We start from the raw sequence: 72,089 nt of genomic DNA, 5'->3' as shown, positions 1-72,089 counted from the left end.
TAATTCGATTATTCTTTGCTGCCCATATTTAACAATAATTTCCATTTTTGGCTTCTACACACGTTAGATTTGATCCTGCACGCTCTAGTTAGCCTTCTCCACGTCTCAGCACTCTTTCAACGCTAGTAGAACTCCTCCATGCACACAAGAATTTCAATTTTGCTCGTGTTACAGTACACGTGCTCTGTTTTGGGTGTGTGAATCATCACGCATTTTCCAGCCAATTCCGATCGAATTAGATGCCTAAAATGTGTTTCTTAAGCTATATCACATCTTCCTACCAAGTTTGAGCCATTGAATCGCACCACAACACCTTCATTTTGTCGATTGAAATTCTGCCAGTTGATGAACCAATTTTCCCGCCAAAAATTTTATTTGAATTTGAGAAGAAGGTGTCCTGGGGGTGCCCCTTAGTAATTAGGTTACCCCTTATCCAAAAGCGAGAGTCCGAATAACACTTGTCCTCCGGGTGCCAAAATCAACTTTTCGAGCCAAATTTTCCAAAAATGTTTATTTCCTAAAAATACATAAAAACACAATATTAGTACAAAAATAGAGTTCCAACAATACTGACATTGAGGACAAATTAGACACAAAAATGTGTCTATCAAATACCCCCAAACTTATTATTTGCTAGTCTTCAAGCAAAATTTATTCTTGAAAAGTGATCGAGTTAATCTCGGGTGGGTTTATCAGAGGTGTACCCACAAAAACCAATACTCCAGACCCTAGCTATCTACGAAAAATCTTGGAAAGCACTAAAGAACCTCCTTGGTTGGCATACTTATTAATTACAGGAGGAAGTACCCTGACGCGAAATTCCAATTGTTGTATACGAGTTTGCACTCAAGCATACTAAAATTCATATAAGTGACAGAGCTCTACTAAGATAGTTTCACGATGGACATCATACTCGGAGTCAGACTAATCACATGAAAAGATTAAGAAGATGGAAAAAGAAAAATGTAGATGGTTGAAAAGTGAACGGTGTTTCCCATATCTGTCTGAAGGCCTCTGCCAAGGTGAACCTAACCTAAATGACTGAGATACCGGTCTGACTAATATTAACACACTGGTATATACAAGGGAACCAGTGGTCAATAACTTAAATCCAGATCAACAAACTGGCAAATACAAGGGAACCAGCAGTTGACTACACATAACCATTCACTCTTTTTTTTTTCTTTTTTTTTAACTTAACGGCATGAATAGATCTTTTTGATCCAAGCGCATGCTTCTTGTCAGCAGATTACACGATAGTTCCCACGGGTCCTGCATTCCACGCTTGCTTAGGCGACGGAAACAGGGAGAACACACGCATATTGCTATCCAAGTGTTAATACTTATTCCGATTGGTCTAACTGGTCCGGTCTTTTTTTTTTTTGGAAAAGGTAACTCAGTCACTCTATTTCACCCTAGCAAAGGTAACAACTTGAATCGTGTGCCCCACCAAATCACTTGAAACAAAAGAAAACTAAAAATAGAAAGTGAAAAGGACTCGACAAGATATGGCGAAACTATCATGTTATTTCTAACACCTGAGCTTTGTGCTTTTATGAATAGACTCTATAGATGTTTCCATCTAGTCAGATTGGTTCCTCAGCTCCTAAAACAAAAATGTTTCCATCCACTTAGATTGGTTAGTGCTATCCTTAATAGGCGTAAATTTCTAGGCTCTGGAGTTTATTTATTACAACTAAAAAGTTTCTCCCATACCCCCAAACTTAAATCTAACATTGTCCTCAATGTTCTAAAGATGAAACTAAAAGCATGAACAAGGAGAAACTGTTACTATTTGAAGCAAAAGAGTGAAGGAAGGATATTACCGGGTTGCATGAGATTGGGTTACCTCCCAAGAAGTGCTAAGTTTAAAGTCTTCAGCCAGACTTAGGAAAGGATTAGTCAACTCGAACCATAAAGTAACAGTCAAAATAACTGTGGGTCTTCAAAACGAAAAAGAGCTGACCAAAGGAAACTACAATAACCCAAGAAAGTGAACAAGAATAACATGCCCTTATCTAGTTTCCTGGTTAAGATATTTATATCTAATTGTGGTTCAGGTTCAGGTTCTATGAAAGGGTCTAAATAGAATATTTTCATTGGCTGCGTTTCTTCATAGATGGGATCCGAATCACTAGGTCTTAGAGTGTGTAAAAACTCAAATACGAACTTAGAATCACGAAGTAATAACCTAAATAATTGCGGATCCTCTAAGTCAGTCAGATATGACTTACAAAGTTGACCACAGTGAGAATTGTGGTCATTCTTAAGCAAATTTGTCGATTCTAATTTTCTAAGGCATTTAGGTTTAGTCTCACAACTTAATAAGTGACACATTTGAAATCTATACGTTCCCACAATTGGAAGAAAACTATTTGGTGGGAAAACAAAATCAATCTTGGTATTATTGCCTGGGTTAACCACATCAACCAGAGGATGGGTTTCTAACATTTGAGACTCTTGTTGGATATCATTAGGTTCTGGAAAACGATTATGAAGATAATCTTGTAAGATGGTTGAGGCATTGATGTCAAGTCCCAAGTGAGGGACCTTACTAAGAGTTAAAGCACATGGAGAATGATACTCACCCCCAAACTTAGAGTTTTCGGCGTCTCTAGATAGACTGGTCATAACCTCCCTAATTTCTAGGTCGGCAATTGATTTTTCTAAGTCAGGTTCATCCTCGCTAATCTCTACGAGTTCATCTAAGACTATTGTTTCTAAATCGTTTGACTCGATCTCAAGATAAACTGGTTCCTCTAAACCATCATCGGTTTCGTAAACAGGACATACTACATCGTCTGAAACGGTGGTATCTCTAGTCAAATCCTCGTCCTTTTGAATAGGTGAATAATTTTTAAAATTATTAGGATCTGAACCAGAAATAATATAATCATTATAAGGCTCAACTGGGGTAACAAATTCCTGATCACTATTCCCACATATTTCAGATTCTTCATCATCACTATCCTCATCATCATGATACAATTTTTGAAATTCAAGAATTCTCAATCTTTGTTCCAAACTACATGGTCTATGTTTATAATATTTCTCATAGATCGTTAGAGGTGATTCCTCAATAAAAGTTGGAGTATCCATATATCGCTGCCCACGCATATATTCACCAAGAGTCATTTTCGAAGACGTCTCTTGATAACGAGAATTTCTAGACATATATTCTCGCAACGTCATCGCAGGTGGCGTCTCCTCAAAAGGATTCATCACCGAAGAAATATAAACTACAGAGGGATTCTATACAATCACAAACAAGGCCGACTCGACTCCACCAAAGCAAACCTAAAGATTTCTAGCAAACAAAAAGCATGATGGCTCCACTTAGATTGTTTCTAGACCAGCTTCTATCTTTCGAAAGGGAATTCGTTGCAATTTGAGAAAACCCCTCTGGAATCAATCCGAGTCAAAGTAAGTTGAATTGAGCCGAGGGAAGCTCAGTGGAGCTTTGATACCCAAGGCCTCACCGCTATCACAAGGTGGCGCAGTCACGCATTCAACTCACAGAAACCATCATGAACTTTGGAGTGTGCTTAAAGAGCAACCAACATTTTTCGAACGAGTTTCCTATTAAGCTCGTTACCCTATCGGTCTCGTTCTATTCCAAATTTTAAGCTTGGGTTCGCGTTAGGTTTTGTTTTCCTAAGACGGGAAAGAAGGGAACGGTGATGAAATCCGAACCCTTATCTTGTTTAGGCCAGGCCTTGCCCTTTACTAGGAAAATAAAGACAGTCTGGTTCGTCCTCAAACAATTATCACCTTAAGGCAGACAGTAACCCGCTTGCAGGAGATTCGCGGGTGTCACGATTGGACTTACCTCCCGTACCAGACGGGCGATGAACCGTTGTCGTCGACTCGGGCCACGACTCCTATGCCGTGTGCGAACCCGAGGGGCCGAGACGATATAGCAATCGTCGTCCTTCCCTGCACACAGTTTATATAATTTTTTATTTTTATTTTTTAATAATAATACCCTTCCGTAGGGTTAAAAAAAATAAAGTCCAATTGTTTAAAGTCCAAAGTCCAAATAAAGTAAAGTGCAAAAGAAAAAGAAAAATAACCTAAAAAAAAAATATAAAAATCTCTCTTTTTTTTTTCTCTCTTTTCTATATATAAAACAAAAAAAAGAAAATTCCTCTTTCGCTCCTTTCGCTTTAAGCTTTTCCTTCCATGGTCCTTAGTACTCCACTTCGAACCTGTAAATCAAAGACAAAAAGAAACGTAAAAAGGAAAAAAAAATAATAAACCTAAAAAAATTCTACCTAAGCACAGGTCCCCGGCAGCGGCGCCAAAATGATTTTAGATTTTCTGTGTGGTTATAGTATGAGGTTCAAACTCTCGGACTTGTGAAGGATAATTTTTTTAGAAAATAAAAATATATACAAAAAAAATTTCACAGGATCAAGAGATACTAGGACTCAGGATTCCACCATTAATCATTCACACAATTCATATATTTATTCGAAACAATTATAGCTCAAATCATAAGGACTCTCATTCTTTCCAAGGTAGATTTTTAGAATATTTATTGTATATCACTAGCATGACGCATCAAAAGCACTACGACCAAGCATACATCATCATACGATATCACAACCAATTAAGAAAAATCATAAATCGATCAATAAAAAGTGCAAGTAGTCAAAAAAGAATTAATATAATTATCATATGCGTAAAGAACGGCTTCCTCCATCATCCCAATGTTGGGGTTTAGCTACTAATATTAATCATGTTCTCAAAATACATTTTTATAGCTCAAAAAGTTGATTAAAAGATAAAGAAGAACTAAAATAGTGAATCTGCGACCCACAGAAGGCGTCCAGAAAACAACGATACGTTGCCACTGCTGTAACAGAAACAACGATACTTAGCTTCCACTGTCGCTGTCGCTGCTGTTTTAAGACTGCTGGAAAACGACGGTTCTGGTAAGTGTGTTCTTCGTGTTCTTCAGGCGTGTTAATGGCAGCAGCAGCAGGTAACTTCTCTGCAACTCCTCCTGCGCCTCTCTGCTCGCCTCCAAACCTCCCCAAACTCTCGACAGCCTCTTCCCAATGACCGATACTTGTATTTATAGTGTTTTGGAGCAAGAAATCCGACCATTTATTGCGTATATTTTCTATTTAATTCGATTATTCTTTGCTGCCCATATTTAACAATAATTTCCATTTTTGGCTTCTACACACGTTAGATTTGATCCGCACGCTCTAGTTAGCCTTCTCCACGTCTCAGCACTCTTTCAACGCTAGTAGAACTCCTCCATGCACACAAGAATTTCAATTTTGCTCGTGTTACAGTACACGTGCTCTGTTTTGGGTGTGTGAATCATCACGCATTTTCCAGCCAATTCCGATCGAATTAGATGCCCAAAATGTGTTTCTTAAGCTATATCACATCTTCCTACCAAGTTTGAGCCATTGAATCGCACCACAACACCTTCATTTTGTCGATTGAAATTCTGCCAGTTGATGAACCAATTTTCCCGCCAAAAAGTTTATTTGAATTTGAGAAGAAGGTGTCCTGGGGGTGCCCCTTAGTAATTAGGTTACCCCTTATCCAAAAGCGAGAGTCCGAATAACACTTGTCCTCCGGGTGCCAAAATCAACTTTTCGAGCCAAATTTTCCAAAAATGTTTATTTCCTAAAAATACATAAAAACACAATATTAGTACAAAAATAGAGTTCCAACAATACTGACATTGAGGACAAATTAGACACAAAAATGTGTCTATCACTTGGTTTGCAAATACAAAAAGAAAAGGACAATATTTTTCTTTCCCAAGAAAAATATGCAAGGAATTTGGTTGAAAAATTTGAGCTAAGAGGTGCAACACCTATGGCAACCTTATGCCAACTACTGGAAAACTTCAGTCCTGTCCAGGAGAAAAATCGGTTGATCAAAAATTATACCGATCTATGATAGGAAGCTTGTTATACTTGACTGCAACAAGGTCGGACATTGCTTTCAGTGTGGGATGTTATGCCAGGTTTCAAGCAAATCCTAAAGAATCACATCTAAAAGCTGTAAAACGAATCATAAGATACGTTAATGGTACACTGGATTATGGTTTATCATATTCTATGGATACAAAGAACAGTCTTGTTGCCTATTCAGATGCTGATTGGGCAAGGTGTGTAGAAGATTGAAAAAGCACTTCTGGTGGTTGTTTCTATGTTGGTCAAAACCTTGTGGCCTGGCATAGCAAGAAACAAAACTCACAGTCTTTATCAACCTGTGAAGTAGAATATATTGTTGCCGGTACATGTTTTACCCAACTTCTGTGGATAAAACAAATGCTCATTGACTATGGCATAAACATTCCAGCTATGAGTATTCTTTGTGATAACTCAAGTGTCATTTGTCTAACACAAAATCCTGTAGAACATTCTCGTACTAAACACATAGATCTTAGATATCACTTTATCAGGGAATTGTATGATAATGGAGTTATCAAAGTAAAGTGTACTTGTATGCTAGCTAATATTGAGATGTCATCCATAATGAATTTCGTTTTATTAGTTGGATATTAGTTGAAATTAGACAAGACCGAAATTGGTGTTTATTGCATATCTTGTGATATTTCTGGTTATGGAAATTCCTTGGGGTCCGATTTACCTTGGTATATAAATAGTGAAGTTTTTTCTTGTTACAAACTTATCCTGACACATGCACTTCATTTTATAGTCTTCGTGGTAGACGGCTTATAGTTTTACTTGTAATACTATATCAGAGAGGAGAATAACCTAATTAGGTAAAATCTCTTACGTCTGTTAGTTTAAAGTCTTTTGTGGGATCAAGAAGCATCCGGATAGTATTGTAGGTAGGAAACTAGAATCTTATTGTTAATTTAGTTTTTGATATTGCTTTGATTGATTAATGAAGGTAGAACCTAGATTGAACCTAGTTTGTTATTCTTAAGATACTTCTCTTCTGACATAAGTTCACTCAAACTAGGTTAAGGATTGACATAGTTCAGATCTATATTTAGATCTGATAATAAGCTTGTGATCATCCATTGTTAACAGACTTCGTTTTGTGCGTAATCGATTACAAGGGAATCAAGTTTGTTTGTGCATGTTTATTGGAGACATAGAAGATTTCTTATTGGTTTCTGATCTTTGTGATTTACTTCGAACACACACTTGATCGGCTGGGATACAAATTAGATTTGTTTATTTCGATAGAGAACTTATATGTAGTCTTACAAATCGACGATCTATCATTCGGTGGTTCTCTCCAAGATCAAAATCTGAAAAGTTGTGAACCTAGATCTGATTATCTTGATAATCTTGATCTTGGTTGATCTAAAACGAACAAAAGAGTTTAAATTATTTAAACAGAAGATCCTTCTAAAGAATTTTGCTCTACTCGCTACTAGATCATCTTTGATCTAGCAACACCATGGAAAACCATTTGACACTTTTTTCTAACAACTAACTTTGGGTTTAACCATAGTTAACTTCCCCAAAAAAAATTTGGAATTATTTTTCTACCGTATAATTAAGATGATCTCCAAATTTTTTAGATTCTCGCATGCTCAAGCATATGTACTTTTTTCGAATATCTACTTCTTTTTTGACAGTTCCAAGTTTAGTGAAGATAGGTTCAATTGGAGATATAATTTTCGAATGCAGTCATGTTGGTGGAGTCGGAGCTGTAATTTTTGAAACAAATGAATGGAATGGCAGTGGATATCAGAAATAGTATATCTGGACGCGAAATCCGTAAGCATTCGACACTACAACCAAAAAAATCAACTAATAGCCTCATTAGAAATTTTAGAGAAATAGAAAAACCTAACTAAATCCATTCCGTAAACTTCCATGTTACGATACATGATTAACCATAGAAAACCTTCCCATCAAGATGTGCATACAAAACCTCTGTATAAATCACCTGATAGTGGAAACTCTTGCAAGCATAGTACAGAATGCTTTCGCAGATCAACCCCAAGAAGTTTACTCCCGCCATTATGATCACGCACATGTTGTCTTCTCATTTTTTATAGGATACCTAAGAGTTAACATCATAGGAACCTATTCATCTTAAACAAATACAGAATGAAATTAATGGGAGAATTAGTATCGAGAGAACACACATATCAACAAAGGTACCGATACGATATAAAAACTGAAAATAAAAATTGATCTAATTTTCCATTGGTGGTTTGGTACCAGAATAACAAACCATAAGTATTTTTGTCTTGTTCCCCATATAAGAATTCAGGTATCCATACAAACTCGAATTTGAGTTTGCAGCCTTACATAACGCAAGGATATGATATGGTTATTATGTTAGGAGATACTTGGGCATATAGTCGTGGTTAAACGGGCATATAACTGTTGTTAAATCCATGTTTAATTGACATGAAAAAGTGCCAAATGGTTGTCCACTGTGCTGCTAGATCAAAAATGATCTAGCAGTGCTAGAGCAAAATTCTTTCCAAGATCCTTTGTTTAACTCAACATAAAAATCTCTGATTTATTTTTTGAGATTGATATAGCGGTTACCGAATATATATTAGTTCTTTACTATTTCGGAAGACGATCCAAGGAAGTTGAGTGCAAGAATTTTTCACAGCATGTGAAGTAACTTAAGATAGTGGACTATATCTTAGGATTCACGTGCATTGGAAAGATTGGTTGTAAGCGCAGGTTTACTGAAAGAACTAGGTAACTTAGAGTTAGTTTACTTGGTCTCAACTATAACAAGCTGGTAGTAGGTTTTGTATAACGACTTAATTATGAGAGTATTCAAAATTGAACTAGGTCCCGGGGCTTTTCTGCATTTGCGGTTTCCTCGTTAGCGAAATCTTGTTATGATTTTACTTTACTTTCCACATTATAATTATTATTTTAGTTATAATAAAGTAATTGCAGTTGTACATTAATCCAACACTTGGGATTGATCCTAATAGTTATGTTCAGTTTTCAAATCTATAATATATACCTAGTGTCACGTCGTTGAAAAGTAATTTATTTGAAAGTGCTTGTCGGAATTAGATTACACAAGGTGTGTCTTGCATAGGTTGATATCAAAAAGATTGTGTTGTACTTAGTAGCTCGTCATTTCATATTTTTTTATTAATATAAATGTTTATGCTTACATGATAGATCGTTTAGGTGGCCAACTGAATTGATTTGTTATTTAATCTAAAGCTAGTAAAAGTTGGGGGATAAGTAATAGTTTCTTGGCTCTTTACATAAGTAGAAAACACGAAACCTTGTAGAGCGATTCTGTGTAAAAACGATATTAGAGAGTGAATCGAGCGGACCTAGTTTAACTACTAGTATCAAACCTAAATTCATAAATATTTATCCGTTCAATTGAATTACATCTTGTAAGCGAACCTTAAGTTAGTTCTTTAGAATAAAATATGATAACTAAGTGAACCTGTTATTCAATGATACAAGGAATTTTGGGGTTATCTAAGCGAACATGCTTTCCCTATGGTTGATGATAATTTATGATTAATAACAAATATATAAAATACACAATTTGATCATTGTTTTTAACGAAAAATGATTCCTTGATCTTATTTCTCGCATTAATTTCAACTTTATCTTTTTAATTGCTTTGTTTATTTCTTTTGCTTTTTAAAATCTAAAATAAAACCCCCCTTTGTTACATTATAAGACAACTAAAACCTCGTTCTCCTCGTAGGAACGAACTTAACTTCCACTATATTACTTGTAAATTAGGTAGAAAAATATTCACTAATTTGTTATGGTTACGGCGCTCATCAAATTTTGGCTCTGTTGCTTAGCTTTAAGTGTTTTTCCTTTATTTTCTTTTCATTTTATTTTTAGACTGAGTTACTGAACCGTGTATGATGACTGTTCGGTTTGGAAACTTAGCCAAAGAAATAAAAGCTATTTAATATTCATTAATAAATCGTAGTTCACACACATAAGTGTTTAAGTGATCAATGAAGTCTTAGAAGTGTTTAAGAAAGTTCTAGCAATGCTAAACATATTAAAATAGTAAGTCTTTAAGCATCTTCTAAACATTATTGGGACAGTTGATACAACGGTTTGTCAAACGTAAGGCTTGTTCACTAGTCAGGGTGTTGCGGTTCGTGAAGCAGTTTCGACAACCCTATTATACTACCGAACTCAGTTGACCTCGGTTCGAGAACCGGGTTTCCCAACTACTAGCTACTTATCCAACCTGTAAAATCAGTTCACCACGGTTCGCCGACCGGGTTCGTGAACTGTACCCAACTGAACTTGCAGTTTGCGTACTAGTTCGCTAACCTTCCTGTATTTATATATCTCAGATATCTATGGTTTGTGAACTGGTTCGCCAACCTACCTTGAGTAGAAATTTCAGTAAGTTCATATTTTTCTCTTATGATGTTTGAAACATTCCCAAGTGACATAATAATTTGCATGAGAAATTTTCAATTGATCCACAAATTAATTTGTAGAACTAATATTGGTAAGGACCTTTGAACATCTAACCGCCAAATCATATTTTGAGATTTTGCACAGGACAATAGCTTGACTCGAAACATCTTGTTTGTAAGTCTACTATAAGTAATGATGGTATAGTGAGTAAAATGGAATGGTTCAGTCTTCACATACCTGATACGGAAGTTCTTCAAATGTCTTCGTCGATCTTCAGTCTTCAAGGGTGATCTATGATACTCAACTACAATTCTAACCTATCTGAAACTTGACTTAGTAGACTAGAAATCAAGATATAGTTTTGATTACCTAACATTGAGAACAAGCTTGAGATAGAAAAACTTGCGGGTTCAATCGAGCAATGCTCTAACAGAATTTGATAACTAAGCGAACATGTTATTAAGTGAAACAAGGAATTTTGGGGTTAGCTAAGGGAACATGCTTTTCCACGGTTAATGATAATTTGTCATAAATAACAAGTAGATGAATAAATAACTTGATCATTGTTTTGTAACAAAGAACGATTCCTTGATCTTATTTCCCGTATTGATTTCAACTTTATCTTTTTAATTGCTTTGTTTATTTCTTTTGCTTTTTAAAAATCTATAAAAAAAACCCTTTGTGATATTATAAGACACTAAAACCTCTTACTCTACTCCTCATGGGAACGAACTTAACTACCACTATATTACTCGTTAATTAGGTGAAAAAATATTCACTAATTTGTTGTGGTTATGACATTCATCGCCTACAAATGACATGTTCACCCTCCATCAAGACACCGCAACGGGAGAAAGGGAAAGTGATGATAATCGGAAGTCTCAACTTCTCCCAAACTCTTTGCCAAAATGCCAAGTCGAGTGAAATCCATATGGTAGGAGCTGGAATGCCAACTCGCCAAATCAAAGTGTGCATGATTTGCAGAAGGATTTATAGGTACACCCGAAGCGGCAACATAAAAATACAAATAAAGATAGGCTTTATTTAATGAAAAACGAGCAACGGGAACGCCAAAGGTGAACCCCTCGACGAGTTAGGAGCAATAACAAAATCTCCAAAGAGAAATTACCCATGAAATCTCTAAAGATGCCAACGAAGTCCCTAGAAGCCTATTATCATGTAATGAGGCATGTCAATTGATGAGAGGTGACCCGTTATATTTCTTGGAGGTATCGGGCTATTCTTTTCCTGAGGATTACACGTCAATAAAATTTAAAGACTACAACGGACAAGGGAACAAACGAGAACACATCAACCATTTTTATGTCTTCAACAAACGAATATGCGCCTGATCACAACTTTTGTCTAAAGATGTTCCCCAAATCACTCACCGACACAATAGTCACATGGTGTAATAACACTCAAGTCAGAAAGCATCAAGTCGTGGTCGGGTATGATTCAATTATTCCTGGAAAAATTTATTCCGCCAATAAGAAATTACAACTATCGACCTGGGAATATGCACCAAATGGCTAGGGGAGGAAGTTGCTAGATACATCAAGCGGTTCCACCATCTGATCCTAAAATGTTGTGATGACATCGCGGAGAAGTGTTGTTGTGGTTACCCTATTTGATACGTCCTCCTAATCCCAAAGTGCTAGTATTAAGTATGGACGTTAAATCCAAGTCCAAGTCTAAGAATACTATATAATGTATGAAACTTAGATAATGTATTCCCTTGAGGAGCTCCAGATCATTGAGGATATGCTCCCTCAAGCCTATGAATATGTAATATTAATCTGAAAACTTAGGGTTTCACCTTGATTTCCTCAAAGTCCCAACTTGAAGATTATATCAATGAAGTGCAAGGTCTTTCTCTCATATCTCTTACTTATGTTCTAGCTTAGTAGTGAGTTTATCTCCACGTAACCAATTACATCATGGTACCAAGTATGAGGATTTTTCGATTCAACCTAACACAATCGAGTAAACTTATTTAGTTGTGTTTTAGTTTTATTTTCCTTTACTATTCTTCAAGTTTTATGCTCCATTCCTTACTTTATAACGCTTATTTCATTTCAACACTTCAGTCAAGTTGCTCTATGTAATTTAATGGTGGGTTTGTATGTAGAATTCACGATTTCGAGGATTTATAATCCATGGGATTTATGTAAATCCTTCGGGTATTTGGTAACTCATTTAAAATTCCTAGGATTCATAGAATTATTTTGTTTTAAAGTCCATATTTTGTTTGGTATTACCCTCAGAATCTTAAAACTGCATATATATGAGATTTAAAGTTAAAAAAAGTGTGTCCATAAATCCCTTGATAAGTTTTCCAGCAAATCTTTGGGGAGAGGGGTCAGACTCCATATGGAGGATTTGCTGGAAAACTGATTCCTGCGGGAAACGTGATTCCAGGAGTTTGGACATCCAAACGTAGCGAAGAAAACGTAATTCCACAAAATCACGACCCATAAATCCCATCTATAAATTTCTACATCCAAACCCACCATAAGATCCATTTTATTTTTATATGAATTTTACTTACAAAATATCGCGGGCCACGACAAGAAAAGTTGTTTGTGAGGTCTTTGTTTGAAGAACTCATACGTGAAACTCACTTAAAAATCCTTGCATTTTTAGGGGAGACCCCGAAAGAATCAGGGGCGACTAATATAAAAAAATAGGGTCACCCAAACCTAAAATGAATCCACCCCTTATCTCCCGCTTTTCATAATGCCAATTCTACCCTTAACAATCGGTAATTTAGTTTACAATCAGTAGTTTAGTTTATATAGAGGAAAATTGTTTTAGTTTTGTAGTTTTAAGGTTTTAGAGTAAAAGAAAAAAAAGAAGGGAGAATACCATTTTTTCTTAAACCAACAATGAACATGGATGAGTATGAAGAAGAAGATGAGAAACATCACGAAGAAATCATGTTCAAGGTTCAATACTGATTAAAGACGATTGAATGCATTCAACACCATTACGTCTCAGAATCGGTAGATAATAAAGTACTTTATCTACCGATTATACCTTTATGTTCAAATAGATAAGCATAATCGGTAGTCTTGTGATGTTCACTATCAACCGATTGTTTAATCGGTAGTCTCGTGATATTCATTATCAACCTATTATGGTAGTAGCCCCAAATTCAAAATTTTCAAAAACTAATGGAATTTTGGATTTCTTTATTTTCACAATCGGTGTTTCGTGATGTTTATTATCTATCGGCTGTACAATCCGTAGTTTCTTGATGTTCATTATCTTCCGATTGTGATAGTAGCCCCAAATTCAAAATTTCAAAAACCAGTGGAATTTTGCTTTTCTCTATTTCACAATCGGTAGTTTCGTAATATTTGTTATCTACCGATTATGTAGTTCTTTACTTTTACAATCGGTAGTTTCTTGATGTTAATTGCCTATCGATTGTACAATCGGTAGTTTTGTGATGTTGATTATCTACCGATTGTGGGGGTATTTCTTTATTTTCACAATCGGTAGTTTCTTGATGTTAATTGCCTACCGATTGTACAATTGGTGGTTTCATGATGTTCATTATCTAACGATTATGATAGTTGCCCCATTGAATTTCTCTATTTTGACAATTGGTAGTTTCGTGATATTTATTATCTACCGATTATGATAGTAACCCCAAATTTATTTATTTTTCAAAACAAAGCAAAGAAGAGAAGAATACAATCATAATCGGTTGAAAAAACCAATACTAAACTACCGACTATAAAAAGGTATATATGTATTTTCTAACTACTAGGACATCCTATAACCACATCTATGGGATGAGAATAAAAAAATCGCCTTAATTTCTTCGGGATCACCCCTAAAAATGCTAGGTTAAAAATCACAATCAAAACCATCATAGATAAACTAGTTACCAACTATCTTGTTAAGTTTGGTCAAGATATCAGGATCATATGTCATATTAATTTGGCAAAAAATGTCATGTATGTGAAAAACGAACGGGTCATCCACAAGTTTATGGAACTTGAAAAGGTTCCGAGCCTCCAACAGAAAGGACATACCGATATGAGATTGGCGTACTTTCGGCTGTGAGCTTAGCACACATATATAGGTTACAAAGTCATCTAAGTTGTTGTCCGCATATAATCCTAATGCATTTGTGCACTTCGGACGCAATCCTAGCATCCTACAATAAATTTATGGGTGAAAAACAGATATATGCCTGTTTTTTTCAGGGTGATAATCATAGGCCCGTTTTTTTGAAAATTACAAATCTAGGTCGGTTTTGACCGTTTTATTGAAAAAATAGCTAACGGTGGTTATCCACCTTTTTGGCACCGTTAGTATAGGTTAAAAATATAATTAAGCCCTTCGAATCATTGAACTCGTAGAATTGCACTGTAACTCGCCGATTCTGTTACTTCTGTACAATAACTCGGTTCTGACTGGGTAATGACGTGTACTTGTACACTCATTAATCTGTCCACGTCACCATATTTTGACACATGTCACTCCCGAATTGGGTCACATCACTTCCACTGCAGAACACCAACTCGATTTGCTGCATCAAGTGAGACTTAAAAATATTTTTCCTGTCTGAAAAGCAGATTCCCCATGGATCAAAAAAAATTTGATGATGTCTAAAATTCTGCAATTGCTCTTCCATGCGACAAGTCTGAAATTTTTTTTTAAGGAGGAGACAACAACCACTTACTAACCAGATAATTGTCATCTTCCCAGACTGCTAAGAACTCTATCTGCAGCATTTACTTCTCTGTCATAATGGTTGCATCTTGCTCTCTGCGTTCACCTATAACATGACGGAGAACTAGTCTTTAGTCCGAGCGGATCTTCCATACTTGTTGCTTGCCTAAGACAAAAAAACAATAAAAAAAAAAGCTCTTACTTGTTTCTTGCTCAGGCATTCATCTATTTCTGCAACAACACTATGAACAACTTCAATCTATAGCACTACCACATTACAACCATTTCAGTTGAATCCCATCAACACCATTTCCACTTTTATCTCCATACCACCAGTACCATCTGTAGCTGCACCAGTTCATTGCTTCACTGCAATCACCACCAACACCATTTTCTAAATTTGTTAAATCTCACCAGCAAGAATCCACTTTGTCTTCTTCTCATCTCAGCTATCAAACCAACAGCTACCCATTTATAGGAACCAACAAAACACAACACCATATTTTCTTGTTCACTTGAATCAATTAGCACCAAAACAACTTCAGCTTCAAATCCTAAGAATACATCTAAATAGTTCACTCCTCCATTCCAATCTTAGCAGAGGAGAAACATACATCTTCTTACCCCATTACAACAACACCAGTGTCATCTTCTATAGAGCCTCACGCTTCAACTGCCTGCAATAACAGATTCAACCGACTCCATGTTCATCACCACAAATAACCAACGTCTATCATCTTCAATTGTTAGCAATAGATAAGACTTCAACAAGCCCCAATTCATCTCAGAACAACTCAAACCCCAATCCTCATTCTGTTAATACCCAGAATCACTGCCACAATCTTCTCAGCAGAAAATCCAACATCAAAATGACCCATAATTTCCACTTCCGACAGATCCATGCTCTAACTTATAAATTCACCATAACCCACAGCAGCAACATCTCAATCTCGTTCATTCCTGTCCTTAGCTTCAAAAATTATCAAAACCCCAAATCAACTCTTTCACACACCCATCCATTCATTGTTGAGCTTCAAATTCATAACAGATTCAAACCCTAACAGTGATTCTCAACAACAAACACACTTACCAGAATCCTCAATCCGCTCTTAACTCTGCCCATTCGAAAACCATCAAGAACCCTAATTCTTCTTCTGATTCACAGAAACCACCTTCAATTGCTTCGAAATCAACAACTACAACCCAAATTATAATTTCATCACCATAGCACCACCAATCCTTGCAAACCATTCAAACCAATCTTCATCAGCAACACTCGAATTCAATCAACCTAAACCCATCTTCCTTATTCTTCTAAACACTTATTCTCCTCCATTAATCTTCATTGCAGCTTAATGAAGTTGTAGATCAATAATTTCATATCACCAGCACAATGCTACAATCCACCTTCTCAGCAACACCATCTGTTGATTTCAACAAAAAATGCAGTTGGGGCCAAATTCCACACAAACCCTAACCTTCAGATTCTTCCTTCAATTGAGAGTTTGAATTCAGCCAAAACCCATGAATTCAACACACACGACCTTTCTCTTCCATCTCCAGATCTCATCAAAACCCTTGAATCAGACAGCAAAGATCAATTTCATCATCTTTACAGCACCAATACAAACCCTAGACTGTTAACAATTCGATCTAAATCCATGGAAGAAAATTTCATGTCTTAACCCGGTTTCTTCTCGATTTCACCAAGCTTTATTTGCTTCTTGACCTCATATTCATGTCTCAATCGATCGACAAATACCCTCAGTTCACCATTTTCTTCAAATTCTTCTCCGCCACTTCTCAAATCGATGGCTGCGATGGCTGATACATCAACAGAAGTGAGACTGAATGGTGAAAAGAAAACATAAAAGGGAGGAGTATTTAATCTAACCCGTTGATTTTTTTCGGGATTAATACTAGAATCTGATCAAACACCGAGATGATTACACGTGTATAGAGGGCAAATGGATAATTGCGCGTCATTAACTCATCTCATGTGATGAGAAATTGACCTTGTTGACCGAGTAATTGACAAAAGTAACGGATTTGGATGGAAACATGGACGGAGACCTAGATTTGCAAATTTGAAAAAAACAGCCCTATGGTTGTCTATCGGGTTGAAAATCAGACCTATACCTGTTTATAATCCTAAATTTATCAAATTAGTCGTGCAATCCATAACTAATTACAGAATAGAATCATACGCATCATGCACCCCATTATATTCTTCCAGAACCAAATGGAGTGACATTTGAAAATCTGTAGTTATATAAGATTAAGCAATTAATTAATTTTAATATTCCAGATACTCAAATGTCTTTGGATAATGTTGCCACGACGTAAAAGCCCCCTAAAAACGGTTAGTTTTTTGGAAACGAGAAGTTAGTTGATAAACAGGGAATTTTCTTCATTCTCAAACAACTTCAATTTACATATAGTTTCAAACAGAGATTGCTAAAATTAGGTCATTCTGATTTGTTTGAGATAATCACAAATCTACTCTGTCTCAATTCAATAGGTTTCGGGTTGTGATTAATTTTGACGGAAGTTGATATAGAATTTTTGTTCATCAGAAACCAGAAAACTTCGAAAAGTTTTCTGGTTTCTGAAATGGGATTTTGTTGATTTGATGAGGATATTGAGCTTTAATGGTTTGGGTTTATTTTTGAAAATTTAAAAGCTGCATGGATTGCTGAGGATAAGAAACAATTCCCCTGTGCATTTTGTTGGGTATAATCAAGAGGAAACTGGAAAGATGTTGAGGTGTTTACCATGTTGTTTCAAGGCAGAGGAAGTCAGGAAATCATTTAAGAAAAACAAGATTGATCAGAAACAGAGGAGTGCTTTAGCATCATTTGTGGAGAGAATCTCTTTCAAATCCAGTAGTAAGTTTAGTTGTTGTCATCTTCTCCATATACCTAAGCATTAATCCATTTTCTCCATGTAGGATTGAGTTTCAATGAATCATTTTGTTAAGGGTTCTAATATTTTGTTAATCACACTTAGCGAAATCTGATCAATTGTAGGTAGCATTAATTGAGAATTATCTAGTTTAAATTGTTAATAAGATGTTTGAAGTGGAGTGCTAATTGTGTAGCTCTTATCTGCCTTTATGTTGTTTTCTGCAAAGTAGACATTATTTCTTTCAATGGATCTCGTTCACAACTCATTTCCACATAATTATTGTATATTGCATAGACAGTGGCAAGCAGATTATAACAGATGAGATACTAAAGCTTGGTGGGAATGGCAATATTGCTTCCAAGACGTTTACGTTTCGAGAATTAGCAACTGCAACCAAGAACTTCAAACCAGAATGTTTAGTTGGTGAAGGCGGTTTTGGAAGAGTTTATAAGGGATTCATTGACAACATAAATCAGGTGATTGCAGATTCTTTTATACTTTGTCTCACAAATTTATCTCGATACTAGTTGAAAAAACTTATTGCGGAGTACTCGTTAATCTACGTGACTTGCAGGTTGTAGCTGTTAAGCAACTTGATCGGAATGGACTGCAAGGTAATAGAGAGTTCCTTGTCGAAGTTTTGATGCTGAGTCTACTCCATCATCAAAACCTCGTAAACTTGATAGGTTATTGCGCTGATGGAGAACAAAGAATTTTGGTTTACGAGTACATGGCATTGGGCTCTTTGGAAGATCATCTTCTTGGTATATATGCACTGTCTCTATCTCTCTATAATATAGCCTGTCGCCCATGCATATACAAATTAAGGAAAATGCTGATTTTTAAAAACATTTTGGATTTACAGATGTGCCTCCCAATAGGCAGCCCTTGGATTGGGGTACTAGAATGAAAATAGCTCAAGGTGCTGCCAGAGGGCTGGAGTACTTGCATGACAAAGCTAGTCCACCAGTAATTTATCGCGATTTCAAGGCATCGAATATACTCTTAGACGAGGATTACAACCCAAAGCTGTCTGATTTCGGCCTAGCCAAGTTAGGTCCAACTGGTGATAAGAGCCATGTTTCCACAAGGGTTATGGGAACATATGGTTATTGTGCACCTGAGTACGCAATGACGGGTCAGTTAACAACCATGTCTGATGTATATAGCTTCGGTGTCGTGTTTCTCGAGATAATTACTGGAAGAAGAGCTATCGACACTTCAAAACCGACAGATGAGCAAAATCTTGTTACCTGGGTATGTTCATTGAAACTCCAATTTCGCATCAGAGGATACACTTCAACTCTTAATATTTTTCTTGATTGAACCTCTCGTTTCTGTTATTGCAGGCACAGCCACTGTTTAAAGACAAGAACAAGTTCACATTAATGGCTGATCCTAGACTGGAGGGGAATTTCCCAGTTAAGGGTTTGTACCAAGCTCTTGCAGTGGCAGCTATGTGTCTCCAAGAAGAAGCAGCTACCCGACCGTTAATTACTGATGTAGTGACCGCTCTCGAGTACTTATCAGTACCAAAGAATGACAACGATGAGGAAACCCCAAAATCTCAATGTACTGATAGAAGTAGCTTGGAAGATGTTAGATCAAACTGCGACGGCACCACTGAAAAACACTCAAATGTTGAAGCGAATGAACTATAATAGGGCTGTAGCAATTGTAAACTCGAAAACCTGAATTTTTTTTTTCCAAGAGGTGTTCATATTTTTGTGTGATACGAATCATACGATGGTTCTTATAGTTCATGTGAACAATGCATAGAATTATATGAACAAAAACACAGAAGACGGCTAACAACCTCTTCTGGGTATTGTTAGTGTACCTGAACTTTGGTGATCAACAAATGATCCATGAGTTGTGCTTCTCATAAGGCGTTCCTTATGCCAAAATCGTAACATTAATCAAATTAAACGTTTGGAAAATTGAATATTAACTGACCCTTTTCTGTTTGTTCCTACATCTTTTCTCGAATGATATTGTTTCACGTTCCATTTTGTCAAGACACTGATGATTGTGGATCCACACTGTTGCCTGCTGGGACAAACATTCCTTCAGCAATGATTTTTCTTGATAAGATGCTGCTCTTGCTTGTTGCATGGGTGGTGTTATTCTCTATGGCAATTTGGCAAATCCAATGATCCCACCAACCTGGTTATTTCCACCCATGTGAAGCTGAACAGACTGTATGACATTCACACGTTGGAGCAGAATTAAGTTTGTAAAAACTTCCAAATGATACCACTCAGATATGTAGGTGTCGAACCCACGTTCTACCAATCGCCTCCAACCCTATCTTCCTTCATTCATTCCTTAAGTGACGAGATCCCAGCCGGTCCTCTTTAAAATGGGATCATGCATCCTCGTTGTGGCGTTCTCAGATGGATACAAGAGTTAATCTAAAGAAATCTGGTGACAGAGGTTTTGGTTTCTCACACAGCTGTGTAGAGATTGTTTTCATTCATTGATATTCATATCATACAAATTACATTGGTTTACAAAGATAACAACTAAGATATATCGGAAGAATAGGAATAACGGAGAATAGGAAGACTATACCTCCTTAGCTAAAAGAAAGGGAAGAATACTGACTAGAATACAACAACTTGACTAGGCTTGTAACCCTGTAAGTTGACTAGAATATAACAACTTAATACCCCCTCAAATTGGAGCGGTAGAGCCAGAACCAACGCCCAATTTGCTAACCAGGCGGTCAAATTGTGGAGCTCTTAATGGCTTAGTAAAAAGATCTGCAAGTTGATCAGCAGATGGAAGATGCTTCGGGAGGATTAATCCATTAAGCAATTTTTCAAGAACAAAATAACAATCAATCTCTATATGTTTAGTACGTTCATGAAAAACAGGATTTTGAGCAATATGAATTGCATACTAACTATCACAAGAAACAGGGAAAGGAGAAGACATGGAATGTGCATGTCCCTGAGAAGATATCGTAACCAATGTCTGCAGTGAGATTAGCTAAGGCACGATATTCAGCTTCAACGGAAGAGCGGGCTACAGTGGGTTGTTTCTTTGATTTCCATTAAACAAGACTATTACCAATTGTAACAAAATAGCCTGTAGTAGAACTCTGGGTCATAGGGCATCCTGCCCAATCAAAATCGGTGTAACCATGTAGAGAAAGAGAACTGATAGAAGATAAAAATATGCCATGTCCATTTGTTCCCTTGAGATAACGTAGGATACGATTAGCAGCATCAAGATGAGCAGTGCGAGGACGTTGCATGAAATGACTCAAATAATTCACTGCATACGTTATATCCGGACGCGTTGTGAGATAAAATTATCTGCCAATCAGGCGACAAAAAGAGCTTGGATCAGCTAAGTCCTTTCCATCAGTAGGAAGTAGCTTGAGATGAGTATTCATTGGAAAAGATGAGATACGTGCCCCTGTGAGGCCAGAGTCTTTTAGAATGTCTAAGACATATTTACGTTGACATAGAAATATCCCATTAGGGTAACGAGAAACCTCAATCCCTAAAAAATATTTTAAGCGATCAAGGTCCTTAATGGGAAGTGAGAGGCAAGGCGTCACTTAAGGGAGCTAAAAAAATTATCGTCTGTGCCAGTGATAATGACGTCGTCAACATAGACGAGAACAAGAATATGTGAAAAGGGAGTTGTCACATAGAGATTTGGTAAAGCCTTCAACTATCAATACCGAAGAAAGTTTGGAAAACCATTGACGAGAGGCTTGCTTGAGGCCGTAGAGAGATTTACTAAGCTTAAAGACCTGAGACTCACTTTTGCGAGCTAAAACAGGAGGTATTTTCATGTAAATTTCTTCATCCAGATCCCCTTCGAGGAAGGCGTCGTTTACATCCAGCTGATATAGAGACCAACCCTTGATGGCTGCAATAGACAATAAAACACGGAAAATGACAAGTTTGGCTACAGGTGCAAAAGTATCATAATAATCAATACCTTCATGTTGAATGTAACCCTTGGTTATGAGTCGAGCCTTGTAACGTTCAATAGTACCATCAGAGTTAAGTTTGATTTTGAAAACCCACTTACAATTCTTGTTTTACCAGGTGGTAAATCAACCATGATCTAAGTATTATTTACCTCTAACGCAAGGATTTATTTTACCATAGCTGCTCGCCATTTAGGACATTTGATGGCTTGAGAAAATGTTTTTGGTTCTTCTGTGAGAACAACAACGGCTAGAAATGACTTATGAGAAACGTATGTATCAGTGGTGTTTGTAGTTTCTGTAGGAGATTCTACAGAAATTAATGGACCATGTTGAGCTGGTGGTACTGTGGGAGATAAAGTCCCGGATATAGAGACATGTTGTGAGTCTGTACAGCCGGGTTAGAAAGAAGACTGATATGAATTGTCAGATGAGGACAATGGTAAAGATGGAGACGAATTTATGGGATCATAATTTATGTACTCAGATTGTGAAACCGGTACAGGGAATGATGGATTAGAGACGTTGGATACATCATGAAAAGGAAAGACAGTTTCATGAAACACAACATCTCTTGAGGTGTAGATGGATTTTGATTCCATATCATAAATAGAATATCCCTTTGGGCCATAAGGGTAACCAACAAAGATGTCATGCTTGGCACGTTGATCAAATTTGTTATAAGTCCTAGTGTTTCTCGCAAAACAAAGGAAACCAATTACTCACAGGGATGAGTAATCTGGAGGTTTATGAAGTAGCATTTCATGCGGTATCTTATGAGACAAAATAGGAGTTGGTAATTTATTGATAATATAGGTAGCAACAAGAATACATTCAGCCAAAAACAAGCGGAAGATTAGATTGAAAACACAATGCTCTAGCTACATTTAGCAAATGGCGATGTTTTCTTTCAACAATGCCATTCTATTGCATGGTGTACACACAACTAATTTAATGTAAGATTCCATGTTGGTGAAACCATGATTGAAGTTCATTAGACTTGAACTCGGATCTATTATCAGACCTGAAAGTCTGTAGTTGAGGAATGATTAAGCAATTAATACCAGAAGAGATGGTAGATATTTTTCGACCAAATTGGTTAATAACAAAATTGATTTTTTTTTTTGACTTGCATCAAAAATACCCAAGTGCATCTAGTCATCCAAAATTGTTAGGAAGTATTTAGCACCAGTTATAGAAGGGGTTGAGAATGACCCCCATATGTCAGCATGAATCAATTGAAAGGGATGCTTACAAAAAGAAATACTGGTATTAAATTTAAGACAAGATTGTTTAGCCCGTGGGTATACATCACATGCGTGATTGAATGAAGAACGAATGAAAGGTAAATTGCGAGATAAAACTTAAAACGATCCACACTTGGATTGCAGAGACGGCAGTGCCATGTATCAACAGTCTCATTTGCATCTAAAAATAAAGCAAATGGTTGAAAACAGAAATGATAAAGACCGACAACCTTCCTGCTCCATCCAATCTCCTTGGTTGTTCGACGGTCCTGAAATGTATAAGATTCGTGTGAGAATTTGATGCAACAATTAGATGTGCTGGTCAGTTTACTGACAGGGATCAAGTTGAACTTGAAGCTTGGAATATGAAAGACATCAAGCTGTTTAATAGTAGATGATAAGTCAACAGTGCCAATATGAGTCACAGATGTATGTGAGCCATCTTGTTAGAACACTTGTCGGTCGAACTCGCAAGCGTTGTTATCTCAAGCTTGTTTGTCAAGTTTAGTTGCCAAAACTATAAGTCTTGATTTCTAGTCTACTTATAGCTAAGTCTCAGACTAGGATAAAAAGTGTAGTTGAGCTCTAGACTCCACGGCGTTCATCATGCAAAGATGAATAACTACTCAAGGAACTGGTGGATGTTCATCGACTAAAAGGTATGTAGAGACTTGAACTTATCTATCACTCAAAAGTCTATCTACTTTATCTCCTATCTTGAGACAAAAGTCGTGTTGCTATATAGACTTCGATTATACACATTTGCTATTTCGAGCCGAGTTTATCTCGCTTATCTATTTCTTGAAATATGTGTTGGTAAGCTTTCGCTTTGGCCAAGTTCATCCTTACAAGTGACGAAAGTCATGTTGATTATTTCAATATCTTGAAAATTGCTTTGATGAAAAATAGTGTGTGAATAACCTTTATTTAACATCCTCTAAGAATGTTTCAATGATTGAAATGAGAGTTTAGAATATATAACCTTGAATTGATATAAACATTGTATGTGAACTCATACTTGTGTAAGTCCAAAATCCTTAAACTAAAGTATGCGTACTTTATTGGTTCAGGATGTCAGGAAGACAAGTCCGCGTACCCGTACGCATACTGCTGGAAGTTCACATCCCATGAATTTCTGCTGGAGTTTGTGAACTGAAAACAAACTCAATCCGGGTACTTAAGTATGCGTACCGGTATGCATACTCGAGTGTGTTATTTTCTAAAAATGGTTTATTCGTGAACTAAGACATATATAAACTAAGGAATGCATATTTGCAAACCGTGGCTATAATGTTCATGAATAGATTCGAGTGAATCAAAATCGTTTTTGCTTCGAATGTGTCTTATATACTTCTATGAGATCTAAGAAATTTAACAACTCTCTAACTAGTTCTTTTGAGTCATTTGAACTAGTTATGGTGAAGATGAATAAGGTTGATATGAAAGTGCTCATATGGCTAACCATTGATTAACTACTGTTGAACCAACGACTTGTACACGTTTAGGTACGGTTACACAAACATAAATGAACGTGCATTTCATTTGTGTATAACAAGCTAAGTTCGATCTAACGGTTGAAAGATATTAGTTTGAATCTAATTGTTGAACCAACGACTTGTACACGTTTAGGTACGGTTACACAAACCTAAATGAATGTGCATTTCATTTGTGCAACAACGAATTGTGGTTTCATCGTCAACAAAACTTCTGGTGTGTGTGTTATTTATTTTCCGTATTATATTTTGTTATATAATTGAAATATCACATGTTGTGCACTGAATCGATCAATTGGTAAATCCAACCTTTGGTTGTTGATTGAAATTGATTGATCCTTGAACACTGGTCTTTGGTACCGTTCAAGTGATTTCTCTTGTATTCAATCAGGCTTGCAAATTCCTATTTGTTTGAGTGAGGATTGAATCGAGAAATTGAGATATAACTCTTTAATATACTTTTTATTAAGATTGAGTCTGACTGTCTAGTTGATTCTCTTAAAAGTATATTGGAGTTAGTCTTATACAGATTGCTAAGAAAAATATTGGGTGAGGTTGTTAGACCCCCACTTTTTCACATCTGGTAGTTGAACAGTGAGTGGTTTAGTAATCACAGTATGAAAATAAAAGAGAGAAAGAGAAGAACAAATATGGTGGGTTGCACCACTATCGACTATCCAAATATTTGTAGAACAGGATAAAGTCATCCCTGCAAAATTTTCATATGGAGTTACATCACTACCTTCATCGCCAGGGTCAAGTAGAGAAAGGAGTCGTGCATCTTGGGCAGCACTAATAGCCAGTGCAGCAGTTGCAGGTTGATTGACAGCAGCAATGACGTGAGAATCTGGATCCCGCGGCTTTGGTAAGTCTTTCGGATACCGATTCAATTTCCAGCACGTCTGCCTGGTATATCCATGCTTGTTGCAATGGTCGGAGAAAGGGCGTCCACGCTTGTTGGTACCATTGTTTGAAAAGGCCCTTTGATTGTGATTTTCACTGCGAGTAACATTAAGAGTTAAGGATTCAACAAAGCGGAGAGAAGAAGAGTTAATACCTTGTTGTTCCTCTTCTTGTCTGACATGATTATAAATTTTGGCAGGTGATGACATGGGTTCCATGAGAAGAATCTGACTGCACTTGCCTGCTCCACAAATACATAATTCAATTGGCCTAAAAGCATCCAATTGATCCCATAAAGACTTAAGACGAGTGCAATACATCGCAACACTCAAGTTTTCTTGTTTCAGAGTAGCAATTTATTTCTTCAACGCATACAGCTTTGATGCTTTGTGATGAGAAAAAACGGGATTTCATCTCTAGCCATTGCTCATGAGCAGATGGGAAATTCATGGTGCTGGGTCTAATCTCTGGATCTACGGAATTGGAAATTCAACCACCAACTAAATCATCACATCGTGTCCAGTGAGGGAGATCAGCTGGATTAGTTGGTTTCTTCACAATAACATCAATGTAACATGTCTTGCCTTTTGCGCTGGTCATGCAACTTCCCCAAGTGCAGTAGTTATCACTAGTAAGAGGAGGTGTGAAGATGACTGAGGTACGGTTGTCTGTTGTTAGAACATAATAAGGGCTGGTTGGAGAAATAACAACAAGATTAAGAAAACTAACCTAGCTCTGATACCATAAAGAAATCTGGTGACAGAGGTTTTGGTTTCTCACACAACTATGTCGAGATTGTTTTCATTCATTGATATTTATATCATACAAACTACATTGGCTTACAAAGATAACAACAAGATACATCAGAAGAATATGAATACTGGAATAGGAAGACTATACCTACTTTGCTAAAAAAAAGGGAAGATACTGACTAGAATACAACAACTTGACTAGGCTTGTAACCGTGTAAGATGACTAGAGTACAACAACTTAATATAATCCCATAAAAGAGGATAGTGCCAAAGGGGTTTGACTGTTAAAGAAAGAGTTAAGTCGTAACAGACCCTTGTTGTGAATCGATTTAAGAGGCTTTTATTCAACAATTCTCACCTTAGCTATTAGCACTGGATGGGCCCGCCTGACCTTGTGGCCTGACCTCCGGAACAGTGACACCGATTTCGTATCAAATTCATGTTACAGTCTAACCTCGATAGATGAATACACTTTGGACAGAAAAATTATTATTTATTTATCGATAAGTGAAATTTATTCATTTAGAGAGTATTTTTAACTTTTTACATATATGATTCTGATATTTCTATCACAGAAATTGGTCAACTAGAAGAAGATATTCAAGAATTTACTGATATTATTTCTAACTTACGCTGTAGAAATATGTTGGATGTCGAAATTTTTGTAACTATCCCAATGAGAATGGTGCAACTACAGAATCGCCTATGGACGAAGAAATTATCGAGTCAATAAAAAATTATGAGAATGATCCTGAATTAGATGATAGTAGCGCCATAAAAAAATATGTCATCAAAATAGGCGTTTCAAGCAGTAATCATCATAAACAAGGATTTGCTACAATACGAGCAAAAGTTTCTAGAAGTTATACATGCATTACAAAAATTTAAGGATGAGATGCATTTTAGTTTAGGTGGAAGGAAAAAACAATCAGCTTTAGATACCTTCTTTGATAAGAAATGACTTCTTATAGGAACGTTGTTGATGGATGAAGTATTTTGGATTGTGTCTATGTATTTTTTATATGAAATTTGGTGACTATTCATTTATATTTATATAGGACCTTTAAGGATCCAAATTTTCTTTTCTTCATTAATGCATTTAGCGAGGTTATTCATTTAGCCCCTTTACCCAAATCGGCATCGAAGAAAATTATTCATTTGGCGATGTTATTCATTTATCAAACACTCATTTATTGAGGTTAAACTGTCGAAAAAAACAATGATTTAGGTTACAGTCTCCCCTTACAGTTTTTTATCCACTTTTCATTTTTTATTGTAAAGTACATCACAAAAATATATAGATTTTACGATAGTTTGAGTTGGGGTATTCAAGTTTTGACCAGAATTTTATTTTAGTATTCGTTTTTTTCGAAAATTAAGGATTAACATTTGAATTAATCGTTGACCATATCGTTTAACCAAAGTAAAAAAAAAATTGTATAATACTAGCCCGTGCTGTAACGACACTGCTTTCATTTATTTTATGTATGATGTAACTAAATTATGCTTCCTAGTTTGGGGCCTAGGCACATTATTTGGGCCCTATAGATTATATCATCTACCTAATAGGAAAGAATAAGGGATGTCTTTGCTGAAACTAACAATTTACCTTCTATTAAATATTAATATTACCAATTTACCCCCATTAAATCCTAATAATAAAATTTAAAAATAAATCAATTTTATTTCTATCCTCTTATCAACTGATTCTTATTCTCTTCTTATTTAAAAAAAAAAAAAAAAAACATTGTCGATTATCGACAATCCAAAAACGATTAATCGTTTTTTTCTATAAAATATCGAATCAACCACGACTGAAGCATGCTACTAGCAGGAATTATCCTAGTGAGAGTATTCCCAAAATTGTTCAAGCGATTGGAAACAAATCGAAGAAGAAAATAGTGGAGGAAGACGAACCATCTTTGATCACACAAGATAAGGAAATGGCTCGAATCATGTACTTTTCTATCAACCCAATCCTCTAAACTATGTATGAATAACATGCAATCGCTCAAAAATTGGAAATTTTGAAATCAAATTTTTCTGGGTTTACCAGAATCGTTCTATGTCAATGTACTTGTGAGCCGATTGCATATATAAACGGTTCATGTTCATGCCCACAAACACCAATTGTCCTGCATGTGTTTTCTTGCTTGAGAAATTTGAACCAGAATCGGTCAATGTAATGCCGACATAGCCCATTCAGTTATGGTAGGGATAACCGTTTTTCTGTAACTTTTTTTTGTTAGAATCAGATTACATGTGTGTCCACAAAAATCAATTATGTAGCCTTTGATTTCTTAACTGCTTAGCCCATAATTGAACTACATGAGCACTTATAAAAACCGATTGTTGATGTGTTATGTTAGGAATTAGACTTTACATGTGTATCAAGTAAACCGATTCTTGTAAGAAAAAATGCCAAATTTTTCTGTATCTTTTTTTTTGTTAGAATCGGATTACACGAGCACTTAAATAAACCGATTGTTGATGTATTATGTTAGGAATCAGATTTTATACGTGCATAAAGTAACCAACAGTACACCTAGGATTCAAAATATGCATTGAATTCCATTATTGTTTGCCTATTATCTTCGTATTATTCAGGGACAACAAGGGCAAGAAACAAAGGCAAGCCGAAAAGAAATATAAGCGGAAAAATGACTTTGATTCTCCTAAGAGTTTGGAACCTCGTCGAGAGGGTGGTAAAAATTTGAATGCTTCCTACCAAAGGGGCTCTGGGAGTAAATCCAAAGGGATCCACATCAATGACCCACTACCCCAAGCAGTGCAACCAACACAAGAAGAATCTGATTCTGCTACTCCTACTGAAGAAGAAGGTGATGATAGAGAAGTTGCTGAAGAAGAAAGTGGTGAGGAGGAAGTTAATGAAGAAGAGAATGATGTCAAGGAAGTTTATGAAGAAGAAATTTTTGATGAAGAAGAAAGTGAGAATGAAGTTGATGAAGAAGGAGGAGAAGTTCAAGAACAAGTCCAATAAGGAGAAGTTCAAGAACAAGTCCAGGGAGGAGAAGTTCAGGAACAAGTCCAAGGAGGGGACGCTCAAGAAAAAGTAAGAATAATGGTCCAAATAAGAAGAAAGGGGACCACATACCCGACCCACTGAAGATGTTTACTCGCGTCCTTAATGATCCCATTTACGGGTTACCCGGTGATGAAGGAAAGTTGTTATGGGGATACAAAGAGAGTTAGGCCGATGTCGTTTTCCATGCCATAGTAACTACCTAAACCTTATAATATGTAAGATAAAACTTATCATTCGTTTAGTATTTTAATTATTGTCTATCGGATTTGTTTTGTTTTATAGGATCACAGGGATGTCGTTCTTCGTATGAAGCTAGGAACGTCAGTGAGTATGATGAAGAATTTGCCAATGGAAGCAGCAGAATCAACAATAGGATAATTTGAGGAAGTAATCGAGCTATTCAAATCTACGGGGTTGTTGGTTGCGGTCGACAATTTGGTTCTTGGTTACGACAAACCTCTTGTTTCCGCCTTCGCCGGGAGATTTTACGGGGAAAGGATACTTTCCATCTTCCGGTTGGAGGAATAACGATAACCCAAATGATGCGAAGTTGATTACCGGGATAAGTATAGAAGGTAAATCCGTGAAATACAAAGACTACGCGCAAGGGCATAAGTGGGACAAGATTTACACGTTCACCAAGAATGTGTTTCAATGGGATGAGGAGATGACCAAGTCACAGATGCTAGTAGGTAAAGCAAAACAGAAGATATTCCATCTCGCGCGCTTGAGGTACCTCTTCCTGGGAATAAAGAAGCTTCATGCACAGGGAAAATAGGTGATCAAGGAATGTATCTTCGCTACGGCCAATGCATATATCCTTTACATCCTGGGATATGTTATCTTCCCCGATGTTTCTGGTTCCCGTGTGAGCGCCAACTTTATTCAGTTGTTGCAACTATTTGACAAGATTCACAAATACTATTGGGGATCTGTCATATTGCTGTTAGAGCACTGCTCGGTCGAACTCGCATGCATTGCTATCTCAAGCATGTATGTCAATGTTAGTGATCAAAGCTATAAGTCTTGATTTCTAGTCTATTATAGCTAAGTCTCGGACTAGGATAGAAAGTGTAGTTGAGCTCAAGGACTTCATGGCGATTCATCATACAAGTAGAAGAACTACTCAAGGAACCGGTGGAACTTCTCGACAAAAAGGTATGTGAAGACTTGAACTTATCTATCACTCAAAAGTCTATCTACTCTATCTCCTACTCTTTGAGACAAGAAGTCGTCTGCTATATATATAGACTTTGATTATACACATTTGGTATTTCGAGACGAGTATACCTCGCCTATTTATATCTCGAAATATGAATTGGTTAGATTTTCCCTTTAACCATGTTTATCTTTACCATGTGACGAAAGTCATGATATGTTGCAATCATCTTGAAAATTGCTTTGACGAGAAATGGTGTAACAACTATATAATGTCCTCTAAGAATGTTTCAATGATTGAAATGATAGAGTTTAGATTACATAACCAATGGTGGACATAAGCATTGTTGTGGAAAAATATTTATGTATAAGTCCTATTCCCTGAACCAAAGTTTGCGAACTTTGTTGATCAAGAGAACCGGAAGAATGGCGTGAGCCAAGTCCGCGAACACAGTCCGCGAACCGGCGAAGTTCTCATACCCGAGAATTTCTGCTGGAGTTTGTAAACTTTGCTCGGTAAGTTAAGTCCGCGAACCTAGTCTGCGAACTTGAGAAAGTTATATATCTGAAGATGATTTCTGAACTTAAACTTTAAAAAGACTAAGGAATGCAGTTTGAAAACCGTGACTATAAAAGTTCATGAACCGATTCAAGTGAATCAAATTATCTTTGCTTCAATTGTTTCTTGTGTAGTACATGAGATTTCCTTGCAATTGAACAACTCTCTAACTAGTTCATTTGAAGTCATTTGAACTAGTTATGGTGAATAAGAACGTGGTTGATATGAAATGCTCATATGGTTAACCTTTTGGTTAATTATTGTTGAACCAACAAGTGCATACGTTTGGGTACGGTTAACAAACCTAGAAGCGTGCATTGTCAAGTGTGTATAACAAACTAAGTTTTCGATCTAACGGTTGAGAAATATTAGCTTGAATCTAAATCAGGTATTCATATAACGGTGAATATTGATTGCTTTATTACCAAGGTAACTTAATTGCAAACCCTGATTTGAAAGACTATATAAGGGGAACTCTAGTATCTGTGAAAAACTAATCCCCACACCTCACGTATGATACTAGTTTGCATACTAGAGTCGGTTCTCCTTTAACCTTTGTCTTTCTTCTTTTAAAACCAGGTTAACGACTTAAAGACTTCATTGGGATTGTGAAGCCAGACTGATACTACTTTTATCGTAGTTGTGTGATCTGATCTTGCATCTTCTATCGTACGAGTACAATCAGATTGATTGGCTTGTGATTTATATCTCCGATAGGAAAGATATAAAAAGTAATCACAAACATCTTCGTCTCATTGTTTGTGATTCCGCAACATCTTGTTTCGCTACCATACGATTAAGATTGTTGTGAGGTGATTGATAACTCTAGACTGTTCTTCGGGAATATAAGACCGAATTATCAATTGGTTCCTGTTCACCTTGATTATTATCAAAAGACGGAATAAAACCTTTTAGGGTTTTATCTGTGGGAGATAGATTGATCCTTTGATAGACTTGTCTGTGTGGGACAGATTTGTTTATTGTCAAATCCTGCGATTTTGGGTCGTCGCAACTCTTAGTTGTGGGTGAGATCAGCTAAGGGAATCAAGTGCGCAGTATCCTGCTGGGATCAGAGGCGTAAGGAGTACAACCGTACCTTGTATCAGTGGGAGATTGATTGGGGTTCAACTACAGTCCAGTCCGAAGTTAGCTTGGAGTAGGCTAGTGTCTATAGCGGCTTAATATAGTGTGTGTTCAATCTGGACTAGGTCACGGGGTTTTTCTGCATTTGCGGTTTCCTCATTAACAAAAATTCTGGTGTCTGTGTTATTTCAATTTCCACATTATATTGTTTTATCTTTATAATTGAAATAATACAAGTTGTGCGTTTAGATAATCAATTAGAATAATCCAACCTTTGGTTGTTGATTGTCATTGATTGATCCTAGAATATTGGTCTTTGGTATCATCCAAGTTGTTCCTTGTGTTTGATTAAAGACTCGCTGATTTCTATTAGCTCGAGTAAATCAAAACAAGAGAGAGATATTAACTCTTTGAGATACTTTTACCTAGATTGAGTCTGACTGTCTAGTTGATTCTCTAGAAATTATTTCGGAGTTAGTCCATACAGATTGCTAAGCAAAATATTGGGTGGTGTTGTCAGACCCCCGTTTTTTCAATTGGTATCAGAGCAGGCAAACACGTTCAAGACCTTACAAGTCTGTGTTTGTAGCGATATGACTCTATGGACAGAGGTGATATCTCTATTAACGTACCACCAGTCTTCGGTGGCTCTAATTACTTATGGTGGAAAATTGTTATGCGAGCTTTTCTTCAAGCGAGTGATTTTCAATCATGGGTATATGTTGTTAATGTCTACGATGCTCCCGTTGTGGCAGTTGGAGATGTAAACGTTCCCAAGAATATTGGTGAATACATTCCTGTCGAGATACTTGCTGCAAAGTAAAATTCCGAAGGTTTGAATGCCATCATACATGCCATTACCCCAAATCTTCAGCAGCATGTGTCAAATTGCACTAGGTCTAAAGATGCTTGGGATATCTTAGAAACCGTATTTGAAGGTAACTCCAGTGAAAAGGAAGCTAGGCTTCAAAACCTTAATTCCGATTGGGAGAACCTTCGTATGGCAGATGAAGATACATTTGATGAGTTTAATCACAGAGTGTCTGAAATTGTTAATGCATCTTTTGCATTGGTTAAGACTATTCCTGAAAAGGACATTGTGATGAAAATTCTCAGATCGTTGCCATCAAGATACGATTCTAAGAATCATTCCATCTTTGAGGGAAATAATCCTGATACACTTTCCAAGACTTCACTAATTGGAAAGTTAAGAATTCGTGATCAAGATACAGGGAGAACGTTCGCACTCAACGCTGTGAACAAAACTGAGATGTCTTCCTCTCACTTATCCTGGGCTGATGAATGTGATCATTCACTAATAGTCAAAGAGGTCAAGAATCTAATAAAAATGAAGAATAGATTTGCAGGTTTTCTATCTTCTCTGGTTGCTGAAAATAATTCAACAGAAGACAATACTTCTCAATATAACTCAGATGAGTCTAACTGGTGCAATGGATTTACTTCCCTTACTTCAGATTCTCCTTCAACTTCAAATTCTGATTCGGAACTTGAATTTGACACTGAGTTGGTTGATCTCCTGAATAAAGAGATTCTTCAAGAGAACCTTCGTCTTAAAGCCTTCTTGAGGAATGTTGAATCATCACTCCGGACGAAAAATATTGAGATAGAGCATCTTCATATTAAATTCGTCAAAACCATGTCTCTAAAGGAAGAAGAAATTAATTCTCTCAGAGATGACCTGCAAAGGCTCTCTGGAAGTTCTGACAAAATTGCAGCAATGTTGTCTGGTCAGAGATCCTTTGGAAACAATCATGGTTTAGGATTCAAAATCAAAACAACAAAGGTGATGGATTCTGCAAATCAGGAAACAATGGTTGGGTGTTGTGTCAAACAGTACATGGAGACGAAAAACCCACATTGATCTGCTCCTTCTTTGGACACTCAAGGCATGATAAAGATACCTGTTGGAGATTCAAGAAAAGCAACAAAAGAGTCACCAAACTTCAAAAGAACATGCAAAGAGTGAGTCTGGATAAAGATAAGCACGGTAAATATTCCAGAAGAAGTAAGAAATCTGTTAGCACAACCAATAGTGACAAGCCACGAAAAAACAAGGGAAGTGGGCATTTGGCCCGTCCGGTCACCAACTGAATGGTGATGTTTGCCTTCTCATCTTTAACTTGAGAAAGATGAGAAGTGTCTGAGAAGTGGCTCAAGTCAATTTTTATTTGTGTAGGTGATCTTTTTTTTAGATTCTTTGAAGACTGTGTCAAAATGATCTAGGGTTTGACACTTATAAATATCCTTTTATTGTTTGTTTTCTCCTTCTTTCAATTACGTTCTCATGTATCCTGTAACTAGAGGTACTACCAAAAGAGATGCAGTATAAGCAGTCAATGTACATCAGTGCAAAGGAATCACTTCCTCAAGAATGATAAAGAAGAAGTCAACAACCAATGGAGAAGGTTCTTCCTCTAACTATCTCATTTCTGTTTGTCGTGCTAGAGACATGGTGAAAGTTTTCATCAACAAGCGAAATGATTTAAAATCTCGAATCATTTCCTCTTTGGAAGAGATAACTCACTATGAACAAAGGTTGTCTCTGACCAAGAATACTATGTGTGATCTAAAAAGAGAACTTAGTGAGTTAACTGATATTTCTGAAGATTTAGAGGAATTGAACGATCCTATAATCAATGGGTTTTTCAATAATGAAAAGGAATTCTCAGTAGATGCTCTGAGAAATATCTACAACGACTGGTAAGTCTTTGAATGAGAATTTTATTTTCTTGTTTTACTTGGAAGAATAACTAATGCTTGAATAGCAATTATTGTGACTACATATAGCTATTATTTTTCATCTTCTTGTTCTTTTTTAGGTTTATTGGTTTAAATTCTAAAAACTTTTTGGAGGATGATGTTTTGCAGTATTAATCTTTATGATTTGTTACTGCAATTTGTTATGGGATATTGGTGTTTACGTCCGTGAACTATGTTTTTCCCATACTTTGTGAAAAGTAAAGTCGCTCGTGATTGCTATTCACGTATTGGTAAAAGATTGAATGGACTTTTGACAAATACAAAAGTTAAGCCTATATTGTCAAATACTCCCTCTGTTTCTGGAAAAGTGTTACTTTCACTTTTTATTTGGCCTATTTTTAGGCTAAAATGAAAAAGTGAAAGTATCACTTTTCCAGAAATGGAGGTAGTATTTGATGGAAGATAGGTTAAAATCTTTTGTTTTCAAGGATTATGTCTATTAATATCGTTACGCAAGTAATGATGGAAAATAGAATGAATCCTTGTGTATTCCGCAGTATTGATCATCCCTGATCCATATTTTATGTATTACTGTGAGGCTCTGTAATGTATCTTATGTTGAGCACCATACAACCAAGTTGATTTTTTAGCTTAGTTGGTGTTCCGTGAGATATGTTATGTCGAGCATATTGAACTAATTAATCATCTTGTTTGGTTATTTAGTTATTGCTCTGTAAGATTTCTTATGTCGAGTAAAACAAATGACAATTAAATTGATTACTTTTGTGATTAGTTTGGTTGTATATTCCAATTAGATTAATTATGGGTTCTCTTGTAATTAATCTAGTTGAGTATTTTCGTGTCTCCATAAGTTCTCTTATGTTAAGCATAATCAATTGAATTGACCACTTTTTGTGTTTAATTTGATTGCATATTCCGATTAAATTAATCATGGGTTTACTTGTGATTAATTTGATTGAGTTTTTAGGACATATAAAATCATTCTCATGGTTTTTGGTTTCCAATAAAATCCTTCTTTTCTTTCGAAATTAAGGTCGCTCTTGTTGTTCCTTCGGGAATGACATCAAATGGGGGAGAGTTCTTTTGAACTTGTGCTTAATGGTCATATCTTGAGGAGAGTGCGGCTGTGGAATTTTAGAGGGGTTATCTTGTATCTTTAAACTCCTTGATGAATGCATTTAGCTCCGGCTATATGATTGCATCTAAATTAGTTGGTATGTATCTTTCCTTTTGTCATGAAATGTCTCTCTCGAAAATTTCATTATGATCCCGTTCTTGTACCTTTGCCAATTTTATTGACAAAAAGGGGGGAAATTAATATGTAGTTCATACTACAAATACATATGGTTTTCAGATCATTGTGTAAGGGGGAGTGGTTTCCATGTGAGATGGAGTATTGACTAGGGGGGAGTGATACATATCACCATAGTGTTATTGTTGAAGTTGTGATACAATTGAACTTTGACGCTGTGTAATAATACTATGACACTGTATAACAATGATCGAGACCGATGCTTTCTCATTGCTATAGCTACGGATCTTCAACAGCTGTGATGTTAAACTTACAACCTTTGGGATCATTGGAGTACTTGGAAGTGACAAAGATTTCGAGGAATGTTGAAGATTATACATGTGGAATAGGTGCTACTAAAGTTTCTTTATCTTTTTTGTATTCCATATGTATTGATAGTTTTGTCACTAAAATTGACAAAGGGGGAGATTGTTAGAGCATTGCTCGGTCGAACTCGCATGAGTTGCTATCTCAAGCATGTTTGTCAATGTTAGTGAAAACTATAAGTCTTGATTTCTAGTCTATTATAGCTAAGTCTCGGACTAGGATAGAAAGTGTAGTTGAGCTCAAGGACTTCATGGCGATTCATCATACAAGTATAAGAACTACTCAAGGAACCGGTGGAACTTCTTGACAGAAAGGTATGTGAAGACTTGAACTTATCTATCACTCAAAAGTCTATTTACTCTATCTCCTACTCTTTGAGACAAGAAGTCGTATGTTATATATATAGACTTTTACTATACACATTTGGTATTTCGAGCCGAGTATATCTCGCCTATCTATATCTCGAAATATGAGTTGGTAAGCTTTTCGCTTTAACCATGTTTATCTTTACCATGTGACTAAAGTCATGATATATTTCAATCATCTTGAAAATTGCTTTGACGAGAAATGGTGTAACAACTGTATAACGTCCTCTAAGAATGTTTCAATGATTGAAATGAGAGTTTAGATTACATAACCAATAGTGGACATAAGCATTGTTGTGGAAACACATTTATGTATAAGTCCTATTCCTTGAACCAAAGTTTGCGAACTTTGTTGATCAAGAGAATCGGAAGAATGGCGTGAGACAAGTCCGCGAACTGCCGAAGTTCTCAAACCCGAGAATTTCTGCTGGAGTTGACAAACTACTTGCGTGAAGCTAAGTCCGCGAACCGGAGAAGTTCTCATACCCGAGAATTTCTGCTGGAGTTTGTAAACTCTGCCCAGTAACTTAAGTCCGCGAATCTAGTCTGCGAACTTGAGAAGGTTATATATCTGAAGATGATTTCTGAACATAAACTTTAAAAAGACTAAGGAATGCAGTTTACAAATCGCGGCTATAAAAAGTTCATGAACCGATTCAAGTGAATCAAATCATTTTTGCTTCAATTGTGTCTTATATAGTACATGAGATTTCCTTGCAATTGAAAAACTCCCTAACTTGTTCATTTGAAGTCATTTGAACTAGTTATGGTTAAGAAGAACGTGGTTGATATGAAATGCTCATATGGCTAACCTTTTGGTTAACTATTATTGAACCAACAAGTGCATACGTTTGGGTACGGTTAACAAACCTAGAAGCGTGCATTGTCAAGCGTGTATAACAAACTAAGTTTTCGATCTAACGGTTGAGAAATATTAGCTTGAATCTAAATCAGGTTTTCATCTTACGGTGAATATTGATTGCTTTGTTACCAAGATAACTTAATTGCAAACCTTGATTTGAAAGACTATATAAGGGGAACTCTAGTATCTGTGCAAAACTTATTCCCACACCTCACGTGTGATACTAGTTTGCATACTAGAGTCGGTTTTCCTCTAACCTTTGGTTTTCTTTTTCTAAAACCAGGTTAACGACTTAAAGACTTCATTGGGATTGTGAAGCCAGACCGATACTACTTTTATCGTAGTTGTGTGATCTGATCTTGTATCTTCTATCGTACGAGTACAATCAGATTGATTGAATTGAGATTGATATCTCCGATAGGAAAGATATAAAAAGAAATCACAAACATTTTCGTCTCATTGTTTGTAATTCTGCAATATCTTGTTTCGCTACCATACGATTAAGATTGTTATGAGGTGATTGATAACTCTAGTTTGTTCTTCGGGAATATAAGACCGGATTATCAATTGGTTCATGTTCACCTTGATTATTACCAAAATACGAAACAAAACTTTTTTGGGTTTATCTGTGGGAGACAGATTGATCCTTTGATAGACTTGTCTGTGTGAGACAGATTTGTTTATTGTCAAAGCCTGCGATTTTGGATCGTAGCAATTGTTAGTTGTGGGTGAGATCAGCTAAGGGAATCAAGTGCGCAGTATCCTGCTGGGATCAGAGGCGTAGGGAGTACAACTGTACCTTGGATCAGTGGGAGACTGATTTGGGTTCAACTACAGTCCAGTCCGAAGTTAGCTTGGAGTAGGCTAGTGTCCGTAGCGGTTTAATACATTGTGTGTTCAATCTGAACTAGGTCCCGGGGTTTTTCTGCATTTGCGGTTTCCTCGTTAACAAAATTTTTGGTGTCTGTGTTATTCAATTTCCACATTATATTGTTTTATCTTTATAATTTAAATAATACAGGTTGTGCGTTTAGATCATCAGTTTGAATAATCCAACCTTTGGTTTTTGATTGTCATTGATTGATCCTTGGATATTGGTCTTTGGTACCATCCAAGTTGTTCCTTGTGTTTGATTAAAGACTCGCTGATTTCTATTAGCTCGAGTAAATCAAAACAAGAGAGAGATATTAACTATTTGAGATACTTTTACCTACATTGAGTCTGACTTTCTAGTTGATTCTCTAGAAAGTATTTCAGAGTTAGTCCATACAGATTGTTAAGCGAAATATTGGGTGGTGTTGTTAGACCCCCGCTTTTTCACTTGCACATACGTTGAACGAGTTGGTAAAGGCTTCTAGGGATCAAACGAACCAAATCGGAGGGAATATGGCTCTTCGGGCGTGGATATATTTGCACTTCCCAATATTTGTTGAAAGGTCTTTTAAGAAAAAGCAATGGGACAGTAAGTGTTATGGAGACAAGTACAAAAGTAAGTCGAAGTCCCAAAATGGGGAATACCTGAAGTTGAGACGCCTGTTGGACAACTTGACGACGAAAGATGTTGTCTTTCACCCTTAAAACGAGGAGTTGGCTAAAGGAAAAGGAAAGATGGTTGGGTGCGCCGATCAATAACGTTATTTTGGGCCTTTGTTTTACCCAAGAGGATATGTAACGTACAACTCGACGAGAGTTTCAAGACAATGCAGATACGTACAAAAAGTTCTTGTGGAGTACAAGAAGTTTCCTGTAGATGAGAAAAAAAGCGAGTCATTGGATAATGATATTGAGACTGTTCACTACCCTTTACCGTCATTTAAATACTGATATGGATGGTCATTCGAAAACAGATGATGAGGCAATTCCAGGTTACATGACAAAGTACCTCAACATTTCGCATACTCGAGTTATACGAGTAGATGAGAGGCCCCAGATACAGGACAAAGATATGGCTCTCGAATACCTGGTGTGTATTGTTACTCAATTACGGTTTTGTTAATGGTTTTAGCATGATTTTTTGAATGTTTGTTGTTTAAGATGGAAACAGAGAAGACGAATCGGGCACTTGATAACCAAGAAAGGATATGTATTATGGAAGGGAAAGATATTAAGGCCAATGAAAAATTCACTGATGAATTGAACAATCTCGAAGATGTAGAAGCGGGTGAAAAATTTGGGGAAGCAGTGGTGGAGAAGACAAAGAAAAAGAGGAAGAAAGTCACTGCAAAAAGGAAGTTTTAAGGTGAATCGAGCAGCGCCCAACATGATGACGGCAAAGAAAGACATGCTAAACGAAGACGAGGTGGTCGTGGACATGGTCGTGTTGTTGTTGTTGATGAATGAATGGTTTCTTTGTTTTCCAAACTTATGTCTTTAACTATGGATAATCATGGAGTCAAAACTTATGTCTTAAACTTATTGTCAAATTATGTTTGGTTATGTTCTCTAGTTTATGAATGACTGCATCTGGTTTGTTTGGAAAATTGTTTGTGTTTGCATAAAATGCAGCAAAAGAACCAATGCAACAAAAGAACCAATGCAACAAAAGAACCAACTGAATCTGGCAGTTTTTCCAGTCAAAATCGGTTTACGTTTACCTATATAAAATCCGATTACGCCATTTTTCCAGGAGTACAATTTCAGAATCAGGTTTTGAGGGTGCACACATAGACCGATTCTGAAAATTTCATTCACCTGGTTTGTAAGTGTTCAGAATCGGTTTATATGGATACTTTTAAAGTCCAATTCTGAAAAAACAAAAAAAAAAAACAGAATTTTGACAACATTCAGAATCAGTCTATGTGGGCATTCCATGTAATCCGAATCTAGTAAGGAAAATTGGCACTTTTTATGTATCTTTTTTTGAAAAGAATCGGATTATATGTGCAGTATTAAAAACCGATTATGGCGAGACAGATTTTATATGATTTTGCTAGGACAGAATCGGTCTATGTTGACATTCCTAAAAACCGATTATCTGCATTGATTTCGAAAATAAATAACCGTTGAGTCTTTATCTATATAATACAACCTCTTTGAGCCACCTCCACATCCCACAGTGAGCCTAGAAAATGAAATGGGATCCAAAAGAATATATGAAGCTCGTGAAATCGTTCATCCCCGTCTTCCACGAACGTCCCAACGAACTATATTCAATGTTTTGGAAGATAGTCAAAGAGCTATATTATGATCGCATCACTAATCCAAAAAAATCGTAAATGGAGAGACTTAGATTTTCGATTCAAATACATAAAAAGTTCAATGCGAGAGTACGTTAAAGTTAGCAAAATGGTGAACGACCATCATTCACAAGCTTCTCGTCTTGAGAAAGTGAGTAATCCGATATTTTAATACCTATCTCATATAGTTTAATGTTTGCATATGATATCGAATAATTGATCTAATTGCAGTTGGAACGATTCAACGACCTATGGAGAATTCTCAATGGGGAAAAAAAGTTCATTCACCGCAAGGAATTTGCGGTGTTGCACCGTCGTGCTCGGAGGTTCATTGACGATGTATTGATGTGCCACATTCAAGAATTCGCATACTGAATTATCCTATATATGTAATTCGCTAATTTCCTAAACTATGTAATGAATATTTTGTTTATGAAAGTATGGAATAATCGGATCATGTGGGTATCCCTAAAAACTGATTGTGGTAATCGGTTTATGTGAACATTGACGAAAACCAACTTTAAGTTTTCTTCGTCAATTGAAAAAACTCTACCCAGAATCGGTCTACTATTGCACTAACATAAACCAATTCTGGGTCGAGTTTTTTTTTAAAAAAAAGTTAAAAAATTTTCAAGTTTTGATGATGGATTAATGGTAGTTGATTTCAGGGTTAACTTGATTAAACATCATTTAATCATCCGCATTAATTTTTCAACCAGCCTATAACTATAACTCGGAAACCCTTTTTGTTTCATGTGCAGTAAAACTAACAACTATCGATCATACAATACGAGTTTGAAATTTTAAGAAATGAATGATCGACGTACACCAAATGAATAATATAATTCTCAAATGTGTCATCTTGCATTGTTGTTTACCCAAAAAAAAAGTTACCAGGTAATTTGAATGACTACCAGATTTTGAGTCAGGGATCTTGTGTGGTTACAACTGATATATGGATATATATTAATAACCTTCTATTAAAACTCCAACATATCAGTGTTCGACATGACTGTTTGTATATAAAAATTGTAGATAAAGATAGAGAGACAATTGTAATATACTAAGATTATGCGGGTGAAAAAAATACGGAAGATGAATAGGTTTTCATGGTGGTTAATTGTGACATTTTGCTAAAAAAATAATAATTAGCCTAGTTCAATTTAAAAGATATGAACTTACGATCGTTTACTCTACTAATTTTATTATGATCATGTTAATAGTGTTAATATTGTTAAATAGTCGAATTAATTAGTTTTAAGAATTTTGATTTATGAGGTGATAAAAAGTTACTGATGTATATACAAAATTTACCAAAGATTAATCAATATTAGTTCACAGTGGACATCGGAAATCATACAATCGTCGTGTCTATATCTAGGACGAGACTGAAATGGTTGGATCGTCTATTTTTCTCTCAAAATGTATCTGTTCGCCCAGAGTTCAAAATTTCATGTTGTTTTGTATTATAGATTTTTTAATTTATTTGTTAACCATTTTACATATGTTTACATATCTTCTTTATCTTTATTTTCTTCTTTTAAGATTCACCTTTCTTTATTAACCACTCCGCTCTTTCTTTTGGATGTTCAAAAAGACAACTTTATATTTTCTTCAAATTAAAGTCGTACATATTATGTTAACCAAAGTTAAATAAAAAATAAAAAGTTTTTTAAAAGAAATGTTAGAATGCCTAAAGGGAAGTGTAAAATGGTTAATGAATAAAAGTCTGGTCATGAAAAAAGAAGAAACGAATATATGGAAAAATGCATGAAATAATTTTATAAAAAGAAAAAGAGGCTAATTTACAGTTTGTAGATAAAAATTAGGTCAAATATATATAAATCTCAGTCAAACAGAGACTTCAACAGTCAACATCTATCTAGGTACCAACCCTTAATATTTAGAATGTTAGATATCATTCCTAGGTGTTGGACATTTGCTGAGTACCAACCGTTAAATAACCCTTGTTGTTTTTCAAAATAGTTATCATTAATATGTTCTCTATAATTGGATAGTAGGTTGATAAATTTTATGGTGGGTTATTGTCTTGGAAATCTAAGTTTCTGAATCATCCAGGTAGAAAAGTTCTCACCCAAACTGTTCTTGGATCTATAACTATACTCACCAAATGAATGTATCTCTTATGTCAGAAAAGTTAACTGATATATATAGCACGCGAAGGAGATTTTTCTATCACAAGGATAAAAAAGGTACAAAAATAGTATCCTAAAGGACACTGTAGCTAGACCTAAACATCAGGGAAGATAAAATATTAGGAAAACTGCTTAGTTTAATAGAGCCTTTTTAGATAAACTTGCTTGGAGATTAGTCAAAGAGTCAAATGCTTTGTGGGTTCGAATCATGAATCATTAATATATTCCTAATTCTAATCATATTTCTGATGCTCTGAGCAATAATGGTTCATGGATCTGGAGAGGCACTTGCCGAGGTATGGATATAGTTAAGAATAATTATTATCTGGAATTAGCTAATGGTGATGATATTCACATCTGAAAGAACATTTGGGTTCCTAGTGTTGGTAAACATTTGCCTCACACTTTCGTTTCAAGTAATATAAACAAGATTTCTCAACTTATTGATAATGATATTGAAAGTTGGAACTTAAATATATTGAATACCTTGGATTGGCACTAAGAATGATAACTTCAGTGTAAATTATGCTAATAACATTTTATTGCAAGAGTTTTAAAATGGAAAACATACGATTACTTCCAATTTTTTTGGAAAAGGCTATGGAAAGTCCAATTGCAACCCAAAGTGCTTCATTTCATTTAGAAAATTATGAATAAATGCTTACCAATTAGGGATAGACTTAGAAGAGTTGTGAATGAAATTTATATATGTTTCCTATTTCTTTACTAAGGATGAGAGTTGTCAACACCCCTTTATAAGTTAATTTGCAGCTAAACTAATTTGGTTTGCTCTAGAAAATAACCGTATGGATTGTACTACCGATCTTCAGGACATGATTCTTAATTTGTTTGTTGCAAATAACTTTTGGGATCATGTTGTGCAGGAAAGGATTAGATATATCCGTTGTGTTCTGTGGTGGATCTGGAAGCAAAGATGTCATATGGTGTTTGATAAAGTACAATTCAAACCATCTGATTCTATTGTTTCAGTCAAGAATATATCTATGATTTTGAATGTGCCACTTTTCCTCTATTTGTAAAGTATGTGAAAAATCAGTGTGTTATCTGGAATCCACCAAATGCACCTGTTGATTCCCCTTCCCTCAAAAAACCTAGAAATAAAAAAAAAACATATTATCTTCTTTCTCCTTTACTCAGATCTAGTCCTTTAGGGGCTAGATTTGAGCAAAAATTACTTGTTTTTAATACTATTTTAGAGAGTTTATCTTATTTAGCAGTTATTTCATCGTTATTAGGGCGATTTTTATCTTCGCTAGTGTTTTTTTCTGTAGATTTGTTCGTGATTTGTTTTTTTGGATACAAGTACAACGGCGATTTGACAGAGGCAACGATCAATTCTTCAACAGAATAATATATCTAGGGTTTCCGGACTTCTCGTTACACATGAGTTTTTGGGGAAATCGCTCATCTCTAATAGGAGTATCTCTTTTCCAAGAAGATAATCAATCAAAATGGTCGATCTATGATTTCGAGTATCATTCCTTCTCCAATCTCAACGTACAAGATTTGGGCGCTACCGTTGTAGATCGCTCTTTTTCTTTGCGTTTTATTTATGTTTTGCATCTTTTGTTGTATGTGTTTCATGTTTAATTATGATGTACATAATTTTCTTGAAACAATCATGTAAACGTTTCTTAATGGAATGGAATACTAATGGTTGATTATCAAAAAAAAAAAGTACCAACAATTTTTCTTTTCTTTTTATGCTTCTTTTATTAAACCAGAATCGCTTATAGGATTTGCACTAATATTGCCTGATAATGCAGGTACCTCCTATGCAACAAATGGGGTAGGGGAAAGGCAATATAGATGAGGAGCACGCATAAGCTATAGCTTCTCTAGAGGCTATGAAATGGGCAAAGGAAAGGCTATTGATATTCAGGAATTGGAAAGAGACTCTATTAATGTGATCGGTGCAATTAATGGTAGTCATGGGAAATAAAATGGACAACAAATAGTATTATACAAGAATGCATTTCAATTTTTAATTGTTTTTCTAACTGGTCATGTAGTTATGTAAGAAGAGATACTAACAATGTAGCAGATATTCTTCCAAAAAAAAAAAACTCAAAGAATATATGTGGTTCTGAAGAATGGATTCATAACCCACTAGACATCATGGCTGAGTCTGAGAAGGATATATAAGTCTTTAATAAATTTTCTTGTAATAATATACAAGTCTTTAATAAAAAAAATCATATAAAAAAGAAGAAGAAGTAATCTTGTAATAGCAAATTACAATTCTAATAATCGTGTCACTATACATGATGCCGCAGAAGAGCATCCTATAATTACCACGTAATTTCTCTTGGAGAAATGCTCTCTCTGTATTAAAAAAAAAAGGTATGCTAGACGCAACAATGTGTCTTAGGTGCTGATGCACCTCCCTTTTTTTTGTGAATAAAGATTTCATTAAACATAAATTAAGACTCATATAGAGCCTGAGATACAAAGTTAGAAGATCCATCTAATACAGAGGGATGGTTCCTCCTCATATTAGATTTATCTACTTGATTAATACAGGACGGGGAATTGTGAGACAAATCCAACTCAAAATTTAAAGTTCTTGCAAATTTTGCTAATCAATATGTGACTGCATTTCCAATCCTAGGTCATAAAGAAAAACCCAAAAAGTATGGGCAAGAGCTTGCCACTTTATCCGCTTCCTCCAAAATATTTTTGTTGCGCCATGAGACCTCTAATGAATTGTCATTGAAATACTTCACAATCAATCTCAATACTGAAATGATTGATGTTCTTTTCCTTTGCCCAGTAGGCTACTTGTAGGATGTTTACAGCTTCCGCTTCTTATGGGTCTGTGCTTGATGATGGTCCCGCTCTTCCTCATTCAACTTCACTTGCATCATTCCTTAGGATTAAAGCAAAGCTAAAATACGAAAATTCCAAAATCCAGGTTGCATCTACATTAATCTAAAGCCAATAAGGCTCTGGAGCTGTCTATGGGATTTTAGGTTTCTTAATAAAATTGTTGTTATCTTTCTTACGTGAGGTTTTTCTAAACCAATATAGAACGTGTTTCCGAATTTGTAGAGACAGCTGAGAAGTTGTTTTTGACTTTTCTTCAAATACTATGTTACACCTCTCTTTCTGCACCACATACATATTAGTAAGAATTAACTCTATTGATATCACATGGTTTAAATTATGAAACCAATTTTTGCATAAGTAAGGATACTAATAGATGAGTCAAATTAAGTTCTTATTGAGTTTAGCAAACCTACAATGAAATAATAAATAATCTGTTTTTTTTAATTCTTAACCATATATTGGACAAGAACGATCAATGTTTTTAACTTTTCTGCATAATTTAGTATTAGTTGCAAGTGCATTCTAAATTTACTTTTAGAAGAAAATTATTATTCTATGTAAAGTGATAAACTTACGATATATGTTTCTATCACATTTAACTTATCATACATTAATTTTTAATGCACAATCACTTTATTTCGCATCAGGCAATTTTTTTTCTCTTTGTGAAGCATAAATTCTTTTGTTCTCCTATGCTTTATTTATTTTTGTTATAAATAAATAAATGCATGCTCCAAAAAAAAAAAAAACGTTAAAAAGGCAAATACAGTATATATATATATGTTCCTACTGCATTATGTAGAACAAAAAAAGAACTGTTGACTAAATGGCACTTTCGTTATTATGGAAGTCAACAAGTCTAAACTATCAAAAGAGTGACCAGAAAAAATTAAGGAAAATAGAGAAAAGGGCAAGACAAGTAACAAGTTTCGTTGCCAGCCATAGAGATTATCTGTTTTGGGGTTTTACAGTGAAAGAGCAACTCGAGAGTCGAGAAGAAAAGGGTTTTAGCTTTAGGCGTTTCTCTCTCTTTCTAATTCATCACGGGTTCCTCTGCTCACAGTCTCAGAGAGACAACAGTATCCGTGGCAGAACAATAGTCCTCTGGTAAACATCATATCTATTAAGACGGCGCGCTGTATTACTACTAGCAATAGTAGAGGTAAACTGGCGAAAGTTGCTGAGTTCATGGCGGCAATGGGGGTTTCAACTCACAGGAACCCTTTTAAGCCATGTTTTCCTCCTTCCTTCTTGTTTTCTTCTTCTAAATCTTTCCAGAGGTACTACTCTCTTTCCCCCTCTTTTCTGTGTTGGATTTTTTCCCCTTTGATTTTGTAACTTTGTTGCTTGTTTAGAGAATAGATTGAATGTGGGTTCTCTCTTATTGGTAAATTTTGGATTGAAGTTGGTAATTGGGGAATTGATTTCTGACTACTATTAAGTGTAGCTTGGAAACATGATTTTGTTTGAATTTGACGCTTTCTGTGATTATTGAGGACATTTCTATTGATTGATTTTTCCCCATACTAATAATAATTTTTAAGTTAACTTTTGTTAGCCTAAATTTGGTGTCTTATTGCATGGAGTTCCCAATTTGAAGGAGAAGAGTTAGATGCGAGAGTTTCCACTTATTCTAATTAGAAATAGTACTTACTGTGTGGAGTTGGTTCACTGATAAATGCGAGCATGTTGTCTCTACGGAGGACCCACAGAATAGATGAGTTTGCTCAAATGTAACATAATATTAAAGCGATAGTAACATTTTAGTTCATTTTTAGCTTATTTGCTTGTTTGTGGTTTTCAATTTTCGCCCAAATTGTTTTTGGATTGCAGGAGGGATTTTCATCTTCTCCAGGGTGCAAACAGTAAGTCTTCAAGAATTACAATCTTGAAAAGTTCTTTACAGTTCAATAGAAGATTGAGTAACTGCAGTAGGTCTTTCGAAGAAGATCGTGTACGCATGATTGGTGTAAAACAACCTTATGCTTTGCCTCATTATGGGAATGAAGGAACCCATACATGCTTCCATGAGCAATTGGAGTTGAATTCAGAGGACGTTCCACTCTCTAGATCCAGTGATTACGGTAATCCTACAGGTATCTTTACTGGAGTTGTTGAAAGCAAAAATTATCCAGTTCCTGAAAAAAGAGAAAAGAAAAAGTCCTGGTTAGATGAAATAAACAGAATGAAGCTTATCAGACAGGAAGGTGCTAAAGGTAAAGCTATGCAAAGCTCTTCAAGAGGTGATGATGTAGGAATTGAAAAAGCTTCTATCTCATTACTGGAGACAAATGGCAATGGGTCGTCTGGTACCATCAGACATAGTCGTTTGAATAATGTAACGGTTAATGAGGCACACTCGATAAGCTATGACAGGAATGCTGAGATTAGTCGCTATAACCGTAAACTTAATCAGGTACAAGGAGCATCTTCTTTTGTACAAATTGAGAGGAAAAATTTCCAGTCAAAGGAGTTATCAGAAGGAAAGCAACGTGAATTGCATGAACCTAAGCTCTCAGAGTTACCTATAGATAGACTTAAAGATACAATTGCAGTTGGTTCATCCAATGGAAAAAGAATCGCAATCTCCAATAATGTGAATGAAACTGACACTTGCCTGATAAAGAATGGAGTAGAAGAAGCCATCGCCATCAACCATGATGTGAATGAAACTTACATTCAACCGTTATCTGATGGAGAAGAAGCTTTCGCCATCTCCAATGAGGTGCGTGAAACTTACGATCAACCGATAAAACATGGGAAAGAAGCGGCTAGTTCGTCAGATTTGCGAGAAAATCTTGGTCGAATATACGATGAAGTTCTTGTAGTTGACAATATCTCAACAGCAAAGGAAATTGTTAAAATGCTTACAACGCAGGAAAAGTACAAAAACCGAATCTATGGTTGTGATACTGAGGCACGTATTGCTTTTCCTAGTTCTAAATCTTGATTTCTCGCTATTCTAAGATGTTGTTTGGTTAGGTTTTATGGTTGCTTATTTAGCCGATATCTGAATATTTACAGGTATGCAAGATTGATGTTAAAACAGAGACCCCTGTCGATCACGGGGAGGTGACATGTTTTAGTATTTACGCCGGAGAAGGTGTGGATTTTGGTAATGGGAAGTCTTGTATTTGGGTGGATGTTCTAGATGGTGGCGGTAGGGATATGATGATGGAATTTGCTCCTTTCTTCGAAGACCCATCGATTAAGAAGGTACGACCTGCCCAATGTTATATTTTGTTCGTCTGTGTATAATTCGAGATGCCACTACCTGGGACACTGATGGGTGTGATGGGCAGCTCAATAATTCTGTGTGATCAAATACCCCGCTTTCTATTTTTATTTAGTAACACTTTATTTGAAGCAAATTATTATACGTGGTAGCTGTTCTGCTGATTTGTTTTGCATGAGAGATCCCATGACTCATCTTATCACTCGACACTTTGTAGTATGTCTGTTTCCCCTCTTTACCTCTTATTGGTTCCGTCCTCCAACCAATTAAAGAAACTATACTAGAATATAACATATTCGTCTCATTCACTAAATATGAACTCTTATCACTTTTCACTTGCTTCATTTGAAGTCTAATTCTTTATGTAAGATGAAGAAAGCCATGTAATGTATCTTCCTCCTCCTGGATGAGAAACTAGATTCGCCATGCATTTCACCTTTTCAAGTTTAAGCTATTCTTTCTTGGATAAAAAAACAAACTGCTTAGGTGCTTATCCTGGAGATCTCTTTTGTTGTGGGCAAGCTTTAACCAAACTATTTAAACATTTTGCAGGTCTGGCATAATTATAGCTTTGATAGTCATGTAATAGATAATTATGGGCTTAAAATTTCTGGATTTCATGCTGACACTATGCATATGGCACGGCTTTGGGATTCCTCTAGACGTTTAGAGGGTGGGTACTCTCTTGAAGCACTTACAAGTGACCCAAGAGTCATGAATGGAAACAGCAAAGTATCAGGGAGCCGGCAAAAGAAAGTGGAGATCATGCCTGGGATCAATCAGGGGAAAATATCAATGAAGACCATTTTTGGCAAGGGTAAGTTAAAAAAAGATGGCTCCGAGGGTAAAATTATTGCCATTGCTCCTGTTGAAGAGCTTCAAAGGGAAGAGAGGATGCTGTGGATCTGTTATTCTTCCTTAGATTCAATAAGCACCCTGAAGCTGTATGAAAGCTTGGAAAAAAAGTTAAAGGCAATGGAGTGGATTCTTGATGGGATTGAAAAAGGAAATATGTACGACTTCTACGAGGAATACTGGAGACCATTTGGTGAGATTTTAGTGAATATGGAAACAGAGGGAATGCTTGTAAATCGAGAAGCTCTTGCAGACATGGAGAAGCTGGCTATTGTACATCAGCAAGTTGCTGGAGATAAATTTCGCCAGTGGGCATCTAAGATGTGTCCTGACGCTTTATACATGAACATAGGAAGTGATACACAACTGCGACAACTGTTTTTTGGTGGAATGACAATCAGGTATATGTGACCGCTTTTTCTGAAATAAGCAGCATATTTCTAATTTCAAATGTCGATTTCCCTTAATGACACTCTTGCAGATTTCTAGTTCCCAGCATCGTCAGTGTTCTTATCCATAAATTACATATGTTGCACACAATATATGTTTTTGTACATAGAATGGGATTTCTTGATGACTAAAAAAAGGGGGATTTGGTTTGCGGGAAACATGATGCAGTTTATTAGCTTAAGCATACACATTGTGTCATTATTTGAATTCTTCTAATACCGCAGAAATCATCTTCATAAACTCGTCATTCTGAACTTTTGTTTGTACCACGTTAACGTTGAACTGGAAGACTTAATGGTCCATGCTCTTCAGCTTTCGGCCACCTTTGAATTTATGTTGAAAGGACAACTAAACGCTCTTTCTTGTCAACCACGTTTGGTGATTCTATAATAACCAACTTAATAAAAATCCGTGGTTTAGATGTTGATGCTTATTAGATTATATCGGTTTACATGCGGATTATTTAGTTATGTTTTGGTTAATAGATATATTTGTTTGTTTGCCTTTGCCTTTCAGCAGTAAGGATGGATCTCAAACTCTCGATGAAGAGAAAGAATTTAAAGTGCCCAACGTTGATAAAGTGATAGAAGAAGGCAAGAAGGTTGCCACAAAATTTCGCAAGATTACACTTCACAAAATTGGCAATGAGATAAAAGCTGAGATATTCACACCCACTGGCCGCCCGTCTGTCAGTGGAGATGTCCTAAAAGTACTTGCAGGCAGGGTCACTTCGGAATATAAAGAGGACATAGATGTCTCTCAATATGGCACGGCTTACGAAGCATTTGGAGAGGGCAAGGATGGAAGAGAAGCCTGTCATGCCATAGCTGCTTTATGTGAAGTCTGCGCAATTGACTCGTTGATATCTAACTTCATTCTGCCCTTGCAGGTGATCTATTGTGTATTGTACTTCTCATGTAATATACAGGGATTTTTCTAATGACCCCTATCTCTGTTACCCCGTTGTGGGGCCTTCATGGAGATGCTCTAAAGAGCTTACTATCTGTGAGGATGTTTTTTCACCTCACATTGTTCACTTATGTTCGCAGAGCAGCGCCATATCTGGCAAAGATGGTCGTATCCACTGTTCTTTGAATATTAACACTGAGACTGGAAGGTTATCCGCTCGGAGACCAAATTTACAGGTCAGTCTTATGTCCACCTAAACAGAAAATATTCTAGCTTCTCCTCTTCTTTCCTTATATTCAATGCTTAGTTTCCCCTTGTTTTGGAAAATTCAGAATCAGCCTGCTTTGGAGAAGGACATATACAAGATCCGTCAGGCATTTGTAGCTGGGGATAATAATTCCCTCATTGTTGCTGACTATGGTCAGGTACTTGCGTCATCTCTCATCTGCCGTACAGTTGTAACCCTATTATTCAGAGCTGGATCAACTAATCTATTTAGTTTCTTCTTAAAACTTACTTCAGTTGGAGCTCAGAATTCTTGCGCATCTTGCTGACTGTAAGAGCATGCTGGACGCCTTCAAAGCTGGAGGAGATTTCCATTCGAGGACAGCTATTAATATGTACCCACATATACGTAAAGCTGTGGAGCAAAACGAAGTTCTGCTCGAGTGGTATCCTCAGCCTGGTGAAGAAAAACCTCCTGTGCAACTATTAAAGGTAATTCTGTTGGGATCATGTTCACCAAGTTCTAGTTTGAGACGATATTCCGTGTAAACTATTTATGTGACATTATAAATATATAAGAGAGCTGTTACATCAGAATGTTCATGTATATAATAATAGCTTAAGTTTGAAACTTTTCATATTGGATTTTAATGAAGATAAACTGGACTGTAATCATTTAATTTGTATTTGATTATTGTTTATCTATCCTGCCGTGGAAATTTTAGGATAAGTTTGCATCTGAAAGAAGAAAGGCCAAAATGCTCAACTTTTCCATTGCATATGGCAAAACTCCGCAAGGATTGGCAAAGGACTGGAAGGTATATACCTTTACTGTCTTTACTCTGATATTAAATAGCCATCCTAAATATATGCTTATTACAAAATTCGTATGCAGGTCACAGTTAAGGAAGCTACTGAAACTGTTAATCTGTGGTATAAACAAAGGCAAGAAGTTTTAGCGTGGCAGGAAGAACGCAAGAAAGAGGCTAAAAAAGAAGGTTGTGTGAAAACATTGTTAGGTCGTGCTCGTTGCTTCCCTTCTATGAGTTCAGCTAGTTATGGTGTTAAACGTCATATCGAGCGAGCAGCTATTAATACCCCTGTGCAGGTAACTACGATGAAACAAAAAATAAATAAATCATGTTACTAGTTCTCGGAAAGCCTTCTGCTTCTGATTGAAGAATTCTCTGTTTGAGAAACTTCAAATTACATTCTCTTTCCTCCTTGATCTAGTTCTTACCAACTAGCACTCCCTAGTGGGTGTGATTGTTCTTTTGTACTCATGCTTCTATCTAATATATCAGGGTAGTGCTGCTGATGTAGCTATGTGTGCCATGCTAGAAATAGTGAAGAATGCTCGTTTGAAGGAACTTGGTTGGAGGTTGCTTTTGCAGGTTCAGTTCATGCTATGCTCTCTCTTTTCTTTTCTTTTCTTTTCTGCTACTGCATAACTGGAACCTTGACTAGTGTGAGCCATAGAAACATACGGCATTATATAGTTTGTTTGAGAAATAGATGCACTAATTTAGGATTTTCCTTTTAAATCAGGTTCATGATGAGGTAATATTGGAAGGTCCGACAGGGTCAGCAGAGGAAGCCAAGGCCATTGTTGTGAACTGTATGTCCAAACCCTTCGATGGAAAAAACTTTCTCAAAGTGGATCTGTCTGTAGATGCGAAGGTTGCAAAGAATTGGTATGCTGCTAAGTAAGAGAACAAAGCCCATAACTAAGTTAGAACTCAAGTTAGGTTTCCTCCAAGTCCTGCCCTTGTGGAGTCTTTGTGCAAACTCAAGAACTGGTACTATCAAGGGTATTTTGCTACTGTTCACTACGTCCAGCACTGCTGAGCTTCTTTCGGATTTGAGATTTATTGTCTAGGTCAATTTTGCTCTGTACTGTTGTGCTAATTTGACGACAATTTTGTATGTAGTAGTTTCATGACTAGGGGTATCACGCCAGATGCAGCATCAACATATGTAGATCAATAACTGTGATGGTTCCATTTTGGGTATCTCTTCGAAGATATGCTTTTGTTGGATCGAAAGCTTGTAAATAATAGTTCTATTTGTAATGGTGAAACTGCCTACTTTCTGTAGCTTTACTGTGACAATGTTCACACAGAATATACGGATATGGTTGTTGTACTGGTCTCATTTGTATGAAGCGATGGTCTTCTCTCTTTCATTCATCCTACAGAACCATACGCCCAACATGATCAGTATAAAGAACCATAGGTGATCACATGATCGGGATCCTAGGAGGGCTTTTAGACCATACGCCCAACATGGTGTCGGATATCTCATACACTAACTTCCGCTGGACGTTAGGATTCCCCGCAATAGTACTACTGATTTTTTCAAACCTGAGATTATCACTTTAAAATCTATATACAATCAAACTCGAAATGATACTTGTACTACCCGAATGCATTTTGGAAATCCTGTAATTCTGCCCCCAGCAATCGCATCACACGAAAGATGGTACACACTGTACATGCTCATCTTTCTGTACGCGTAAAAAAGTGAATACAAGTTTACACAATCAGTAAGAAGACTATATTTTTTGGCACATACTTCTGAGTTCCATAACTGATAACACTACTTCTGAAACTGTTGTAACTCAATCCCCCAAGCTGATCCTAACTGCGACATCAGTTGATCTGGTGACGGACCTTCCCAGTTGTGAGGCGGTTCAATTGTTGTAGACGCTTCCTGTAAGTTCGACAATACTTGTCTCTTGCTTTCCATCGATATATTGAAGATCTCGCATCCGTTTTCATTCACCAAATCTACCAACTGTGTGATGAAAGAGCAATCACTGAGTAAATGCTTTGCATAGTAATAAAGGAATTCTCTGTTTAAAACTGCTTCAGAACATACAGAATTTGCTCACTACCTTCTTAAAAATATGCTGCAAAGTAGAATGAAAAAAACAGTACCTGCTGGATCCAAGAGAAACCGATATCAAACAAGTTTTGTTCCAGTAGAAACTGTGCTGTAGCGTGCAAAAGCTCGTTTGCTGTTTCATCAGAAAGATGACCCAGTGCAGGACCAGTTCTATCCATCAGCTTCACAAGCAAAAGATCATCGGCCGTGGACAACACTTCACCATATGCCAAATCAACATCACCTGCCTGTAATGCATCCATTGCATTACTCCAAGAGGCCCAAATTGATCCTCGGTCCTGACCAGCGTTCTCATCTCCCACTGCTTCACCAATTAGTTCCTTTTCAACTCGTGCTATGGGTCGAGATGAGCCATTTTCTTCCCCAGCAACTCTGATTGCTTCCAAAGTTGCCTCATCTTTCGAAGCTTGCCAGACACTTCTAGCAGATGGGCCCTCACCAAGCCTAGTCGAACCTGGTCCCTTGTCCCAACCTCTTCTGCTCCCAACCTGATCACCATCATTTTCTCGTACAGGTGACCTTCCACCTAGAGCTCTTCTGGAACTTAAATGTCCATTTCTTGAAGAATTGTAAGGATAAGAATCCCATGTATCAGAAACATCAGATCTCCAGTGTGTATCCCTTCCTCTGAACCCCGAACCAATACCATCAGAAGAGGAGTACCTCTCTGGAAAAGGGTGGACACGATATTTGCCTAATGTTCTAGACGAGGATACCTCATATCCTGTAAAACAGTTATTGGTTCTTCTTCCTGATGATATTGCCAAATCTCGTGCCATGTCCTCAACAACCCTCTCAAGACCCCTTACTCTGTTCTCTAGAGTAATCATGCCATCATGTGATCCTCCCATGAAGTCCTGATATTTAAAAAATATATTAGCAAGCAAAAACAGTTTTAATACAAGTATGTCCATTCATGAGTAAATACAAACAGACCTGTAGCATGTTCATGAGATGAGCTTGTTGTCTTTCCATTTGTGACAACTGCCTTTGAATGGCTAACCAGTTTACTTTACTGTTGGAACTTTCAACCTGAGATTCATTTCTTGGCAAACCAATGCCAGCACTGCACGAATCCTCCCTGCAACTGGCTTCAGCACTATTATCAACATCATATGCTCGCATATTTGCATCTTTACCTCTAATTGATCTCTGTACTACCCACTTATCACGTCCTAAATCATCAAAACGATGTTTATTAGGCAGCCCAATAGTTTCTCGTTCAATGTTATGGTAATTTATATTGATAGATCTACTAATATCACTCGACTCACTCTTTCCATTATGGTTCAATCTGCAAAAATGATCTGTATCGGTTGGCTCCGATTCGTCCTCGCTTTGTGATATTGCAGAGCTGTGAGATCTATGGGGGAGCACTACTTCGGGCAGATCGCCTGAATTTGTTTCAAATTTCTGGAAGAATTCTGGGTTCAACTCCTTGTCGGAGAAGGTGTGTGGCTTCTTCTTCATTGCTCCGACTGTTTTGTCTGATATGCTATTATCCTTTTCATTCAAAAGAGAATCAGCTGGTGGGGATGAAATGATGGATGCATCATTCGCTGCCGTCGAACTTTTTTCATCAGGATTCAAATTTTTGTGGTCTAGGATTTTTGTCTGGGCGGATTCTAAACTTTTTCCATCTGAAGTTTGTAGACCAGCGAAGTTAGTTAGGAACGAGAAAGTTTGTCTAATTGTCTTAACATGTGCATCTAATATCTATTGGATAATGACTTACAGGGAATATACTAACCTTCTGGTGTCGGGTTTGGATCATCTGGAATTCCATCAGCATTTTTTTCTGAAATCTTCTTCAACAAATGCAATGTCTCTGTCATGCTATCTCGAACAGGCTTCACCTGAATAAAACAACCAAAATTTAGATATTCAGAACATAGTTACACAGTAACAGTTGACAGTCTTAGCAAAATTTGGATATACAGGAAGTAAGTTAACAAAAAAGTAGGTAGGCATGTCAAGTCAAGTTAAGTTACTTGAGTACACTTTACAAATCAATTCATGAAGCATATCCAGTGCCAAAATTTGGTAGTGCGCAACAGCAATACTTCAGTCTCACGTGAAAGCAAGGAGATAGTTATATAGCATGAAAATGAAGAGAGTAAAATATAAAAATAGATAGTAACCGTAAGATAGATCTATTGCCTACCATATCACAGCAATAGATTCCCACCTGACTACCATTTCCTCAAACCTAATCCCACACACATGGATCTATTTGGTGAAGCACAGTAAAATAAGATACCATGAATACAATTCCCCATTTTGTCTACTAGTTTATCCTCTTCCTAAAAATTGTGAGTTGCTCCTTCAAAACAGCCCAAAACTAGCAAAAGGGAGAAGACCCAAATGTTACCTGCTCCAAAGAAATATATGCTCACACTTTCCCATATCATATTAAAACTTCTTCGAATTTGCATGAAATATTAAAATCAGCTAAAAAGCGCTACAAATAATTCAATTAAATAACTGTGAAGAATGTTTTTTTTTTTTTTTGTAAGATGCCCAGGCATCCTAGTAACAATTAAATTTTTAAAACGAATAGATAGACCCCAAACTAAGAATAGATGAAATCTGCACCCATACTAAAGGCAACATGTCTCGACCCTCAACATCACGACCTTATGTTTATGTTCTCCAAGAGATATCAACCAGCAGTGTCTTTCGCTCTCTTGCAACTGGTTGCAATATGCTTTGCACTGACTCATTCTTGTAGCCTAAAACTTTATAATTTACTTTCTCCTAAATATTACCCACTAAAAGTATATATTCCCATCCTTATTTTAAGTTCTGTCCTACAAAGAGATGAGATCATCCACAAACAGAAGTTACGTAAAAATAAACAAAAATACCTTGTCGAAGCGGCACGCCTCAAGTTTGTTTATAATCAAAGCTGTTCCATCACCATCCTTAATCAAATGACTGGAATGAGAAGCTAATGAAATCAGTGTATCAGCTGCAGCTTTACGTGTTGACCACTCACTACTTTCAAGGCAGTCATGCATGCTTTGCAACAAACTTGAAAAGTTCTGAGGTGCGATTGCTTTTACCTGCAACAATTCAATTGAAGCTTAGTTCATACAAATTTTACCTGCAGAAGGAAACCTCAAGTTACATAACTAAAGAACATTAACCCACACTAGACAAACCTGAGATAAACTAGAGACCACAGAGAAGAGTGCCGCTTTAGCAAGAAAATTCTGATTATTTAAGAACTTAGAAATTCTTGGGCACAATTTCTGCAAGACAGTAACAGGCATATCAACAGAAGATTCAACCATTCTTGCCATTGCCAATGCTGAAGCAGCTTGGACAACTTTATTCTGTTCACCCATTGCTTCAAACAATGGCTTAACAAACAAAGATAAAACAGACCCAACATTCGCATTATCACCATTCAAATACAAACAAGATAATGTCCCAATTGTATCACGGCAAGAATCTCTAACACTCGAATCAGAATCTTTAAGTCTTTTGACGATAAATGAAATGATTTTAGTGAGATGAGTTGATGTGAAATCAGTATGAGAAGTACATAGAGACCCTAACAGACGTAGAGATTCTTTCTTTACAGTGGGTTTAGGATCATTAGTAGAATCATAAAGACAATTTAAGAAAACTGAAACACCATCTGAAGTTAGGGTTTGGATGATTTTTTCTAGGTCTTCAATTGCAATCTGGTGAGTGTCTCTGTCTGAGAGTTTGGAAATTGAAGTTAGAATCTTCTGTTTTAGGTCAACCATTGCTAGATGAGATGATAAAGAAAATGATGATCTTGATGATGTTGATGATGATGTGGGTGTTTTGGTTAGTGGTGGTGGTGGTGATTCTGGTGAAGGTCTAGTGGATTTTGATGTTTTGGGTGTTTGAGAAATCATTGTTGTTTGTTGCAGAGTTGGAGAGGAAGAGATTATAAAACCATGAATGAGAAGGAAAAACTGAAACTGAGAGAGGAATGTGAGATCTGTTTGAAAGGGAAGGAAGAAGTTTCCACTTGTTTTCTTAAGTTTTTCTTTCAGGTTTTTGTATGTTACCCCACTTGTTGTTGTTAAGAAAGAAAAGAATGAGTTGTGTGATTCATTTGACAGAGCCAGATAGAGAGAGGGAAAATAAATCAATACACCGTATTGTATAAATGGGGTTGTCCTTGTAATGTTTCGTGGGAGAGTATGTTGGTTTTTTATGTATTTCGAGGGAACTTATAAAATGCATTGCATTTCAGTCATCCGACCATCTTTTTGGGTGAAAAAATTATGTATAAAGTTTAGGAGACATCGAAAACTGTTTTACCTTGGACAATACTGTGTGTTTGCAGCTTATGAAGTGTGGAGTAATAATTAACAACCCTGATACACTTCTTGAAAACCAAAACAAAGAAATGCAGGGGATTACGGGCAATTCCTATGACAATCAACAAAAAAAATTCATTTGCTAAGCCGGATGGATGGGCAAACGTGAATTTGCACTATGGAAAAGAAGTGGGCGGGGAGTGATCAAATATGCAGGCGATCAAAAACCTCGGGCGGGTGGTGAGAATCCGCGGGCAGGCAATGAGAATCCTCCAAACGATAAAAAGCTAACGGCTCTATTCTCAACTGCTACATCTTTGAAACTTACAAATTCCTGCAACTGGAACTGTTTTTCACTTGCACCATTCTACTATTTGCTTCCTCATTCTTTTAAAACAAAATCTTGCTACAAAATGAGCAGTCCGGTAAGAAAAGTTGCAAACAGTTTTAGGCAAAAAAGAGATCGCTAACATGAGCCTATACCGAGGCCTCCCACAAATGTAGATTATACTCAGAATCGTGAAGCAGAGTTTACTTCGTCTAATGTCGTTGCTGCTCCATCATTTGTTGAAGGTCATGTGTCGAGGCGTCGGGAGTGGCCTGATAGTAGTTATTATAAAATGAGAGGTGGATTTAAAGACTTAAGTGTTGTTTACAATGATCTACCCTTGCAGTTCGAGAAAGAATTGACAGATATCCCTGGAAGACGTTTTATTCTATGGACCCCATAAAACACAACAACAAAATTACGAGAGTATTGGTAGAAAGGTGGTGGCCAACGACGCACACATTTCATTTTATGGATTTTGAAATTGGTAAGTCTGTTTAACTAAAATTAAAATTTATCTTTAAGGAATTATTAAATAATCCAAAACAATTAATTATAGTTGATATTATTCTTGTAAATAGGAATTACGCTCATTGATTTGTATTTCATTTGTGGGATTCCAAGTGGAGTGGGAGAGCATGTACCATTCAACCAAGATGGATGGGTGTCGAATAATAAATGACACATGCTTCTTCCCTTGTTTTCAGAATTATAAGTATTAAGTGTAGATCATGAACATTTGAAAGGATACATCGTTCAGCGTTGGAGAAATTCCTCCCACATAAGGAAAACTCAACAAATGTAGCTGAATATCCGGAAATCGAGAGAGTATTTATTTTATGGATTGGGTCAAACGTTCTTCCCAAACTCAACTATTGTGGCTCATATTGGTTGACTTGAAGCGTTAGAAGATCTTGAAAAAGCGCCGCAATATGATTGAGTAATTTACAATACTGGTGGAATGTATTATAAGTATTAAGCGTTAGCTGGAATGTATTATGGGCTGGATCAAGCGTCTATAGGTATTTTTAAATTTAAAGGATTTTTATGAACAAATGTAGATTAAATCAAAATACTAAATTATTGAGTAATTTACAATACTGGTGGTATACCTACTTCCGTATTGGTAAACCAATTCTTAAACACAATACCCATAAACTTCCAATCCTGGACATGTACTTTACGAGTAACTGGGAGAAGGACACTGGTGGTGACGGGTCGGTTTCCAGTTTTTTTCAGAGGTATCAACAGATGATTCGGAGCCACAACAATGTTGTTGTTCACCCTTACGAGAATTTTCCTGAGTTTGCAAATCAAAATGTACAAGCTATTCTTGATTTTTCTCTCCGAAGAGTTGTTTTTTACACTCCATAAATGGAAAGAGAGGTTTGATACCAGGAAGAAAGACTGGTGTACCAGTTACGTGGGATGTTTTCAATTGCAATTAACCAACCACAACAGATGCAAACTTCTGCACCATATTTCAATCTGTTGAGACGAACGTCGTGGGTGAGGTATGAACTAAACACACGGGTGGATATTAATGAAGCGCAATATGTGAACTGGTACAAGTCGATTGCAAAGCCTGTAATTGGTACACACAACATGCATATCTATGGGTTTGATTTCCCAGGGTTATCACACCTGGATCTTGATACAAACATCGTTCCTAGACAGCCGCCTCCGGAAGATCCATGCTTTATGACTTACCCTCCCACAGGTGCAAGTTCTTCATCATCTTCGTCAAATTTGCCCGAAATTCGTTGGGAGATGCCAAGTGTTACTTCACAAGGTGATACAACCACGATCCTCATTGTTTCCCAAGATATGGAATGTGATTATCCTCAGTACAATGTGGATGCCAGTAATGATGAGTTGAAGAGACAACTGAAAGATATGTATTGGATGGCTCGGCAGATGGGGTCTATACACTTGAATGTGTATCAGAAATGGCAGACAGACACAATGTTTGGATTGATTCCAACTATAAATGCTGATGGGCATTCCCTGTCTTCCGATTCTACCAGGAGCAACAAATCATGGCACGAAGATACAGTAGTTAGAGATACACAAGCACCACGAATCGTTCTTGTTTCTCAACGTCCAGTGATACAACCTGATCTGAAACACATTTCATCATCATTCTCGCCCTACAACCCAAGTGAACCTTATTACACCGTTACACCACCACAACAACCCACTTACACGTTTGGAGCACCGAGTTCTTTCCAACAATCGCCTAGTGGTCTTCAACCATCTCCTTCCGTTTTTCAAAGTTTCCAAAGTTTGTTGGCAAGTGGGGGTATCCCGGATCTTGGAGAATGGACGACTCTAGGCCTAGAAGATAATAATAGGCGACATTAGAAAAATTGTAATTTTCAATTTTGCTACCTATGTAATAATCAATTAAAAATATGATTTTTCGTTGAAATCAAATTACATATATTTAAATGTAAGTGTTACACTAACATCACTGAAAGTACTAGGTGGAACAACAAAGAAGGGGTTGAGATTGTTCAATGCCTTAAGGATTTCGAAACAATTTTCGAAACGAAAAACCATTTTTTCCATCTTCGCCATTCCCATTTTGATCTTGTTACCAACTCGTCATCTGTTTCACCCTGGAGTCTAAAACGATTGACTTGCATGGTTAAAGCTACAAATTCATCTAATTTTTTCTTAATCAATTTTAAACGATTTTCTATGTTGCGTATAGCACGACGACTCGAAGTACGAGTGTCGCTGCAGAACCCCTCGTGAATAACCGTCAGAAATTTACCCACGGATGGTGTGTTGAAGCAAGCTGAGTTAATAAAAAAAACATAGTTTCTGCAAATTGCTTCATCTTCTTATGCAGTATACGGAGCTCGCTGAACCAACGAGGGTCGAGACATCTTTCGACAACTTGTTTAAGTGAATGATTTTTCTTCTTAAGCTCAAATAAGAGAGAGTATAGAGAACAGAGGTGTCGAATATATGAATTTGGAGTTGAAGTGAGGAGTCATTATAGAGTTCAAAATTGTAGTCGTTGGATGATCAACAATGGGCGTTTAATATAAACCCGTTGTCGGATTTTCATTAGCCGCTTGCAGGTAATCTTAGACCACAAGGTTCTTCTTCACCCGCCGGCGGCTCAACATCATTTGCACGGTTCTACATCAAATGCACATCTCTTCATCGTCCACACTCAACAAACCGATAAATTTGTTGGTTTGTTCACTCGTTTTTCATGTTTGTTGAGTCCATAGTGAGGGGAAAATGAACAAATACAAGATTTGTTGATTCCATAGAAATTTCCCTAAGAGATGAAGAATCATCGATGACTGAAGCGAAGCTAGGCTTGGACAAACTCATAGACACATATCTGAGGGGTACAAATGGGCTACATGGTGAAAATTGGACTAGAATAGCCAAAATTGGGCTTGGATGCCAGCCGGGTTGTGTGAGAAACTGCACACTCACCCTTCCATGTGGACAAGCTGATAGACACATATCTGAGGGGACGTAAGTGGGCTAAAATAGCCAAAATTGGGCTTTGATGCCAACCGATCTATGTGAGCAATTGCACACCCACCCTTCCATGTGTCTCCTGCCTACTTTCCTTCCTGGCTCCCATTCTTCCTTTATGGCCTCACATCAATTAACTAAGAGGTTTGTTAACACTCTGTTTATACCTTCATATTTTTCTTTTCGTCGACCAATTGTTCTTAATTCAGAACCTCGCTTATGTTCTTCATCTACAATCGCTCATATCTCTCTGAAACTTATTGTTATTTATCCACAACTACTTTTGTCATGAACAAGATAAAAATATTGTTGCAATGGTGATGGTGATATGAAGAGCAAAACAAAGATTACTAAATGAACGATGAGTATGCTCGCTTGAAATTGTATGTATATTGGCTACAATCTACGGTTGAGAAACGATTCGTTGCCTTGCCTAATTTTGAAAAATAGGCAGGTAAATATCAAGCTCACTCATGATTACGAGAATAATACTTAAGGATGCCAATTTTCGTAAATCCATTTGATAATCTCATGTTATCAAGCATTATAATCTCTTTAAAATATTAAGCTCTGGTAATCTCTCACCACGACCGGTTTTAGTTAATTTTAAAATTTATAAATAACGTCAACCCTAATTTTTCTTAGACTAATATACTTTTGGCGTTGTTCATCTGATTAGATTAAGGCCGAAAGTTCTAACCAGGTCCTCGCATTGAAGGAAAACTGAACGATGTGAATGCTACTTTCGCGACTTGAATTGACTAGAATCAGGCAACTCTTATAAGCCTTCATACTGACCTTTTTTTTTGTTTTGTTTTTTGGAATATTTCTTCTTAGAACTTACACTAATATACACCCACATTAAGAAGAGCCGTGCAGCATCATGATTGATTATTTATGAATAAACGTGAAAAAGCGGGGATCTAACAACACCACCCAATATTTCGCTTAGCAATATGTATGGACTAACTCCAATATACTTTTAAGAGAATCAACAAGACCCAATCAACTAAAAGTATATCAACGAGTTTATATCTCTCTCTTGATTTGATTTACTTAAGCAGGAACTGCGAGTTCTAACCAAATGCAAGGAATAACTTGGATGGTACCAAAGACCAATATCCAAGGATCAATCAATGACAATCAACAACCAAAGGTTGGATTACTCTAATTGATGATCTAACGCACAAGTTGTATTATTTCAATTATAAAGATAAAACAATATAATGCGGAAATTGAAATAACACAGACACCAGAAATTTTGTTAATGAGGAAACTGCTAATGCAGAAAAACCCCGGGACCTAGTCCATATTGAACACACACTGTAGTAAGCCGCTACAGACACTAGCTTACTCCAAGCTAACTTCGGACTGGACTGTAGTGGAACCCCAATCAATCTCTCACTGATCCAAGGTACATGTGTACTCCCTACGCCTCTGATCCCAGCAGGATACTGCGCACGTGATTCCCTTAGCTGATCTCACCCACAACTAAGAGTTGCTACGACGCAAAATCGCAAGCTTTGACAATGAACAAATCTATCTCCCACAGACAAGTCTATCAAATGATCAATCTGTCTCCCACATATAAACCCTAAAGGTTTTGTTCCGTCTTTTGATAATAATCAAGGTGAACAGGAACCAATTGATAATCCGGTTTTATATTCCCGAAGAACAACCTAGAGTTATCAATCACTTCACAACAATCTTAATCGTATTGTAGCGAAACAAGATGTTTAGGAATCACAAAAAATGAGACGAAGATGTTTGTGATTACTTTTTATATCTTGCCTATCGGAGATATCAATCTCAAGCCAATCAATCTGATTGTACTCGTACGATAGAAGATGCAAGATCAGATCACACAACTACGATAAAAGTAGTATCGGTCTGGCTTCACAATCCCAATGAAGTCTTTAAGTCGTTAACCTGGTTTTAGAAGAAAAAAAAAACAAAGGTTAAAGGAGAATCGACTCTAGCACGCAAACTAGTATCACACGTAAGGTGTGGGGATAGTTTTGCACAATACTAGATGTCTCCTTTATATAATCTTTCAAATCAGGGTTTGCAATTAGATTACCTTGGTAACAAAGAAATCAATATCCACCGTTAGATGAAAACCTGATTTAGATTCAAGCTAATATATCTCAACCGTTAGATTGAAAACTTAGCTTGTTATACACACTTGACAATGCACGCTTCTAGGTTTGTTAACCGTAGCCAAACGTATGCACTTGTTGGTTCAAAAATAGTTAACAAAAAGGTTAGCCATATGAGAATTTCATATCAACCATGTTCTTCTTCACCAGTTCAAATTTTTAGAGCATTACTCGGTCGAACTCGCATGCTTTTCTATCTCAAGCATGTTTGTCAATGTTAGTGATCAAAACTATAAGTTTTGATTTCTAGTCTACTATATCTAAGTCTCGAACTAGGATAGAAAGTGTATTTGAGCTCAAGGAATTCATGGCAATTCATCATACAAAAAGAAGAACTACTCAAGGAACCGGTGGAAATTCTCGACAAAAAGGTATGTGAAGACTTGAACTTATCTGTCACTCAAAAGTCTATCTACTCTATCTCCTACTTCTTGAGACAAAAAGTCGTATGCTATATATAGACTTAGATTATACACATTTGGTATTTCGATCCGAGTATACCTCGCCTATTTATATATCGAAATATGTGTTGGTAAGTGTTTCGTTTCGACCATGTTTATCTTTACCTAGTGACGTAAGTCATGATATGTTTCAATGCTACTTTGAAAATTGCTTTGACGAGAAATGGTGTATCAACTGTATAACGTCCTCTAAGAATGTTTCAATGGTAGGAATGAGATTTTAGATTACATAACCATTGATGGATATAAGTATTGTTGTGGAAACACATATGTGCATAATTCCTATCCCTTGAACCAAAGTTTGCGAACTTTGTTGATGAAGAGAAACCGGAAGAATGGCTTGTTACCAAGTCCGCGAACTCAGTCCGTGAACTGCCGAACTTCTCATTCTGCTAGAGTTGACAAACTAGCTGCGTCCGCAAATCCAGTCCGAGAACCCAGTCCGCGAACCGGTGGAAAGTCTTTTCCTAGATTTTATGCTAGAGTTTGTAAACTCTGCCCAGTTGCTTAAGTCCGCGAAGCTAGTGTGCGAACTTAAGAAGGTTATATATCTGAATATGATTTCTGAACTTAAACTTATAAAGACTAAGGAATGCAATTTGCAAACCGTGGCTATAAAGTTCATGAACTGTTCGAGTGAATCAAATCATCTTTGCTTCAATTGTGTATTGTGTAGTACATAAGATTTCCTTGCAATTGAACAACTCTCTAACTAGTTCATTTGAGTCATTTGAACTAGTTATGGTAAAGAAGAATATGGTTGATATGAAATTTTTCTTTGCTCTTATGGCTAAATTTTTGGTTAACTACTATTGAACCAACAATGTGCATGTTTGGGTACGGTTAACAAACCTAGAAGCGTGCATTTCATTTGTGTATAACAAGCTAAGTTTTCGATCTAACGGTTGAGAAATATTAGCTTGAATCTGAATCAGTTTTTCATCTAACGGTGGATATTGTTTGCTTTGTGACCGAGGCGAAACCCTGATTTGAAAGACTATATAAGGGGACATCTAGCAACTCTGCAAAATTAGTCCCCACACCTCACGTGTGATACTAGTTCCCGTGCTAGAGTCGTTTCTCCTTTAACATTTGGTTTTCTTCTTTTAAAACCAGGTTAATGACTTAAAGAATTCATTTGGATTGTGAATCCATACCGATACTGCTTTTATCGTAGTTGTGTGATCTGATCTTGCATCTTCTATCGTACGAGTACAATCAGATTGATTGGTTTGAGATTAATATCTCCGATAGGCAAGATATAAAAATTAGTCACAAACATCTTCGTCTCAGTGTTTGTGATTCCGCAACATCTTGTTTCAGTACCATACGATTAAGATTGTTGTGAGGTGATTGATTTATCTAGGCTGTTATTCGGGAATATAAGACCGGATTATCAATTGGTTCCTGTTCACCTTGAATTATTATCAAAAGATGGAACACAAAGTTTAGAGTTTTTCTGTGGGAGACAGATTGATCCTTTGATAGACTTGTCTGTGTGAGACAGATTTGTTTATTGTTAAAGCCTGCGATTTTGGGTCGTAGAAACTCTTAGTTGTGGGTTAGATCATCTAAGAGAATCAAGTGCGCAGTATCCTGCTGGGATCAGAGGCGTAGGGAGTACAACTGTATTTGGATCAGTGGGAGACTGATTGGGGTTCAACTACAGTCCAGTCCGAAGTTATCTTGGAGTAGTCTAGTGTATGTAGTGGCTTAATACAGTGTGTGTTCAATCTGGACTAGGTCCCCGGGTTTTTCTGCATTTGAGGTTTCCTCGTTAACAAAATTCTGGTGTCTATGTTATTTATATTTCCGCATTATATTGTTTATCTTTATAATTGAAATAATACAGGTTGTGCGTTGTAGATCATCATTTAGAATATCCAACCTTTGGGTTGATTTACATTGATTGATCCTTGGATATTGGTCTTTGGTACCATCCAAGTTATTCCTTGTATTTTATTAAAGACTCGCTGATTCTATTAGCTCGAGTAAATCAAATCAAGAGAGATATATTAACTCCTCGATATACTTTAATCTAGATTGAGTCTGACTGTCTAGTTGATTCTCTAGCAAAGTATATTGAATTTAGTCCATACAGATTGCTAAGCGAAATATTGGGTGGTGTTGTTAGACCCCCACTTTTTCAATTGGTATCAGAGCAGGCAAACACGTTTAAGACCTTACAAGTCCGTGTTTGTAGCGATCTGACTCTATGGACAGTAGTGATATCTCAATAAATGCACCGCCAGATCCAAGGATTTCAGAACTCTCTTCCATGACTGATTTTATAAAATTTGTAGAAAGAATTCTATCTAAACCTCCACCAGGTTTAAAATCCCTTGAAGTGTTTTCAGGGCTTGAAAATAAGCTTGAGATCTTATCTCTAGATGTTGAGTTATACCTCCAGAAAGAGCAAGAATCTCTTGACAGGCTAAATCAGTGTATGATGAATAATATTCATGTTGAGGTTGATATTGATTTACTAATCAGTGATAGCAATGCTCCTCCTATGCGTAATCCAATTAGTTATGATAAACTAAACGAATTACAAGAAGAGTTTAATTCTCAGTCATCTGAGTGTATCACCTCAAATCATGAATTGATTCGTTGCTCAATTCCTGATACTTCATATGAAGATAGTAGTATTGTCTTCTTTTATGAAGAATCTAGGACGTCTCTTTTTATCAAAATAGTTTCCCTTCGCAGTGCTAAAAACTATCTGCGGAAACTGTTTTTTATAAGTTTGAAAACAAGAAATCAGAAACACAAATCTCTTTGGGTTCTCTTGAAGTTCTTTGATAGACTTATAAAAACAGTTCCTTGGGTGTTTCTCAACACTAAAAGATTTAAGAGTTGTTGGAAAGAAACTCTTTCTTGGTGCCATGGTGAGCAAGACATTGTTCACCTCAACACAACTTGTTTGTGTTGAAAGTGCATCCTCACCAAGAAATGCCCTGCTATGTATACGGTGAGGGAAGCACAACAACTGGGGTGCACAAATTATATTCGGTAAGGCTATAGAATTCAATTGGACTTTTCTAAAAAGGTATTTCTATAAACTTGAGAAATTTTTATGTTTTTATTACTTGTTTGAGTACTTATAATGATCCATGTACCTTGATTATCGTTCATTTCTACCTAACTTGATCTGTGTTTAAGGTTCTTAAACGTTTAGGTTTGAAAATAGTAGTTCGGGATGTTTGGACTTCATGGTACACCTACCATGTATGCATAACATCTTTTAAAATCAAAATCCAGGGGTTTAAGTTCGCGGACTTAAAAATTCGTTTGCAAACCCGTATGCATACTTGACGACGATATTCGGTAAACTTGTTCTGGCCTTAACTTTTTTGTCCGAACTCGGAATGACCTCATTATTTTTACAGTCTCTTCCTCTTTGAATTCTCTTCAGAATGGAGGTGATAATTATTTAATTTGGATGAGTTAAGATTGGTATTTGTCTTGTCTCTTGTTTTTGAGTATTTTGCTCCGTTTCGTTGCACTTGTTCTACTTCTCTTGAAATTGGGCACTTGGATTCTTGGAGTACTACTCTTCTAAGCTAATTTGTAGATTTTACAAGAATGTTGTTGGTGAATCACAAAGAAGGAAGTTCAAGAATAGAAAGTAGTACGCGGTGCTATGGAATTCTTGAATGTTCACAATCATCCTTTGTGAACTATGGTGCATGGTTGTTATTGACTTTGTATGTTCTTCTTTTTTAAGAAAGTCTTTTTATACGCCTTTGGTAGCTATTATTGGTGTAAATCCATGCGAAAAAGATTGATTCTACCCTGTAAGGACAAATCATCTTGTAGGTGCATTACGAGTTTGTCTTGATGCCTAGGAAACTTCTTATGAGAATTTATTCTTATTCTTGAGAATGATTACTAGAGTTTGGAATAACAATTATTGTGATTACACATAGCTATGTCCAACGTTTTCATCTTCATGTTTTTAGGTTTATTGGTTTAAATTCTAAAAACTTCTTGGAGGATGATGTTTTGCACTATTAATCTTTATGATTTGTTATATTGCAATTTGTTATGGGATTGGTGTTTACGTCCGTGAACTATGTTTGTCCCATACTTTGTCAAAAGTAAAGTCGTTTATGGTCGGTATTCACGTACTGGTAAAAGAATGAATGGAATTTTTACAAATACAAAAGTTAAGCCTATATTGTCAATTATTTGATGGAAGATAGGTTAAAATCTTTTGTTTTCAAGGATTATGTCTATTAATATCGTTATGAAAATAGTGATGGGAAGATAGAATGAATCCTTGTGTATTCCGCAGTATTGATCATCCCTGATCCATATTTGATGTATTACTGTGAGGCTCCGTAATGTATCTTATGTTGAGCACTATACAACCAAGTTTTATTTTTTTAGCTTAGTTGGTGTTCCGTGAGGTATGCTATGTCGAGCATATTGAACTAAATTAATCATCTTGTTTGGTTATTTAGTTATTGCTCCGTAAGTTTTCTTATGTCGAGCAAAACAATTGACAATTAAATTGATTACTTTTGTGATTAGTTTGGTTGTGTATTCCAATTAGATTAATTATGGGTTCTCTTGTAATTAATCTTGTTGAGTATTTTCGTGTCTCCATAAGTTCTCTTATGTTGAGCACAATCAATTGAATTGATCACCTCTTGTGTTTAATTTGATTGCCTATTCCGATTAAATTAATCATGGGTTTACTTGTGATTAATTTGATTGAGTTTTTGGATATAGAAAATCATTCTTATGGTTTTTGGTGTCCAATAAAAGTCATTATTTTCTTTTGAAATTAAGGTCGCTCTTGTTGTTCTTTCGGGAATGACATCAAATGGGGGAGAGTTCTTTTGAACTTGTGCTTAATGGTCATATCTTGAGGGGTGTGCAGCTGTGGAATTTTAGAAGAGTTATCTTGTATCTTTAAACTCCTTGATGAATGCATTTACCTTCGGCTTTATGATTGCATCTAAATTAGTTGGTATGTAATTTTTTCCTTTTTTCATGAAATGTCTCTTTCGGAAATTTCATTATAATCCCGTTCTTGTACCTTTTCCAATTTTATTGACAAAAAGGGGAAGAAGTAATATGTAGTTCACACTACAAATACATATGGTTTTCGGATCATTGTGTAAGGGGGAGTGGTTTCCATGTGAGATGGAGTATTAACTAAGAGGGAGTGATACATATCACCATAGTATTATTGTTGAAGTTGTGATACAATTGGACTTTTACACTGTGTAATAATACTATGACATTGTATAACAATGATCGAGACCGATGCTTTCTCATTGTTATAGCTACAGATCTTCAACAACGGTGATGCTAAACTTACAACTTTTGGGATCATTGGAGTACTTGGAAGTGACGAAGATTTCGAGGAATGTTGAAGATTAGACATGTGGAATAGGATCTACTAAAGTTTCTTTATCTATTTTCTATTCCATATGTATTGATAGTTTTGTCACTAAAATTTACAAAGGGGGAGATTGTTAGAGCATTGCTCGGTCGAACTCGCATGCGTTGCTATCTCAAGCATGTTTGTCAATGTTAGTGATCAAAACTATAAGTCTTGATTTCTAGTCTACTATAGCTAAGTGTTTGACTAGGATAAAAAGTGTAGTTGAGCTCAAGGACTTCATGGAAATTCATCATACAAGAAGAAGAACTACTCAAGGAACCGGTGGAACTTCTCGATAAAAAGCTATATGAAGACTTGAACTTATATGTCACTCAAAAGTCTATCTACTCTATCTCCTACTTCTTGAGACAAAAAGTCGTATGCTATATATAGACTTAGATTATACACATTTGGAATTTCGAGCCGAGTATACCTCGCCTATCTATATTTTGAAATATGTGTTGGTAAGCGTTTCTCTTCGACCATGTTTATCTTTACCTAGTGACGTAAGTCATGATATGTTTCAATCACTTTGAAAATTGCTTTGATGAGAAATGGTGTAACTACTATTTAACGTCCTCTAAGAATGTTTCAATGGTTGGAATGAGAGTTTAGATTACATAACCAATGATAGACATAAGTACTTTTGTGGAAACACATATGTGCATAAGTCCAATCCCTTGAACCAAAGTTTGTGAACTTTGTTGATCAAATGAAACCGGAAGAATGGCTTGTTGCCAAGCCCGCGAACTGCCGAACTTCTCATCCCGAGAAATTCTGCGGGAGTTCACCATAACTAGTTCAAATGATTTCAAATGAACTAGTTAGAGAGTTGTTCAATTGCAAGGAAATCTCATGTACTACACAAGACACAATTGAAGCAAAGATGATTTGATTTACTTGAATCGGTTCATGAATTTTTATAGCCACGATTTGCAAACTGCATTCCTTAGTCTTTTTAAGTTTAAGTTCAGAAATCATCTTCATATATATAACCTTCTCAAGTTCGCATACTAGGTTCGCGGACTTAAGTTACCGGGCATAGTTTACAAACTCCAACAGAAATTCTCGGGTTTGAGAACTTCGGCAGTTCGTGGACTGAGTTCGCAGACTTGGCTCACGCCATTCTTCCGGTTCTCTTGATCAAAAAAGTTCGCAAACTTTGGTTCAAGGAATAATACTTATACATAAATGTGTTTCCACAATAATGCTTATGTCCACCATTGGTTATGTAATCTAAACTCTCATTTCAATCATTGAAACATTCTTAGAGGACGTTATATATAGTTTTTACACCATTTATCGTCAAAGCAATTTTCAAGATGATTGAAACATATCATGATTTTCGTCACTAGGTAAAGATAAACTTGATCGAAGCGAAAAGCTTACAAACACATATTTCGAGATATATATAGGCGAGGTATACTCGGATCGA

At 36.4% G+C, this 72,089-nt stretch overlaps 3 protein-coding genes across 6 annotated transcripts; 2 read left to right on the top strand and 1 right to left on the bottom strand.

The window, feature by feature from the left end:
* The first annotated feature begins 17,460 nt into the window (after positions 1–17,460).
* On the top strand, positions 17,461–19,894 carry LOC113287900 (probable serine/threonine-protein kinase PBL23). 2 transcript variants are annotated; one of them, XM_026536776.1, is made up of 5 exons: positions 17,461–17,935; positions 18,249–18,430; positions 18,529–18,718; positions 18,820–19,211; positions 19,304–19,894. In XM_026536776.1, exons 1-5 carry the CDS (start codon positions 17,806–17,808, stop codon positions 19,613–19,615), a joined length of 1,206 nt encoding a protein of 401 aa, XP_026392561.1. In that variant the 5' UTR covers positions 17,461–17,805; the 3' UTR covers positions 19,616–19,894. The 2 variants fall into 2 exon arrangements, with proteins under 2 accessions (XP_026392561.1, XP_026392562.1); XM_026536777.1 differs by having other exon boundaries at positions 17,793–17,935; positions 18,253–18,430.
* A 26,934-nt stretch (positions 19,895–46,828) lies between these two features.
* On the top strand, positions 46,829–53,744 carry LOC113287898 (DNA polymerase I B, chloroplastic/mitochondrial-like). 2 transcript variants are annotated; one of them, XM_026536773.1, is made up of 12 exons: positions 46,829–47,196; positions 47,750–48,833; positions 48,941–49,132; positions 49,704–50,407; positions 50,976–51,345; positions 51,506–51,601; positions 51,698–51,790; positions 51,888–52,082; positions 52,316–52,408; positions 52,486–52,698; positions 52,895–52,984; positions 53,139–53,744. In XM_026536773.1, exons 1-12 carry the CDS (start codon positions 47,105–47,107, stop codon positions 53,298–53,300), a joined length of 3,384 nt encoding a protein of 1,127 aa, XP_026392558.1. In that variant the 5' UTR covers positions 46,829–47,104; the 3' UTR covers positions 53,301–53,744. The 2 variants fall into 2 exon arrangements, with proteins under 2 accessions (XP_026392558.1, XP_026392557.1); XM_026536772.1 differs by having other exon boundaries at positions 50,973–51,345.
* A 180-nt stretch (positions 53,745–53,924) lies between these two features.
* On the bottom strand, positions 53,925–58,590 carry LOC113287899 (microtubule-associated protein TORTIFOLIA1-like). 2 transcript variants are annotated; one of them, XM_026536775.1, is made up of 7 exons: positions 57,662–58,590; positions 57,365–57,562; positions 56,248–56,353; positions 55,772–56,137; positions 55,434–55,672; positions 54,530–55,354; positions 53,925–54,386 (listed from the first exon to the last, which is right to left on the bottom strand). In XM_026536775.1, exons 1-7 carry the CDS (start codon positions 58,388–58,390, stop codon positions 54,189–54,191), a joined length of 2,661 nt encoding a protein of 886 aa, XP_026392560.1. In that variant the 5' UTR covers positions 58,391–58,590; the 3' UTR covers positions 53,925–54,188. The 2 variants fall into 2 exon arrangements, with proteins under 2 accessions (XP_026392560.1, XP_026392559.1); XM_026536774.1 differs by having other exon boundaries at positions 55,434–56,137.
* Between the last annotated feature and the right edge of the window lie 13,499 nt (positions 58,591–72,089).

This window comes from Papaver somniferum, chromosome 6 (assembly GCF_003573695.1).
Source record: "Papaver somniferum cultivar HN1 chromosome 6, ASM357369v1, whole genome shotgun sequence".
NCBI lineage: Eukaryota > Viridiplantae > Streptophyta > Magnoliopsida > Ranunculales > Papaveraceae > Papaver > Papaver somniferum.
Note: the sequence above shows the minus strand (reverse complement) of the source record. Positions and strands in the feature narration are given on the sequence as shown.

What these genes read in the sequence shown, in the direction of transcription:
- LOC113287900 (XM_026536776.1), top strand. Translation starts at nt 17,806, where the DNA reads ATGTTGAGGTGTTTACCATGTTGTTTCAAGGCAGAGGAAGTCAGGAAA. An exon ending in AATCTCTTTCAAATCCAGTA is followed by an intron (nt 17,936 to 18,248) that starts GTAAGTTTAGTT and finishes TATATTGCATAG; the next exon opens with ACAGTGGCAAGCAGATTATA. An exon ending in TTTGGAAGATCATCTTCTTG is followed by an intron (nt 18,719 to 18,819) that starts GTATATATGCAC and finishes TTGGATTTACAG; the next exon opens with ATGTGCCTCCCAATAGGCAG.
- LOC113287898 (XM_026536772.1), top strand. Translation starts at nt 47,105, where the DNA reads ATGGCGGCAATGGGGGTTTCAACTCACAGGAACCCTTTTAAGCCATGT. An exon ending in TCTATGGTTGTGATACTGAG is followed by an intron (nt 48,834 to 48,940) that starts GCACGTATTGCT and finishes GAATATTTACAG; the next exon opens with GTATGCAAGATTGATGTTAA. An exon ending in CTCCTGTGCAACTATTAAAG is followed by an intron (nt 52,083 to 52,315) that starts GTAATTCTGTTG and finishes TGGAAATTTTAG; the next exon opens with GATAAGTTTGCATCTGAAAG.
- LOC113287899 (XM_026536774.1), bottom strand. Translation starts at nt 58,390, where the DNA reads ATGATTTCTCAAACACCCAAAACATCAAAATCCACTAGACCTTCACCA. An exon ending in AGGCGTGCCGCTTCGACAAG is followed by an intron (nt 56,354 to 57,364) that starts GTATTTTTGTTT and finishes TGTTTTATTCAG; the next exon opens with GTGAAGCCTGTTCGAGATAG. An exon ending in TCCAAACCCGACACCAGAAG is followed by an intron (nt 56,138 to 56,247) that starts GTTAGTATATTC and finishes TACAAACTTCAG; the next exon opens with ATGGAAAAAGTTTAGAATCC.